The sequence below is a fragment of the Mercenaria mercenaria genome, chromosome 13 (assembly GCF_021730395.1).
Source record: "Mercenaria mercenaria strain notata chromosome 13, MADL_Memer_1, whole genome shotgun sequence".
Taxonomy (NCBI): Eukaryota; Metazoa; Mollusca; class Bivalvia; order Venerida; family Veneridae; genus Mercenaria; species Mercenaria mercenaria.
The window spans coordinates 65949109-66017308 of NC_069373.1; the positions used below are offsets into that span (position 1 = coordinate 65949109).

General features: G+C 34.7%; 2 protein-coding genes across 3 annotated transcripts; both read right to left on the reverse strand.

Annotated features, from left to right (window-relative positions):
• Nucleotides 1-16449: 16449 nt before the first annotated feature.
• On the reverse strand, nucleotides 16450-36460 carry LOC123530224 (uncharacterized). Of its 2 annotated transcripts, none has more exons than XM_045310977.2 (3): nucleotides 36301-36460; nucleotides 26442-26548; nucleotides 16450-20739 (listed from the first exon to the last, which is right to left on the reverse strand). In XM_045310977.2, the coding sequence occupies exons 1-3, from the start codon at nucleotides 36393-36395 to the stop codon at nucleotides 20228-20230; spliced, it is 714 nt and encodes a 237-aa protein (XP_045166912.1). In that variant the 5' UTR covers nucleotides 36396-36460; the 3' UTR covers nucleotides 16450-20227. The 2 variants fall into 2 exon arrangements, with proteins under 2 accessions (XP_045166912.1, XP_053378079.1); XM_053522104.1 differs by lacking the exon at nucleotides 36301-36460 and adding an exon at nucleotides 31372-33116.
• Nucleotides 36461-44327: 7867 nt separating this feature from the next.
• LOC123558482 (uncharacterized) lies at nucleotides 44328-47474 on the reverse strand. The gene is made up of 4 exons (XM_045350361.2): nucleotides 47033-47474; nucleotides 46242-46433; nucleotides 45803-45877; nucleotides 44328-45089 (listed from the first exon to the last, which is right to left on the reverse strand). The coding sequence occupies exons 1-4, from the start codon at nucleotides 47333-47335 to the stop codon at nucleotides 44343-44345; spliced, it is 1317 nt and encodes a 438-aa protein (XP_045206296.2). The 5' UTR covers nucleotides 47336-47474; the 3' UTR covers nucleotides 44328-44342.
• Between the last annotated feature and the right edge of the window lie 20726 nt (nucleotides 47475-68200).

Genomic DNA, 68200 nt, shown 5'->3' on the forward strand with positions numbered 1-68200 from the left:
TTGACTATGTTCACTGTGTTTTAGCAGAAATATATTGCGGGTCTATTTGCTTGTCAAAGAAATGTATAAAGATATAGTATAAAGAGCGATTAGCGGTTTTGCAAAATTGAAACTGGTTTCGCCTAGTTATCAAATCGGATCCAATTAACCAAGGAATCGTCCCATTCCTATATAAAACCGGGTGATGATTTCAAAAGTTTGCTCACCTACTTTTTTTCTTGTCCGTTTATGTGGAAAGTTACAGGAAACATAATGGTCAAAATACAATGGCAAATATTAAAGGAAGTGTCTATCTGTCCGGTAACTTGATGCCTAGCCAGGGGATTTTGTAGCCGTCCAGACTAATAAATTTTTAAGCCACGCCATGAGAAAACCAACATAGTTGGTTTGCAACTACCGCTTATCCAGACCAGCCTGCGAATATCTGCCCTGAGTCTGGTCAGGATTCCTGCTGGTCGGAAAGCCACTATGTTGGTTTTCTCATGACGCGGCTCTCTTAATGAATAAACTTACTGATACCTGTTATTTACTAAAGATATTGATATTTATGTGCAAACAAAATTTTGATTTGAAACAAGATTTTAGAAAAACATTGGTTCCTGAGTACATGTGTAAATTCCAGATTAAGCAAAAATATAAAAGAAACAATAAGCTTCTGAACAACAGAAATGAGTTGCCTGCAATGAGCTCGACAAACTGGACTTAGTCATCATTTTGGGGAGTAGGTGTTTGTGTGTGCATTTGTTCGTCTGTGCGTCCGTCCGAATAACTTTTACATGCATCTTGTTTATATTTAGCATGAATGTTTATCTAAGTTAGAAGATGTGACATGCATAAACGCCATGTTCCTATTTCAAAGGTCAAGGTCACAGTTGGGGGTCAAATTTCAAATTGAAGTTCTTCTTCATGCATGGTTGGATTTTGATGTAACTTGGCATGAATATTCACCTTTGAGTTTGCAGGTGGCACTGCAGTTAAGTGCTTTTGCTTTATGTTCCTGATTGTCAAAAACAGTGTCCAGTTTGTATGCTCTTACAACTCAGTTTTAGTAAATTTTACCAGTGTGACTGAAGTATTTCTAGTTTTACAAGAGAACTATAGGTTTAAAAAATGCTGCACAAACAGACCTATAAGTATTTATGAAACATTTTCATCCTATTTTAAAATAATTACATAGGTAATTTCTTAAACTTGCATTTGGTTGAAGAATTTAATTTTGGATTAATCTCATGATTTTCAATTTCTTGAAATAAAATAGATGGAGGAAAATACATGTAGGCATAACAATACATTTTCACTTTGTCATTCTATATGTATACAATTGTTTTGAATTCTTCTGATATTGTATTTCAAGTATTACAACATTTTGCTAAATCCTCTCTATATTTCAATGTAAGAATGCTTCTTACACCATGTAGGAAGAGGTCTAGGCATCAAGTCCCAGTGGAGAGTACTTTACTACTGGGTATAAAAAATGTAGACTGGATAAAAACATACCTGCTCTGCATAAAAAGTGACTAAAAAGGAAATGTAAAAAGTCAAAAGCTATACAATATACATAGCTTTAATATGTTTGTATTGTTATATTCAACTATAATATTTTTTACAGACATTGAATAAATATTGAATTGATTTCACAAAAAGTACGCTTAACTTAATATCACCTGTTGTGCAAGCTTTGAATTTTCAGTTCAGTTTTGTTAAAATCTACTTCTCGATTACCATTCAAGATACTGCTGTGATAGGTCATAGGATGGTGAAATATGATTACTGAATGCAAGCAGTCCGTTCCTACATCAAAAGTAAAGTTTACAAATATGGTTAAATGACAAACTTTGTGTACATTTTTACTTTACACTAGAAAAGGTTCCACTGATATTTACACATAATGTGTACAATCTGTGTTGTTCAGAGACAATCGATCCTCCAGTACTTTCAGTGCTTTGATTTAATCTGAAGCAGTAGACGCTTTTACCCAGCCTTGGAACAACTGCAACAACGGGCTTGTTCCGCCAATTAAGTTAGTTCCTAGAACATTGTCACATCTGCCTTTTTATAAAGCTACAAGCACACTAATTGTTCCAAAGTGGCTAAGTTCGGTTTTCTGGCTACTTCTGTCTCACAAAAACACTGTGAAAAAATGATTTCATTGATGATCTTTTTTGCTTTTATTTGTTAAGGTAAAAAGTCAAAATCAATTACTACTAGCCTTCTTTATATATACTATTATGATAGACTGTCTTGTTTAAGGCTTCTGTCTAAATATTGCGTACAAAAATAAAAATTTATGTTCTTTCCCTCAGTTTCACTTCAAAAACAGAACTACAGGACTTGGTGACAGGAGAAAACGGAAAGATGTTATTAATTACCTGAAAGAGAAAAAATATAATATTTATTTTCTCCAAGATACACATTTTACAGATAGAGAAATTAAGTTTATTCATGCACAATGGGGCTATGAATGTCATTTTAGCAACTTTAATAGTCAGTCTAGCGGGGTAGCAATATTTATAAATAACTTTAGCTATAAATTCTCTAGTATGGAAACTGACCAGAATGGCAACCTTCTTATTCTTCATGCTTGTATTGCAGATGTTAATCTTTCGATGTTTTGTATATATGGCCCAAATAAAGATGATCGTGATTTTTGATCAAGTATAGTATAAGCAAAAAATAATTCTGGTGTAATAAATGAGTAATTTGGTTACTGAATTGTATCATAAGGCTATATACTTCAGAATACAAATAAATCTTATAGCCCTAATTCCTAATACTTATTGTTTCAAGTAAAAAAAAGTAATTCGGGAGTAATTAATAAAAATCTAAAGACATTAATCTGTGAATATAATGGCGTTCAAAGGTTGACAGGTCGACAGGATGACAGGTTTGAAAGTCGACAGGTCGACAGACCAAACAACATTAATCTAAAAATAAACATTTTGATACTTTTATTTTTCAATATCTACAATTAAATTTCCATCATTCCTGATTGTGGGTGATAGATTCTACAAATTTGTAGTAATTCACCATTCATCCTGGTCATTTCTTTGACCAGTGCGCTGTACCCTTCTACATCTAGTCCAGCAATCTTTAGATATGACATGTGCGGACCAATTTCAGAGTCTATCAGGCAACCTGTCAACCTTTCGACCTGTCAACCTGTCTTATTTCTATGTTGATAATTATTATTTATTATTATAAATCAATGGGATGAGTAGACCTGTCAACCTGTCGACATGTCAACCTGTCAACCTGTCATTTCTATGTTGATAGTTATTATTTATTATTATAAATCAATGGGATGAGTAGACCTGTCGACATGTCAACCTGTCGACCTAAGAGAAACAGGCTGATACAGTAGAATTAGACCATATATTACAAAATGGTAGTATCCCAAAATTAAGTGAAAATGAGAAACAAGGTTTAGAAGGACATCTTACATACAGTGAGATGCTGAACAGTCTAAATAAATGTCAAATGACACAGCGCCCGGCAATAGTGGGTTTACCACTGCCTTTTTAAAAATTTTCTGGTCGGATATTGGCCATTTCTTAGTAAGATCAATTAACTATGCCTTTGATTCGGGGGATCTGTCGGTTTCCCTTAAACAAGGGGTTATAACCTGTATCCCAAAGGGAGATAAGGATAAACGTTACATTAAAAATTGGCGTCCCATTTCTCTTTTGAATGTTTCGTACAAAATCGCTTCTGCTAGCATTGCTCAAAGATTAAAAAATGTCTTACCAAATTTGATTAGTCCAGACCAAACTGGTTTTCTTCCTGGAAGATTTATTGCAGATAATATAAGACTAGTGTATGATGTAATGTTCCACACAGAAGAACAACAAATACCAGGAATGCTATTGTTAGTGGATTTTGCAATGGCTTTTGATTCCCTTTCATGGTCCTTTATGTACAAAGTGTTACAGTATTGTAATTTTGGTGAAAACTTTATCAACTGGGTTAAATTGCTTTATAATGATATACAATCTTGTGTTAATATAAATCACTGTCAGACTGGTTTAGGGTCCAACGAGGTTGCCGTCAGGGGGATCCCCTGTCCCCTTATATTTTCATTCTGTGTGCGGAAGAATTAGCGGCAATATTGAAACAAAACAAAAATATTAAAGGGATAAGAATAAATAATATAGAATTTCTCCTGTCACAGTATGCGGATGACGCAACTGTATTATTAGACGGAACTGAAAAGTCCTTAAAAAACACAATACAAACATTAGACTTCTTTGCAAGAATATCAGGACTACAAATAAACATAAATAAAACAAAAGCTGATTCTGATTGGATCTTTAAAAAATAGCAGGTTTTTACCTTGCCCAGAACTAGGACTTCAGTGGGAGTCCCATAGTTTTAAATTACTAGGAGTAACTTTCACAAATGACCTCAAAAATATGGTAAATACTAACTATTTACCAAAAATTGAAGAAATTAAAAGGCTCTTCGCTCACTGGAATAAAAGGGTTATCAGTCCAATAGGTAGAAATATAGTCATAAAAACACTAGCTTTACCAAAATTCAATCACCTTATTATGAGTTTGCCAAATCCAAATAATGATATCATAAAAACTTTGCAAAATTCTTTTTATACATTTTTAGCTCACCTGTCACATAGTGACAAGGTGAGCTTTTGTGATCACGCAGCGTCCGTCGTCCGTCGTGCGTGCGTGCGTGCGTAAACTTTTCCTTGTGACCACTCTAGAGGTCACATTTTTCATGGGATCTTTATGAAAGTTGGTCAGAATGTTTACCTTGATGATATCTAGGTCAAGTTCGAAACTGGGTTACATGCGGTGAAAAACTAGGTCAGTAGGTCTAAAAATAGAAAAACCTTGTGACCTCTCTAGAGGCCATATTTTTCAATGGATCTTCATGAAAATTGGTGAGAATGTTCACCATTATGATATCTAGGTCAAGTTTGAAACTGGGTCAATTGCAGTCAAAAACTAGGTCAGTAGGTCAAATAATAGAAAATCCTTTTGACCTCTTTAGAGGTCATACTTTTCATGGGATCTGCATGAAAATTGGTCAGAATGTTTATCTTGATGATGTCTAGGTCAAAATTGAAACTGAATTACGTCCGGTCTAAAACTAGGTCAGTAGGTCAAATAATAGAAAAACCTTGTGACCTCTGTAGAGACTGTATTTTTCATGGGATCTGCATGAAAATTAATCAGAATGTTCATCTTGATGATATCTAGGTCAAGTTCGAAACTGGGTCAACTGCGGTTAAAAACTAGGTCAGTAGCTCAAATAATAGAAAATCCTTGTGACCACTCTAGAGGCCATACTTTTCATGGGATCTGTATGAGAATTGGTCAGAACGTTCATCTTGATGATATCTAGATCAAGTTTGAAACTGGGTCACGTCCGGTTCAAAACTAGGTCAGTAGGTCAAATAATAGAAAAACCTTGTGATCTCTTTAGAGGTCATATTTTTCATGGGATCTGCTTGAAAATTGGTCAGAATGTTCATCTTGATAATATCTAGGTCAAGTTTGAAACGGGGTCACATGCGGTCAAAAACTAGGTCAGTAGGTCAAATAATAGGAAAACCTTGTGACCACTCTAGAGGCCATACTTTTCATGGGTTCTGTATGAAAATTGGTCTGATAATCATCTGACAGATTGTTCATCTTGATGATATCTAGATCAAGTTCTAAACTGGGTCACGTGCGGTCAAAAGCTAGGTCAGTAGGTCTAAAAATAGAAAAACCTTGTGACCTCTCTGGAGGCCATATTTTTCATGAGATCTTCATGAAAATTGGTGAGAATGTTCATCTTGATGATATCTAGGTCAAGTACAAAAGTGGGTCACATGCCTTTAAAAACTAGGTCATTATGTAAAATAATAGCAAAACCTTGTGACCTCTCTAGAGGCCATATTTTTCAATGGATCTTCATGAAAATTGGTCAGAATTTTTATCTTGATGATATCTAGATAAAGTTCAGAACTAGGTCACATGAGCTCAAAAACTAGGTCACTATGTCAAATAATAGAAAAAACGACGTCATACTTAGTTCATGTGGGGACAGGTGAGCGATTCAGGACCATCATGGTCCTCTTGTTATGGAATGGCCAGGATAAGGTAAAAAGAAGTACTATTATTCAGTCCTACGAAAATGGAGGTATAAAAATGATAGAGTTAGATACTTTCATTACCGCTTTAAAACTGACATGGCTTCGTAGATATATGAGATATAATACTACATATTTTGAACTTATTACAGATATCTACCCTTTTCTTCAAACCTATAGTAAATATGGAATGAATTTTATGAATAATAAACTGAACACTGTTAGAAATTACTTTTGGAATGATGTCTTTAAAGGAATCATACGACTAAATGATCAATACCCAAAAAGCTGGAGTGATTTTTGTGTACTGCCAGTATGGCACAGCAGTAATTTCAAAATTGGTGGTGTTAGTTTTCACTATCCCATGTTTATAAGGAAAGGAGTTTTATTAGTTAACGATTTTCTAGATAGAAATGGAAATTTTCTTTTGTATAATGATTTTATTGATAAATATGAAGTCAGAACAAATTTTTTACAATACAAAGTATTATCGCAGCAATAAGAGATTTCATTGACAAGGTTAGATTTCCACATTATGCAAGAAGGGAAACCTCACCTTTACAACCATCTGCAGTAAAAATAATTAATAGTCAAATAAAAGGATGTAGAAAAATCTATGCTTCCCTACTTGCCAGGCGAAAAATAATCCTCTCTTCAAGGAGAAAATGGACTGATAAATTAAATGTAAATGCGCTTTTTAACTGGAAATATATATATAAATTCCCTTTCATTGTAACTAAAGATACAAAGTTGCAATGGTTTCAAATCAGACTGAATCATAGAATCATTGCAACAAATTACTCTCTCCAGAAAATGGGTTTAAGAAATGATTCGTTGTGTTCTTTCTGTAATACAGAAACTGAAACTTTACAACATTTATTTTATGATTGCCGTTATAGTAACTTATACTGGACTGAGGTCAAAAGATGGATAAACGAAACTTGTCCGAATATTTCCACTGAATGGTCAAAGACAGATATTATTCTAGGTAACGAAAAATTTAGCATTGCATTAATGAACATATTACTAAATGCGAAATTTATTATATATCAATGTCGAACTAGAAACATATTTCCAAGCTTTCAGTTATTCAAAACACAAATGGAAATGCTATTGAAACTTGAACATTTTAACGCTAAGAAAGAAAACAAATTAAACAAATTCAATGTGAATGGAGTGATTGTTTATCTCTGCTTTCACTAGACAACTAATCTTTCTTTTGTACAGCTTGTTTCTGAATCTCCCCAGTGCTGCACCACCAACCCCTACTTTGTTTCTGTCCCTTCTCACACCCCCCCCCCCCACCTTTTTTTTTTCTCTCTTTTTTTCTCTCATCCTTTTTTGCAGTTCCTCTCATGCCGATCTGGTATCTTTAATTTTTGTTCTTTATTAAGGTTATAAGAAGTAGGTATTACAAACAAGAAAGATGAATAACTGTGTTTTGATTAGCTTATTATGCTTGTAGGAATTATTTCCCTTCATTTAGCTCAATAGTATTTATTATACTATGGTATTGCTTTGACCCTTGTTTTGGTTTCTGCCATTGAGACCAGTGTAGATCTTGATTAGCCTGCACAGTAGTGCAGTCTGATCAAGATCTGCGCTGTTTTTATGCCTATTGGTCAGTATTTTTTGGTAAACATCTTTTAATCTCTCCCTAGTACTGTTCGAATTGAAGGACAAACAATTTCTTTAAAGAAACCTAACATGGCAAGGGTCAGGGCTTTATACAAGTTTTAGATAATACAAACTTGTTCAAATAACTCAGTATGTAATCACCTACTTATAGAATATGTCAAAAAAAAAAAAAAAGATTTCATTGATGAAGTATTAGAGTTCTCAGACAGTAAGAGGACCTTTGTTAAGGGTAATGTCAAAACTAATATTTTTGACTCGCTCGATGAGGTTTAAAAGTAAATTTATGACAATAAGAATAGAACACAAATGAAAAGAAACATTATATACACGTATTTGTTTCCGATTAGTATCCATATATCATTACAATATAGAACTAATAGTTTATGATGTAAATGCTTAAGAAATTCAAAGAGAAAAATGTCTGTTTTACACAACGTTTTCTCCTCTGTGTAGTGTAGTAAGTGAGACCATTTAATAGGTAATGCATTTGCCTTTGGTTATCTTGTGGCATAGTCCGCCACTGTTGTATTTCCTTTACCTGAAACGGGAGTTATTCTCCGCGCCCACAGACGCGAAGTATTATCTAGTTACAAATTTGCAGTGACATATATAAGGCCAAGACGATGTGTTTAATATCTAAACATTTTATTGAAAGAATGAAGTAGTCTACAGTTTTTGGTGTATCAAATTGTGTTATTCCATACTTTGTTTCCGCATATTATTTAGATACTTATTTTTAAAACTATACTGTAAAAAGATTGACTGTATAAGCTTGCAGACGGAGTTGTGAAAATACATTAAAGACCCACCAAAACCTAGTGACCTACTTTTTTCTACCACAGGAACTTCGTGGAAATCATTCTGAAATTACAGCTTTACTACAAGATGGCAGGTGGACAATTTAGGCCATCCCTGAATTAATGTGTTTTGCATATTGATTCAGTTAATCTCTTTTCAGTATAGGTTTAAAAAACGTAGATAAATTACTATCATACACAGTAAAAATAAAGTGTGGTTTAAACTCAACTTAAAATATCAATTAATGTGCATACTGCTAAACTGATATAGTAAAATGTTTAGACATTAAACACATTGCCTTAGCCTTATGTCACTGTCAATTTGTAACTTTATACTTGTATTTCTCAGTTGGGTCTTTAATACCCAGCACAATGTAGTTACCTACTTTTTCCTCCCACCAGAAGCTATTTCACATGAGGCTATTTGATCTGCAAACTTATCTAGCAAGTCTCTTTTCAGTATAGTTAAAAAACAACAACAAAGATAGCTAACTATCTTTCCCTGTAGAAAAAAGTGTGGTTTAAAGACCCACCACGACCTACTGACTTACTTTTTCGCCAACAAAAACTTCATGAAAATCATTCTTAAAATACAGGTAATGTACCGCTATACTACAAGTTTTCAGGTGGACAATTTAGGCCCTTCCTGAATAAATGTGTTTTCTTTATCTGTAAACTTATTCAGCCAATCTCTTTTCAGCATAGTTATAAGAATATAGATGAATAGTTGTTTTATGCTGTAGAAACAAAATGTGACTGAAATTTAACTAAATACATTTACACTGATTTATGTACATATTACTTCATTAATTCAATAAAATGTTAAGACATTAAACACATTGTCTTGGCCTAATATACGTCACTGTCAATTCGAAATTAATTCTTGTATATCTCATATTTTGCATGCAAATGATGTATAATTCCCATCATAGAAATACAAAAGAATACAAATATTTTTGGGTGCCTCTTTAAAGACGCACCACAGGTTTTCTGTTAAAATCTTAGATGGTAGCGCTCGAGTTAAAAATTATTTCTAAGTTAAATAAACTACTGACAATGTTCCTCTCGGCTTCAAACAACTTTTATTTATGGGAAGCCTTAACAATAAATATTAATTAAAAACTGAATAAAATAATCAGTAATGAAAGATCTATTATCGGCAAAAAGTCTTGTAGCAGGCGGGCCGAGACGAAACTCTAAAATTACAGAGTTTTCTATGAGAAAAGCAACCAAATACTGCTAATAAATATAACAGTATAATTTAATGATAATAAGTACCGTGCAGTTTTAATAATTGAATAATTTGTATAGGTTTTAGAAGTGTAATAAAAAAAATGTCTAAGAACAAACTGACAGACAGCCTGACTATACGAGAGACGGAGGCAAAGTGATGATTCTTACGTTCTAAGAATTAATATTATGGTGTGCAAATAAGGATGAATACCAAATCTAAATATGGCCAAAGTCGGAAATACCCGGACAGATCCGTAACCGAGTTGAGGCTACGAACTTACTTCGGCCGACCATGACGTCATTCGGGCTACGAACATTTCCTTATATGTAAATAAGACGGAGCTTAACCTCTAAACAAGTGTAAACAGCCTAAGTCGGACAAAATGAAATAATAAAATAACACAGAACACTGCGAATCAACACCACATGACAAGTATTAAATATCAAATACTTGATAATAATAAGCTACTATTTCTGCAGAATATGAAGCGATTTCGGTCCGCCTAAACATAGATTTAGTTACCCGGTGCATAGGCCTACGTACAAACATCCAAGATAGTTGACAACTATCAAAATTTCAACTGACGTCAACTTTTATCAAGCTTTACAAAGTCAACAATGGACATTACATGAAAACATCGATTTAATTTAATACAGCAGATAATTTTTGATTGAACTGTTAAATAACTCAGGCTGATATTGCTTACTTTTATAAAGAATCCCTGCGAAAGCTACAATTACAGTTTCACTAACTGAAACAACCGCATGACATGAGTAGAGTTCTAATATTTTGAAATATAATTTAGTAAACAACAATTTAACAATGCGACTGGTTGGAAACGTTGCAGAACAATGAACGGTGATTTAAAAGTAGCTGACAGATAGCCTGTAAATTTTAACATCAAAAATAAAAAAACTACTGATAGGCTGTAAAAGCAATACAAAACTAGAGCTATCACTAAAGGTGATGAATGTATCCCCCGCATGCACTGACACAGTACATTGCAATTTGATGCACACAAGATTGCATAATTATGTGGACTGTATGTATATAGACTGTATGTGTACAGTATAGTAACAAAAAACAAAGTCCCATAACTATGCAGAATATTTATCTAAAAGAATGTAACATGCACCATGCACAACTAGGGTTGGTACTGATCACTTGTGTGAAGTTTCATTAAATTGTGTGTAAGGGTTTGGTAGATTAGGCACGCACAAGATTGCATATGCAGACTGTATGCACATAGTATGTTAACAAGAAACAAAGTCCCATAACTCTGCAATTTTTGTCGCTGAAAGAACCTAACATGCCCCATGCACAACTACTGTTGTTACTGATCACTTGTGTGAAGTTTCATTAAATTGTGTCAAGGGGATGAGGAGAGATGGTGCGCACAAGATTGTGTCTATGTATATAGTATAGTAACAAAAAAACAAAGTCCCATAACTCTGCAATTTTTTTTCTAAAAGAACCTAACATGCCCCATGCACAACTACTGTTGGTACTGATCACTTGTGTGAAGTTTTATTAAATTGTGTCAAGGGGATGAGGAGAGATGGTGCGCACAAGATTGTGTCTATGTATATAGTATAGTAACAAAAAAACAAAGTCCCATAACTCTGCAATTTTTTTTTCTAAAAGAACCTAACATGCCCCATGCACAACTACTGTTGGTACTGATCACTTGTGTGAAGTTTCATTAAATTCTGTCAAGGGGATAAGGAGAGATGGTGCGCACAAGATTGCGTCTACGGACAGACGGACAGACAGACAACCTGAAACTAGTATACCCACCCTTACAACTTTGTTGTCGGGGGTACAACAAGATCGTGAGGCATCATGCCTCATAGTATTCTATACGTTATAGGACAAATAGGTTATTTGGCCACTAGACGCGTTTGTTGGTATGTTCTAAATGTGAATGTACGGTACTTACGAGAACATATGTATTATGTATTGTGTATTGCATTGACTATGATTGACCACACATTGACTGTCTTTTAACCTTTGTTTTCAGAATGTGTTGCTGTAACACTAAACGGTTGTAATAAACTAGATACAGTTGAGTTCGACCTTAGTCATGTATCATTATAAACCAATTACACAAGTGGACTCATTGACCCTTACGGCCTCGGACTATTATTACTATAGCACCGATCCAACCCGTAACAGCTAGTGCCCAACATGGGCTGTAATGAAATGACAAGCATTGAATTATGAAATGTGATGTTTTAATAAAACTGTTTTCTATGAGATTTTAAATAAAAACCGTGTTATTTTTTATATCTAAATTCGAGGTCGCATTTCAAACAAGGAGAGTAGAGATTACAAGTAAAGCAAATAGAGAAGCATGTTTTGCATATAAATTTGACATGTTGGTAGAGTATTTCTCATACATGCTATGAGTTAGAAACTACAGTGTTGTAGTTATATACTTATAGACTTAGGTATGGACAGACCTGAGACTTATAAGACAAATGACGAGACGTCATTTATCAGGCCAGGGAAGTATGTAACACGGTCAGTTTTCTATTAAAATCTTAGATTTTATAAGGGAGGCAACTCCGTCAACCTTGCCCACCTTGCATCCAACCTGTCAAGAGTTACCTGTTTTACCGCGGTTTTGTGATTTTTCAATTGACCTGTGACCTCTTTGAAAAAACTGGTCAGTCAGCTATTTTACTCTTAGTTGTAGAGATGTGTTTTTACCTGTGGTCAGAAAATGTATTTCCAATTGTTTGTAATGTCCTGTTGTTGCTTATTGATTGATTTATAGTACAAGGTATTAAGTCTTTGTATTAGTAGTAACTTTAGAATTGTGAATCTCATGATTTATTTAAAAAGTGAGTTTTAGAATGAGACTATTTCTGCAACCACATTTCTCTCTTTTATTCACTGCTAACATTTAATGCAGTATCAAGTAACAGTCACTGGTGTGAATGAAATCTGTGTGAGATTTGTGAAGTTACAGATCATTCATCAGTTATTTTGTGGCGCGTCTTTAAAGTACTTCCGCAAATTGAAATTAGAAATTCAAGTGAAAAATCAGAATCCTCGAAACAGCTTTCGAAATTTAAGGACACAAAAAATATATGATAAAAGTTGAAAAGATATATCTGTAGGTAAACTTGCGAGCATGAAAGCTACGCTGAACCCTATCTCCACAGTGCTTTGGAAGAAAATGAGTGAACATTTTTGGTGTAAAATTTTGGTATCGTATGCAACCTAAATTGCTTAAAAATATTTATTTTCAAATCAAAGAAATGCCAAAATAGTGCACACGAGCGTTACTTTTTCAAGAAAATGTCGTTAAACATTCTAATGCGCAAAACACGTGCACAGTTTTTCTAAAATATTTCTTCGCCATGTTTATTTCAAGGAATTAAATATATGATTGTTCTTTTACCTCAGATTTCCTTACTGAAATATATATGCCTCCTTATTCATGGTTAGAGATATCCATTTAGTATAGTTTTGCACTGTCCGATCTCCTTAATCTGTTACCGATCCTTTATTTAAATAATAAACGCAATGTGTAATGATAGTTTTTCGCTTTACACACCTCTCTTGGACAAGAAAGCCGTTCCACTTAAAATTTGTAAGCATCTGCTGGCAAAATATTAATGAAAGATCGGAACTTTTTCTAAAATAAAGTTAATTTCAATCATTTTCGAAAACTGGAAATATTGCACATTGTGTTGAATTTATAAATAAAACAAAAGGAACCCAAAATTAACCATTTTAGAACTTTTCCGGGAACTATACGTTTCAGCCGAACAACGCATTTCAAGATGACACAAAACTGATTTCTCTTTGTAAACAATGTCAAAGTGCACCTGAGGGACACTGCTCAAAAAGTAAAAGTGCTTACTTGTTTCAGTTTTACGTCCTGTAGAAAACAAGCAACTTTCAACTTTAAATGCATATATGTTCTATAATTATTCCAATATCAAAAACCGTCCTATCTTTTCCTTGAGAAATTAAACGAAGCAAATTTAACTATTTGTTTACACTTCAACCATGTGGAATTAAAGGCATGTATTATCACGAGACTCCCGTGCATTTTGAACCTCGTAATAGACTGAAATTACTTTAAAGTATGGTGTCTCAGTTGAGCCAGTTATTTGTTAATTTCAGAGAACATACATTAAAGAAGTGTTTATGAGATTATGCATGTGTACGAATATTTACTAGTCTACTTTATATTAACGACGATAGAAAACAAGTGTGCACTCGGCAAATAGTAAGTCTATTATTTTCAGTTGTATATTGAACACTGATCCCAATGTTCGTAATTTTCAGATGAAGAACTCGTTATCCTTAGTTTCGTAGACAGTGTTAGTACTGGACCGCTGCATCCGCTGTCAACACCGCAGTAATGTAAGGTCAGTGTCCATTTCTATGCTTAACGAAGAACCAAGATACAGAAAAGTTACTTTTGAGATATTGCTGATTTTGATCATCAGGTTTTCGCGTGAAAAGTTCAACTGATTGCATTTTGTTTGTTTCGTAGTTATTTACAATTGTATACAGATTGTATTACCTCCTAACATATTTGGCTGTACATTTTTTCTGCGATTTATTCTCACTGTGTTTTTAATAACATGCTGCATAAATTCTCGTATTGTATAAAAAATCGATAGATCAAAATTGGTTAGTTTACGACGCATGAAACATCTAATAAGGAATCACTATACACATCGAACTTGTCCCGGACCAGTATGCGGAAATACAGTGGCCCAATGTTTCAAGATTGTCTAAAAATATTTGCATATATCGTGATAAAGCAAATATTTCGATTGTTTTTATACTTTATAAATATACAATTACGTGTGTGTGAGAAAGTTACGTTAAGTAAATTCGGTAGTTACCGCAGAAAGTGCCGAAAATTCCATTTCCACCAAATTTTCCGTATGATAAACAGCGCGTAAGTACAAAAATTCCACTATAATAAATTAAACCTTTCTTAAACTTGCACAATCCCTGAAACGAATTTTGGATCGTTGCCAAATCTTGTTCACATAAAGTCTGAGACTTGTCTTTAGGGGCCTCCGTGGCCGAGTGGTTAAGGTCGCTGACTTCAAATCACTTGCCCTCATCGATGTGGGTTCAAGCCTCACTCGGGGCGTTGCATTCTTCAAGTGAGGAAACCATCCAGCTTGCTTACGGAAGGTCGGTGGTTCTACCGAGGTGCCCGCTCGTGATAAAATAATGCACGGAGGGGCACCTGGGGTCTTCCTCCACCATCAAAGCTGGAAAGTCGCCATATGACCTATAATTGTGTCGGTGCGACGTTAAACCCAACCAAAAAAGAAAAAGAGACTTGTCTTACAATTTTAGTTTGGTACACCATACATAGAAAAATCATTGTCCGCACATTGCACTACTTTTATATATGCTGAAAATAGCAATATGTACAAATATATTTTCGTTGTAATACATGAAGTGGTCAGAATTGAAAACAGATTTTGTAATAAGTTTAGTTCTATTCAGTAAAATATGCACTAATTGAAACTTTGAACTAACTTTTGCCATTCATGAATTTTTAATAAAGTACTTTGAAAGGATTTATAAATATAACCATAAATTTGGAAAAACACAGGTAAAATATCTGCTTTGTTTATTTCCAAATTTTAGTATTACTTTTTATACAGCTACTTTTACTTCAGGTCTTACAAACTGAGCTGTTTTGTGCTATGGAACAGCTGCATTTGAAAGCTTTCGTTCACTATATTTTCACACCTCAAATGAAGGTCACTCTAAATTCAAGATGGCGGAAGTACCTTAACGGTAAGTTCATCAGGATGTCTAATCATTCAAACGATTTACTGGTACAATTGCACGAATAAACATGCAATGATATCAGTTGACATTTCTATCTAAGTAGACGTGGATCCTTTGGAAGCAAACTCGGTTTGAATGGCAGACTCGTTTTGAATATCAGACTCGGTTTGAGTAGCAGACTCGTTTGAATGGCAGAACCAGTTTGAATGAGTATGTGAATGCATGGACATGTTACACAAAAACACTTTGAAAGATGGTGAGAAAAATTCTTGCAGAACCTAGATACTGATAAGGATAAGTATTTAACCCATATCATGCTTGACATAACTGATCTTGCCTTTCTGACCAATGCAGTCTGATCAAGATCTGCACTGCTCGTCATTCAGTCTGTATCTTTTTGGCAAGCACCCATTTTAGCAGTTGATAGTACTGTCCGAATTGAAAGATCATTATAGAACTTTAACAGGGTAAGGGTTAATACATGTATAGTAACGTTAAACTGAATCCGCATTTTACAAGCTGACGAGATGTGGTGCGTATGCAATATTTTCACAGATCAAGCTACCGCAATATATAAAACAAGATCACTAAAAATGTATAGTGGGCCTCCATGGCCGAGTGGTTAAGGTCGCTGACTTGCAAGCACTTGCCCCTCATCGATGTGGGTTCAGGCCTCATCGATTTGGGTTCGAGGCTCACTATGGGCGGTTCTTCATGTGAGGAAGCCATCTAGCTGGCTTACGGAAGGTCAATGGTTCTACCCAGGTGCCCGTTCGTGATGAAATATTGCGCCTGGGGTCTTCTCTACCATGTAAGCTGGAAAGTTGCCATATGACTTTATAATTGTGTCAATGCGACGTTAAAACCCAAACAAAATAAATAAATAAATAAAAAATATATACATTTTTCAATATTTTATTTCAAGCAAAAGCCGATGATGACGATTTTATTGATGCAGTATCTTATCAGTACAGAAAATCACTTGGATAACCTTTAATTTTGCACACATGCTAAAAACATGCAATTTCAACATAATAATAGTTAACATAAAACATGTAAAATACAACTACAAATGCCTATAGACGTACATAATATTTTTTCTCCAATAAGGAATGCTTAAATAAACAACTGTAGTGGTACATGTAAAACGTGTCTACTTATCAGCATTTTTATATGCTGAAAATTTATCATTTCTCACTTTCCATGTTTTAATTTGCTTTCAAATTTGAACGACATTTTCTAAAACACTCAAGAAACAGCGTAAGTATATTCAATGAATACATACTTATCTAACTTGCCGATTTCTATTACAGGTGAACCTTAGTATCTCAAATTCCAAGGGATCGAATGCTTTACTTGGGGATAACCGAAAACCGTCTTAAAATGATATTAAACGTAAGTGTTTTAGGGATGGGATTTTAAAAATGTATTCGAGATAGCCGTAATTTTGAGATATGCGAGTTCGAAATATTGAGTTTCAACTGTATCTTCATATGAAAGCCATTGTCCAGTCGATCATAGCACTGAAAATTGGATCACTACTTTTTTTTGAAAAGATATGACGGTTGGAAATCTTTTCATAAGTTTAAGCAACAATAAGTAAAAATTTCCTTGGTTCCTGTTGGAAAAAATTAAACAAATGCTGGTAAAATAAAGACCAACTAGTAAATTCGCGTCTTTGTTTTAAGTTGCCATGTACACAAATAAGTTCCGGTTATATCAAATATTTGTACATACATGCATTTTTCTAATTTATGCGGATTTTGAGCACTCCTTTACTGCCTTAAAGTCCCATAAGGCTTTTGATTTCATGTTTGAAACATAATGAAGCAGCTATTCAGATTGATGTTATGCATAATATATGGTTAGAACGTTACTACTTTCAATATTATAATTAACTTGTACAGTTGAATCACAAAGGGAGGTAATCATAAATTATGGATTTAATAATATTTTCTATTAAGTTAATCAATATTCAGAACTTTGGTAAATATATCCGAAAAATAGGATTTGATAAGAAATAGAGATACTTTATATTCAGAACAAAAACATGTGTCAGCCACATTATAAAAAGGTATTGTGAGCTTTTAAGTGATTTAAGAAGGTCTAGCCGACAGAATAAACATTAGAATAACGTTGCCTTCCCCTTCAACTAACAAAAGCTACTGCACTAAAACAAGAGTATGGCTTCTGCATAGTAGTAAAGCATTATGTAAATATTTACAGAACAAATTCAAATTCAGACGTAAACACACATTCAGATATAATCAATACATAGATATGTACGTTTTTCTTTAAGCAAAAATAATATGTACAGCGAGATCTGGAATTTTATAGATCACACACGGCGCTTGCCCGTCTCGCGCCAAATGCAGTATCCCAGATCAAACCCCTTTTATGATATACCTTCACCTTTTTGTTTGTTGGTTTTGTTACATCAAATATTAATGCCTGGTAAGCTCATATCATTTTGGTATCATTTGAATGTGTATTTTCTACTAAAAAAGAAAATAATAAATTAGGTGACAAATTAAGTTATTACAGTGTTAGATTTATCATTTCGCAGTCAAAACATGACTGTAGTGATTCGTGCATATTGTTTCATCTTGTTTACTAATTCTTGTTCAGCAACACAACTATTTCATATGATACCAAAAAACATGGGGTCACCAGGCATCGAAATTTTACCTATTTGTGGATCGGATACTTTAATTGCACTGGGACATGTTAGCATCCAGATCTAGTGAACGAGTGGGAGGGGAGGGGAGGGGGGTGGAATTATCTTAACCAGCACAGGAAACATATTGCAAGACTGATGCACCAAAGTTGTTGTTAAGAATTGTCTAATGTCGGCAAAGACTTTGGTGAACAATATATTCAATTTGTTTAATTTGTTTTAGTATTTTACACCATTTGTGATAGAATAGCGTTAACGCGTGTTCATTTCATGTCATGTTACAACATCTGTAGAATACCTCGGAAGACACTGGTAACCTCACCTTACTGTGCTCTGGCACCAACCATTTTCTCGGGATTCTGCAGATGTACAACACAAAAAAACAACAACAGTTATACACACAAAACTATGTGAAGCAACACGGACAATATTATTAAACCTTGTTAAAACCTAATTCACTCACTTTATGTTAAATACATTCTCGCATACCATAATGTCTACCGTGGTTCAGGGATTCGTCTCGGTATTTTGACGAACCTATGATGGATGAGAATGGCTATATGTACATTTCAGCCGTGCCATGAGAAAACCAACATAGTGGGTTTGCGACCAGCATGGATCCAGACTGCGCATGCGCTGGTCTGAATCCATGCTGGTCGCAAAGCCACTATGTTGGTTCACCCATGGCACGGCTCATTTCATGATTTGTTAGAACACTATATTTAAATATAAACTGTAAGAACGATACGGAATTTCAGTTAAGATACATGACGATTTTAATAAGGAAATGTACGAGTATTGCTGTTGCGGACATTGCGTTTGCTTAGTAATATGTACAGTCATACTTTCTCTTCCGAAATACTAACAAAATCATATGACACATGCCTTTTAAGATTTATGGTCGAAGTTATGAAGATATTAAACAAATTTACAGTCGAATCGTTCGTTTGAACTCGATGGTACAAGCAAAATTTGTTGGAGCAATAGATAGGTCCAGCCATCGAAAATGTACATTTTATAGGAATGTTGCTAGGACAGCCGATGAGTTCCAGTTATATATGAAATTGCTTATAATATTATACTAGTAAGCAAATTAATACAGTAAAATATGCTGATTAGTATAATATTATTATGTATGATTGTGTTCGGAAAGCCGATGAGTTCGAGCTACGAGTATATATGAAGTTATATATAATGTAATAAGAAAATGAATACAGTAACGTATGTGGATTAGTATAATATTATTATGCATGTGTTAGCAGCGATTTATACGAATTTCGATCATTTAGACCCGCGATAACTTGAACGAAGCATGAAGCAGTAAATTTTATTGCAAATAAATCGAAAACTTGAAGTTTTAAGCGAAACTTGTCGCGCAAATTTCAACTTCTCGAACTAAAACTTAGCATGAAAAGTAGAAATTATCACAGCTTATTTCAGCCTCAAGCGCTAAGATATTTTCTCAAACAGTTGCAAAGCTGAAGTTTATGATGCGACCAAAATAAAGAAAACGTCAACATGTCGACTAAATTTTTATGGCGAAAAGTAGAAAAATCTGAATCTTAAATTTTCTGTTTGTGACAGATCTTGTTCGCGAAACAAAGCTAAACTAGAAGTCTTAACGTCAACTTATCATGGTAGGATAAAAGTACCACCAGCCGAAGTTTGTATCTAATCTGATTCCCTGCTCTATAGCGGTTTCCCTTCAAAGTTTTCAAAGTTCGCAAGGGACCAGTCTGTGTATTTGTCCTACCGCTTTATAGTAGCACAACGCTCATCACGTGGTTTTCAATACATGTATGATAACTTTTTTCTTCGAAAAACATGGTTGTGAAGACCTTAACTTGTTCTTGGCGAGCGAAACTAAAATTCTTAACAAATCCTAAACTTATCACATGACTATTCCACCGGATATAGTTTTTTTCTTTGTTTTAAATCTGTAAATCTGAATACTTTTATAAAACTGTCAAGTCATGAAATTGATATAATTTACTCATTCATTATCCTTGGAGGCGAGTTTTGACAAAAATTGCCATGAAATCGGCTCTACCGAACAGCCTACGGTCCCAGACAGTCACGGAGTTTATCTTAGAATACAAAAATTGTGGATAAACCGGATGACGATTCCATTCGCATCCTCCCTTATCATTCGTATCCAGTACGACAATATGTCCTGCAACATTGGTACATTTACCGTAATTACGGTTTATGAAAAAACGTCTTTCATCGTTCAGTGTTCGACGTCCAGCTATTGAGAAATAATCATATCTGCTATTGCGTGTCAGGTCGGAGTAGGTGGAAGCCAGGACCCGTTTAGGGTGAAACCATTCATTCGCATTAGCTTTTCTTCCATCGAAGATTACGCGAGCCAATTCGCTGTATCGGTCATAAAAGGCAAATTTGACTAACAGATTATTATCTCTTGTCCAGGCCGAGACAAATGTGTCGTCACGGTAGTGCGGACCATGAGTGCGATGCAGGTAGGCCGGTTTGTCCTTGGTTGTACCATTACCTGTTTTAATAAAACAGAATTTAATGAGATGATCTGGCAAAGAACACTCATTAACATGATCATCTATCTACAATGGTACCATTATTGAATCGCCTTATCGTACGTGCAAAACTCAAGATACGTACTTAGTCAAGTATATGCTGTTTATTCAAGTGGCTACATCGAACACAGTTGCTTGAATGCTTTAAACATAAGCTAGTGTAGGTACGGTAAGGGGAGGGGACGGGGGTAATGCAGATGGGGATTATGGGATTCTAAGAGACAATATTAAGAAACTAAAGTAATAAAATGAAAGTGGGAGGGATGATGTGGGAACTGGGTGGGACAGTAATATAGGCAACGGTGCGAGGGGAAGCAGATGGATACTAAACAAAGTGGGAAAAAACTTCTTTTTTGAAGGTAGTGGTTGGGGTAGTGTGGCGGTTTGATGTGAGGGGATGGATCGGGCGGTGAGTGTGTGTAACGTACGCGATTGGATAAGGGATACTGAGAGACCATATCAGGAAACACAAGAAATTAAAAGAAAAAAATATTTATTTGCCTTTGGGCTAGGGTGTGATTGGGCTGGGGCATAAAATCCTCCTTCGTCTGCGGGGATAAAAAGTATATTATGCAAACTGATTTATATTAAAACATGTCTAAGTATACAAAAGTGTGACGATTTTATCAAAATAACGTCAAAAGTTGTGAAACTTAAATCACATTATTGGAAATAAGATAGCAAAGACAAATGTAAAGTATCTTTGACTTATGGTGTGAAGGTACTGACAAACAAACTTGCTGACGTTTGCTAACAGACTTTTGTTGAAAAAAATGTCTTGGTACAAAATGGGACATAGTTTCATCAAATTGGGAGCAAGGCTTGTTGAACGTATTTGATTCATTTGGTATTATTATGGCGAAGGGAGGTGTGCAGTCACATTCATTTCTGATTTCCCATTGACAGTAGCGGAAAAATGGCAAAGTAAAAAAAGGGCCTCAAAAGGACAGCAAACGTTATGGAACGAATGATATTACCACGGCAAAGCAGTGTGTGAAGATTCGTTCTGTTGTGATATGTAGTTACTGAGACATCATGTACATAATTTTGTTGAAAAAAAAAAAATGGCTATGCACGGAAATGGGGTAAATTTTATCCAAAGAAACTAAAGTTATGTAACTAAGGTCATTTCGATGATATCGTCTGTTGACCGTCAGATGGTGCTATCAACCTTTTTTTTATCATAATTATGCTGATATACGATGTTGTCATAGGGATGGCATGTGCGGAGTTTCATTTACTTGTAATGAATAAGTAAGCTCTATGTGCGTGAAATTAGCCAGAGCAGCCAGAGCAGCCACGGTTCAGCCAGAGTTTAGCCAGAGTTCAGCCAGAGTTTAGCCAGAGTAGCCAGAGAAGTCAGAACTCTGGTTACTCTGGCTAGCCAGAGTTCAGCCAGAGAAGGCATAACTCTGGTTACTCTGACCGGCCAGAGTAACCAGAGTTCAGCGAGAGTTCAGCCAGAGAAGTCATAACTCTGGTTACTCTGGCAGGCCAGAGTAGCCCGAGTTCAGCCAGAGAAGACACATAGCTCTCGTTACTCTGGCTGGCCAGAGTAGCCAGAGTTCAGCAAGAGTAGTCAGAACTCTGGTTAGTTACTCTGGCTGGCCAGAGTAGTCAGTTACACTGGCTGGTCAGAGTTTAGCAAGAGCAGCCAGAGCTCATCCAGTATCTAGAACTCTGGTTACCCTGGCTGACCAGAGTAGCCAGAATTTAACCAGGGTAGGCAGAGTTCTAGATTTTAAACATGTTCTGGCTACTATGGTCAGCCAAAGTAGCCACAGTAGTCCGAGTCACCAAGATATCACTTGCTGTGGTTACTCTGGCTGTTTCTAACAGAGTAGCCAGAGTCCAGCCAGAGTAGCTAGAGTTTCTAGGATTTTAACATGGCCTGGCTACTCCGGTCAGCCAGAGTAGCCAGAGTAACCAGGTACCATGTTCGCAAAATATTTTCAGTCTTAGCTAAGTTTAATAATGAAACTTAATATGTCATTTCTATCTTTATAGCATATTTATTTGCATGTACATGTGTATTTTACTTTCAATTTGGTGCCATTTTTTAACAGAAGGAATATGAGACAATACACTGGGGATAAAATATGCCATGAATAAGATCCAGAATGGGCCAGTGCAAAACAAAAGACCATGACAGCCATGTCGCACTGCACTAAATCACAGTACAGTGTGGTATGGCATACAGCCGTATAAGTACTGAAGATCCAGGATGGATCGGTGTCGCTTCGTCGTATCTACCCTTCGTGGGAGGCAGGCTACTTTGTAAAATTACAACTTATATATACGATGTCTGACTTTCTACGGATTTAACCTATAAAAATAAAACATACCTTAGCATTATTTACAATGTATATAAAAAAACAGCCTTTGCATAGACCCGTTTATTTTATTTTATTTTATATATGACCAGAGTAGCTAGAACATATTAAAATCCTAGAACGTCTGACTACTCTGGCTGCTGTCTTTTGAAAAATAAGACAATTTTTTGAAGTCCGTTTTATGAATCACTTGATACATATAAAATACAAAAAAATCAAACCTGAGATAACCAAAAGGGTCATTTTGCAATAGGTATTACAGTATTTATTTTCTCTGGCTATTAGGGTTAGCCTGGGTAGCTAGCAGACCTGGGGTAATTAAAAATGTAATTGTAATTAATTGCAATTAAATTACATTTCCAAGGTAATTGAATGTAATTTGTAATTGGGTCATTTATCAATTACATGTAATTGTAATTTAATTAATTACATAGCAGTTTTGGGGTGTAATTGACAATTACATTTCAATTACTTTCCAATTACAATGCACATGCTAATCCAGTTTGTTGAACAATTAGTATATATTATGTTTATTACCAGTGACACTTCACTTTAACATGATAATTTGCATTCCATAGCTGTGAAAAATAACAACAGAATATTATGGTAGGTGTTAATCCCTTGGAAATAGCTCCTTTGTTCTGATATAATTGTCATATTAGAACCAACTGGTAATCTTTGAAGATGTTTGTCATTTTGTTTTTGGAGAAAATGATCAAATTATGATTTGAAATTGTTAATTGCATCATTATTATTTAGATTTTTATCGGAGCAAAAATTGAAATGGTTAGCATTTAGTTTAATCATTTTTTATCTGTGATAAAATTCGTTGTATTAAATGATACAAACAACATAGCATTTGACACCACTGTTCTAACAAGATAAAAAAAATAAAATCATTATTGTAGACATTATGAGTATTCTACAGTTTTAGTGACATAGTTATTCTAGGATGGCTCATGAATGTTTTACAACTTATTTTCAATGTGGTCCTTTAGATAACATGTAGTGTCAAGGATAAAAACTTTAAATATATGTTTAAAATGTAAATGATTAAATACTGAGCTATAGTAGTTAAATTTGAGACATTGCAGAACCATGATCCTATAAACTTCAGAGAAATTCAGACCTCAGAGAAATGCCTGACTTTACATGCATCTTCTCTAACCGAATTCTGCTTGACAATGTATTTACTATTAATTAGGGCTGACTTTTAGCTCCTTTTGCAATAATATTAAAGACTGTGTGACGTTCTCCTGAAAACACAGATTTTACTTTGAGCTTAAATTCAATTTTGAAATAACTGAAATCAGTTTACAGGTGAATTATCATGTATATGTAGTACAAAGTAAAGAATTTTGCAACAGTGTTCATGTAAGAAGCACCACATTTGGGACTGTAATTGAATGTAATTAATTACAATTTGCAATGTAATTGTAATTTAATTAATTACATTGCTAAATTTAATGTAATGGTAATTGTAATTTAATTGGACAGTTCTCAGTGTAATTGTAATTTAATTAATTACATTTTAAAGTAATTGACCCCAGGTCTGGTAGCTAGAACCAAAGGACATCTCGGAAATTCTGGCTGTTCTGACTAGCCAAGGTAGCCAGAGCAACTGACATCCTGGTTACTCGGCTACTCTGGCCAGCTAGAGTAACCAGGTTTCTGGCTACTCTGGCTGAACTCTGGCTACTCTGGCTAAACTCTGGCTGAACTCTGGCCAGCCATAGTGACCAGAGTTCTGGCTACTCTGGCTACTCTAAATAGCCGCTTGAAAATAGTTATTAACTTGAAATTCATTTTTAAACATGCTATTTAGACAGAAATGACATTTGAGTCAGGCCAAGAGAAAACCAACATAGTGGGTTTGAGACCAGAATGGATCCAGACCAGCCTGCGCGTCAGAATCCATGCTGTTCGCTAACAGATTCTCCAAGTCTAATACGCCTTTAAAGCGAACAACATAGATCCTGACCAGACTGCGCGGATGCGCAGCCTGTTCTGGACCCATGCTGGTCGCAAAGCCACTATGTTTGTTTTCTCATGGCACGGCTCAATTATTAAATTTCATAATCAAATTCAGCTAAGACTGAAAATTTTTTGTGAACATGGGACCTGGTTACTCTGGCTACTCTGGCTGACCAGAGTTGCAAAAACATGTTCAAATCCTACAAACTCAGGCTACTCTGGCCAGCCAAAGTAACCAGAGCAAATAAAATCCTGGTGACTCGGGTCGCTCCGGATACTCTGGCTGACCAGAGTAGTCAGAACATGTTAAAATCCTAGAAACTCTTACTACAATGGCTGAACTTTGGCTGAAATCTGGCTGCTCTGGTTGAACTGTGGCTACTCTGGCCAGCCAGCCAGAGTAACAAGAGTCCTGGCTAATCTGGCTACTCTAAATAGCCACTTGAAAATATTAATTAATTTGAAATTCAGTTTAAGCATGCTATTGAGATAGAAATAACATATTAAGTTTCATAATCAAATTCAACTAAGACGGAAAATGTTTGTGAACTAGGTTACTCTGGCTATTTTTAAAATCCTAGAAACTCTGGCTACTCTGGCCAGCCAGACTAACCAAAGCAAATAAAATCCAGGAGACTCGGGCTATTCTGGATTCTATGGCTGACCAGAGTAGCCAGAACATTTTAACATCCTAGAAACTCTGGCTTTTCTTGCTGAACTCTGCCAGCCAGAGTAACCAGAGTTATGACTTCTCTTGCTGAACTCTGGCTGAACTCTGGCTACTCTGGCCAGCCAGAGTAACCAGAGTTATGATTTCTCTGGCTGAACTCTGGCTACTCTGGCTACTCTGGATGAACTCTGGCTGAACTCTGGCTACTCTGGCTACTCTGACTAATTTCACGCACATGTAAGCTCTGGGCTTGCTGAGAATCGTTAAAAATCTGTATACACACGACGCCGACGACGGGGGTGTACTATCTATAAGCATCTTAACCATTTTAATATGTACTTTATTATCTTTTTGTGTGAATGTGATTGTCAGTAGGTATAAATAAAACAAAATCAATCGCTCAGGAACTGCATGTTTGTATTAAAGTGCAATTAACTTAAGTCAGAAAGGTCGGTTATTGTATTCAGAATAAATAACTGTCTTTATCAATTCAAACTTGCATGCATTTTTACAGAAATGTATCGCAAAGGAATTAGTATGTTGAAATACCGGTAGATAAAAGATAAGTAGCAAATAAAGTGAGTAAAACAACAATGTCCATTTTTTCCAGAAAAGCAGAAACTATATTTCACAACAAAATATACTGTAACCAAATATAATTGTAAATATACATGTATGTAAATACCTTTAACCCAAGCGTCATACACATTTCGATTGTTGCAAGAATTAGCTAGGAAAACTAGACGCCATCCTTTCTGTTCTAGATCCTTCGTTGTTAGGACACTTTGAGCGCTAAAAGCACAAAAGAAAGTTCATATTAAAGGTATATCAAACCCAAATTCCATATTCAAATAAACATGAACATTGCTTCATATAGTTTATGTAAATATAAAATCATCACATTGCATTAGGTTCTGTATACCTTTGTGCTTGATATTAGAAAAAAGGGAGGTATTTACAAAATGCGAAAGAATTACCAAGCTATTTTAAAATGAACATATGAACCGCACCACGAGAAAGCCAACATAGTGCATTGGCGACCAGCATGGATCCAAACTGTTCGCTTAGGCTTTCTCTTATTGCAACAGGATTTGAAAGCGAACATTATGGATCCTGACCAGACTGTGGTGTTTTACTTATATTCAAGGGCAGTAATCTAAGAGAAATGCATGGTTATGTGTGTAAAGAAAATTGAAATTTGAATCACTATTCCATCGCCTCTATGTGGTTGAAACCGTTCAGTGACGCATAATTCTTTATTTTGAGGTAGCAACCCAGCTGGCCCACCAAAGATTATTATTCTACTATCAAGCCTGTAGTAATGCCTACAGGGACACCTGAGGCCTTTTCTACAATTCAAAGCTTTAAAATAGCCGTAATACAAAATTGAACCTGTGTGTCATAAAACCAAACAAAACAGAACAACATGGCCTTTAAAGACAAACCTATATTTTACATGTATGTTTAAAGTTTTACGTCAAACTAACATATTTTGGGACATATGACAACTTAAAAGCTTTAATTGTGGAGGAGAAAGACCCCAGGTGCCTTTTCTTGGCATAATCTAATGATCTGGCGACTATCTGATAGAACCATTGACCTTCTGCAAGCCAGCCGGACAGCTCGCATGATGACCTTTGCAGAGCTCAAAACTACACGGTCAAGTGCTTTGATGCCAAGAACTATAACCAGTTGTCCGCGGGGGTACCTTATTAAGTGTTCTAGATGACCCGGCCCCGTGTTCACAAAACATTTTCAGTCTCAACTGTAGTTTGATAATGAAACTTTATTGTTCATTTATATCTAAATAGCATATTTAAAACTAAATTTGAAGTTAATAACTATTTTCAAGTGACTATTTACTACTGATGGCCAGTCTCATTTGGAATTTAACCATGTAGATTTAGTAAAACTGATATTAAAATTTCAAACTCAATCTCAGCTGAGACCGAAAAATGTTTTGTGAACACGGGGCCAGTTATGTTGTCAAAAATATTATTTTTTTTAAAAACTGAATTGAACTTTAACGATTCTGATCTATGTAATGTAATATTCAATAGGTTTATTATTAGAATAGTGTTATATCAGTGTAAAAATGTCAAGATAATTGCTGAAAGTATTGGGATAGCTATCTTGCTAATAAATGGCAGCTGTGGGCACTTATGCAAAACAATATCAAGATACTAATGTAAATTGTCGCAATAAAATTTCCAGGAAACTTTCGACTATTGAGAAAGTATTTTCAGAAAACTTTACTTATCAAGATAACGTTTATAAGAATCGCGATTGCTACCCAGCTATCACGAGGCAGAAATATGCCTCCATGGAGAACAAAAATGCTAGTCATTTAAGGTCTCGAGCAAGAAAAGGGATGCACTAAACACAGCAATCTTAACAAGATTATCGAGCTGCAATTTAATCTATCAATCTTTATCCGGGTCTGAATACCGTAATGCAAACCGAATTTACGCAGTTTGAATTAATGTTTAGTTTCGTGTTCGCAAGGTCATGCATTAAACATTAAATATTACGATGGTTTCAAAAACGATTGTAACACCACCACTGGTTGCATAGACTGAGAAAGTCAGCAGTTTTTTTTCACACTCGGTTTTATTTACAAGGTTATACAGACGTCAACTATACTAACAGTCAATTCAGGTATAAATACATCAGCTTTTTAAATAGTATTTTCCCGCGTCAAACTTTTAATTAATTTTTATTCTTAAGTCCAAAAGTTCTATAACATAATAGTCAGTTCTAAAACTTCCACAGTTATTTTTAACCCGCTCTTAAACCCGAGCCCAAAAATCGAACTTAACCGAGCTGATCTGAACCGATCCGAACTGCTATTATCCGATCCCATTTTTGTAAAACATTTCTAACGTCCTGATTCTTAACTCAGTCCTCCCTTCTCTTGACTCAGTCCTCCTCTCCCCATTCTTCTCTCTTCTCTTAATATTCTGAGTATTTATACCTTTTTCACGAATTACAACGCAATAACATGTTTACAAGTATTTCAAAATATTCAAAGCAATTTCAAAAACATGTCAATCAAAACGTCCATTAAGTACCCATATAATAGTAAACAACAGATGTAGAATCAATCACCATTGTGTATTTCCGTAAATAAATGACTGTTACCGAAACAAACAAAATAATTAGGGTCAAATCTAATAGATAAAACATTCAACGGTGATTCATTTTGTATAAATTGTAAACAACAACAATATGCTGAACAGGTAAACAAAGTAATTAACATTTCTGGCCAATTAATGAAAATTCCATCGAAAACAAAAATAAAGTAATGAAGGCTGACCAAATCAATTTCTTTTGAGAATTTCGCAATATCTGATCGGTAATAATAGTAAACAAAGTCATTTAGGCCAAAACGTAATGGATAAAACACTCCGATGTTACGAAATTTTGCTTGAGTAGTAAATACCAACAATGACCTACGCATGTAAACAGAATGCGTATCATTTGTAAGAATTATCAGGATTATCTACCAAAATCAATAACAGATAAATAAACACAATGATTAATTAACTGAAAACTGACCTGCGAGCTATCATTGTGTTACATCACTATCCTAATCAATCGAGAATATTCATAGTAATGAAGATTCTCAGATGTTATCCAACGTTTGCATTCACCTATTATAGATAATTTTGATAAATATATTATGGAGCATCAGAAGTTAACTATCAAGCTGTTATCTCAGACATTGTTTTCAGTTGTATATAACGCCCACTATTTTTATGAAAACTTTACTTATGCACCTATATTCAAAGATACTGCCTTTTCAACATTTTTGATAACCAAGCGAAACATATAACCTGTTACTTGTTTACCTCACTCTACATATTTGCAAAACAAACGTTATGTAGTATTTTTTTTCTTATACATTTCTTCAAAAACATTTAAAATGACAAAATATTATTCACGGCATCATTTGTTTTTGTCCAGTTCCATTTTTTCATCCGGCTTCATTTTACAAGTCTCCGTTGCTATCGTTTCATGTCACTGTTGCTATTGACGTTTTCATTTTTCTAAAGCTATAACAATCAAATTCAAACACACAAAATTGAGTATTCACATCTGTAAAAGGGAACATGTCTATTAGATAAAAATACACGTCTATTAAAAGGTAGCACGTCAATAAGAATAAAAACACACGTCTATAAGGGAACACTTCTATAAGATAAAAAAACACATCTACAAAAAGAAACACGTCTCTAGAATATTCCTTTCAAGATATGAACACAATCCAGCATATTTTTCCCAAGAATTAATCATAGAATATTTCATATTAGTTTCGGATGACGTTTGTACTTCCTGTGATGATTTGCTATTATTGTTTACGCTGGTACAATGTTATCTATCCGTGTTGTATTCATATAAGCTTTCATATGATTTTCTTCAACTTTTTTTTTTTTTTTTTTTTTTTTTTTTTGACGGCTTTAAACATGTTTTACCATACATCATCTGCTGCTAAAAGTTGCATCGCCTTTTATTTGTTAGGACTGTTCAGAATCTCTGCAAACCACTGGTAACTGTTCGGAATATTATCGTTAACTAATTCAAATTTCTTATATGCCCTGCCTTGAAAAATTTAGCTCAAGAAATCATCTTCAGAATCTATACATAGTTACTCATCTTTTTATTTCTCCCTAAAAAAATAAGGTTTTGTGAACTTAAAACCGTCCCGTTTTAAAATTGCCTCATATCCTAAATGTACATCATATTTATTATTCTTGTACACCCATCCCTAATAATTCAGGCAAAGTAGCAACTAAATCCCTCTGACTCAAAGAACAAAATCCTCTATATTCATTTTTTACAACAATCGCATTACTGGCGACTAATTTCCTACATTTGAGCATTACACTTGCTCCGGAGACGTTACACACGTCATATTCACTTCACTATAATTTCTATACTGCCCGTTATCCACGCTTTAAGACTTCTTACATCTTAAATAAAATATATATGCGTTACTCACGCTCTAAGACATTATTTCCGTCTCATATATATCTACAGTATATTAATGCCCTATGTCATGTATGATCCACGTTTTAAGACTTACCCACATCTTAACTATGAATTATACAACATTCTTTGAGCTCAGAGTATACATCCACATTCCTGCCTGAATTAAAAGATAGGCTGCACAATGATAATTTCATCAATCAACATTTCTTTATTTAATCGGTTATTCGAATTTATATAAAAAGGATGAGCTGATTTTCAATTTCTAGTATTTCCGAAATTAAAAAAAAATATCAAACAAACTTTGTGATCTGTTTCCATGTATATAAGAGTTTATCGCCAATAATCTCTGCTTCTATAACTTTTAAAAACAAAACGAAATCTTTAACATTCCGAGCCATCCTATTTGATTCAACTTGCATATGTCAAAAATACTAGATATATTTTATTAATTATACTTTCGTGTCTTAACTTTATTTTGAAGAGAAAATTATTTCTACCTTATTTCACAAGAAAAGAATCTTAATTACTTTTACCGAAACTTAACTTAAAACAATTACGAGAATTTCTGCGATTCCGAACAGCTACCGTTATGGTTAAGAGGATAAATTGGAACAGTCACTAACCTCATTTTATTTCTGGAGTTCTGCAACTTCTTTCCTTCCTTAGATATTACTTTACATGAATTCCTGGAATCTATATATCTCCCGTCCTCCTTAGAAACATTTACTCGAGTTCCTGCAGTCGCTATTTTCTGTAGCACGGCCCTGTTGCACGTCTTTAAAACGACTTGTTTTCTCTGCGCGATTCGGTGTTCAGCTCCGACAGTAGTACCGTATTTGTCATAATAGTCTTTTTCCATTTTTCTTATCAGTTTTCTTTTTTATTATTAGCATTCTGCGCTTCCGAACTTTAAATGCATTGCTGATGCTACAATATTTCGCCATGAAATGAATACCAGATTCGTTTTTGCTCAGGTCTTTCGTTGTTTTATCCGTCACTGATGTACTAATAATTTTCCAAGTAAATCAGTTAAATTTTTATTCTATATTTTTTGTATGAATTTCTGTTCTGTAGTTGATGCTTCAATACTTCCAAATGTAGTTTTCAAGCTGTATTCTTTTAAGTACTTCCGTTGTGATATCCGCGACAAATTTTTTGTTCGTTCAAAATGTTCTGTTGAAATCCTGGTCACATGTGCACCAGAAACGATCCATGTAACACCACCACTGGTTGCATAGACTGAGAAAGTCAGCAGTTTTTTTTCACACTCGGTTTTATTTACAAGGTTATACAGACGTCAACTATACTAACAGTCAATTCAGGTATAAATACATCAGCTTTTTAAATAGTATTTTCCCGCGTCAAACTTTTAATTAATTTTTATTCTTAAGTCCAAAAGTTCTATAACATAATAGTCAGTTCTAAAACTTCCACAGTTATTTTTAACCCGCTCTTAAACCCGAGCCCAAAAATCGAACTTAACCGAGCTGATCTGAACCGATCCGAACTGCTATTATCCGATCCCATTTTTGTAAAACATTTCTAACGTCCTGATTCTTAACTCAGTCCTCCCTTCTCTTGACTCAGTCCTCCTCTCCCCATTCTTCTCTCTTCCTATTATCCGACCCTATTTTTGTAAAACATTTCTAACGTCCTGATTCTTAACTCAGTCCTCCCTTCTCTTTACTCAGTCCTCCTCTCCCCATTCTTCTCTCTTCTCTTAATATTCTGAGTATTTATACCTTTTTCACGAATTACAACGCAATAACATGTTTACAAGTATTTCAAAATATTCAAAGCCATTTCAAAAACATGTCAATCAAAACGTCCATTAAGTACCCATATAATAGTAAACAACAGATGTAGAATCAATCACCATTGTGTATTTCCGTAAATAAATGACTGTTACCGAAACAAACAAAATAATTAGGGTCAAATCTAATAGATAAAACATTCAACGGTGATTCATTTTGTATAAATTGTAAACAACAACAATATGCTGAACAGGTAAACAAAGTAATTAACATTTCTGGCCAATTAATGAAAATTCCATCGAAAACAAAAATAAAGTAATTAAGGCTGACCAAATCAATTTCTTTTGAGAATTTCGCAATATCTGATCGGTAATAATAGTAAACAAAGTCATTTAGGCCAAAACGTAATGGATAAAACACTCCGATGTTACGAAATTTTGCTTGAGTAGTAAATACCAACAATGACCTACGCATGTAAACAGAATGCGTATCATTTGTAAGAATTATCAGGATTATCTACCAAAATCAATAACAGATAAAATAAACACAATGATTAATTAACTGAAAACTGACCTGCGAGCTATCATTGTGTTACACGATAACAACTACAGCTATTATACCCTTATTGTGCGGATATGCGCTCCATTCATTGCCTATATATATACGTGCGTAGTAGCTTTGCACACGGCTCGAATACGCGAAATGTTCACACCTGTAGCAGTTGGGTTTAGGTTGATAGGTTACTTTGTCGATACACAATATTCATGCGCGGATGTTGCCCAATAAAATACATCTTTGGTATCGGTGTTTATTGTGACTCAGTGTTTCAATGGGGCAAATATATTAAAACATAATAATGTGTCTTCTGTTACTGTTGATTTAAACTTGTGTCTAATGCACGGACAGCTGGAATGTGTTCTTGAATTAAGATTGAGTATCTCTAGCAATTCCTTCAACGATCTAAGTATCTAAAACTTCAAGCTGCATAATTCATTTTGTTATAAATCTTTGTACTGAAATAATTTGATGAAAAAAATACTGAGAACTGAAAATTAAGCTTTTTAAGATCTTAGTTAAAAACATTAATGAATACCGGAATTGTATCGTGCCAGAGCGATCGAGCTGTTATTTAAATTCGCAAATTCTTTTGAAACTTATGATGTTCATTTCGTATGAACAGCAAAAGGCAATGCGCGAAAGTTACGTCAACGCTTCTAGTGATAACGGGCCGCTGTTTGATGAACTATAATTGTTAAATTATTATATTCATAAAATGTAGTATAAATGTGAAAAAAATATATTAACGCTGAAATATACCAGGAGAACGCATTCCTTGCCGACTAATTTTAAACATTTTCAAGGGACGGCCCCACAATCCCAACACGCCGGGATATGGAAACCCTCTCCCTCACATACCACACACTTGCAGCATCGCTGCTTTGTTCATAGCTATGCTGCTCATATCTTGCGCACAGTCAAAATTATCACAGTACACCCCTGGACACTGTCCTATTTTATTTTTATCAGAATTTTTGCTATAGTTTTTCGACAAACTGTTCTTTTACTTGTAAGGAGTTTTCTACTTTTAAAGTGCTGATGTTTAAATGAAAAGGAAATCTAAGAAAATATCTTGATTTTCATATAGGTATCTTATTGCAGCAGGGACTTTTGCTACAATCGTCCCTCATAATTTTTAATGCACCATCTTTTAATAATGGATACTATGTTTAAGTTGAATGTTTTAAACTTGTATTTGAATGAATATACTACTTCTTCTAAAAATGACCGTGATTTTCCATTAAATAATTGGATGTATTAGGAAAGAATATTTTCTACCTTAAGTTGCGTTTGAAAACCAAGTTTTTTGTGTTAGATAAACAGTACCTAACTTAGACTTCATATAAACATTATAAATACATGTACAAGCTTGTACCATTTAGAGAGTTCAATTTGTGCATATTTGTCAGAAAAACTTGGTTATTCGAAATCTTAATTGACTATATAACAGTATACTTATTCAAATATGGCAGCCTTTTTGAAATACGAGGTGACCACCACATTGAAAGCCGAAAAAACTGTTACAAGTGGAATTCGTAATACGTGGAACACATAAGCTATCATAAAAACATAACTTTTTAAAATATAGGAAATATATTCACAGGATTACAATTCGCCATAGACTAAATTGGATCATTAGGTCTTTAAAATGAGTTTTGGTTCGCTTCACTCGCGTATAAGCACTAAAATTATCAGAGTGGGGAGTGGGATGATGGAGCCGTCAGTGTAATGTTGCTGTAATTGAGAAAATTAAGGGGTAAACTGATGCACTTTTTTTACAATTTTCCGGCAAGAACATCCATACCTGTCTACCGCGCTAGTGTCAGGGGTTAGGACGGGTGGCGGGGTGCAGTTTCGTATTTTGACCAAAGGTCGATTTTCTGAATAAAATGAGTAGATTGATTTTATTGAATTTATAGACATTTATATTCAACTGGTTGTTAATGCTAATTATATTCATAAAATTCCCGCGAATGAGAATTTTTGTGTAAAATAGATGAATGCATAATTCATGTTTTACGGTTTCCATCGGCCGGGGCTGAAATATTTGCCTAAGGCCCAAAAAGCGGTCTAAACTGGAACGGTCATCAATTCAGGTAGATTCAGTTCATAGTTGCGAGAAAAGTAAACGGTTATAAGACACTTTTCCAATTTTAACATTTACTTGCAATTCTTACGTTTTGTCTCTTACTACAAAAAAAAATATTTGCAGGTAAACTGGGACAGAATTTAGCAGCTCGGTAATTTGAACCATTTTAGTATCTTAATTTAATGTCCTTAAACCAACATGAACGACGTAATGAGCAGATTGAAAACGACATGAGATAAAGTTCTAGATATATGAAAGAGGTTATCTCTGCTTTTGCCTGATTAATTTAAATCTGCTTTTCCCCCAATAAATATCAAAATTATTTTTATGATTTTTTTTCGCACTGGTATCAATAAGTTTTCTTTTATTATTTTTTCTGTCCCTTGCATTCATGATCTCTGGATATGGGTTCTGTACCTAATGGACGGACCCAAGCACGTACAGCAACATCACCTCTCGTGGCACTCAAATAAACAATATAAAGATAAATATTTATATTCACAATGTATTTTGTATATAGAGATATTTGTGCCAACCTTTCAAATTCCTTAGCATTCGAATATGGTTTAGTAACATAAGAAGTATTTTCCAATAAGTATACTCAAGGATTGAATATTATTGCTTGTACGTTTATTCAGGTACCAATGTTGCATCAGTGTTGCTTAAACAAAATTCTAAAACGACCTGATTTGTATTTCTATCAAACAAAGAAGACTGAAAATCTGTGTTATTATGCATCACACATTCGGTGTGTGTACGTCACAGTTATTTCGTTGGCATGTTCTGTTTCTTAAATGGAAGATATTACATGAGTCTTTTTCTTCATATTGAATTTATTAAACGAGTTGAATAAAATTATAAAATTTGAGGCTCTGCTAACGAAAATGTAATACGCTTTTTATCACAGTAAATGTTTTGACAGAAAATGTATGAGTGTTTTAAATTTTTCTTCTTTTTGTTTTGAAAAAAAAAAGAATAAAATGGTTAGAATTTTGAAAGAATTAAAGCTCCTTCTTGTTTATATTCGTTGTACAATTCGATTTGTTGAATAAACCTCCGACAGAACGTATGAACACTACAAATGTGAAAATACTGAAATACCATTAACTAACTTTAACGACTTGCAAATATAATGAGAAAATAGTTCTTACCCGTTCGAATACTGAACAATCGCACAAAACAAAATGAAACAAAACAGGTTTGCGTATTCCCGTGCCATCCTTACAATGAAGTATGGAATGCACATTGATCAACGGCAATGAAGAGTTTCCTTTTATACATCATAGGCTGTTCCCACGCATTCATGCAACAAGAAACCTATGCTAAAATTAGATAAATTTTCAAAATGCATTCATTAAATCAGCTAGAATACAGTAAATTAAAAAAATGAATAGTTGAGTGTTAATTTTGTTACAGTAAAACCTCAATGATACACGGTATGATAAGGATAACTTATATGGCCGTCTTTCTTAAAGTTTCATTGAGTTTGGTTCATGAAGACAAGATTTATGGCCCTTTGCAATTATACATATAGTACACATCGAGGGCTCAACGCGAAACTAGTCTAAGTGTATATAGAAATAGAAGCAGATAGACTAGTTTTCCGTTGAGCCCTCGACATATAGCACTTTTATTCGATTATTGTCCGTCCGGAATCGTTTGTAGAATTTCAATAAAGCATGATAGTAATGTTAAATTATATACAGAAATTCGGCCCTGCAAATTTTAGTTTGATTGCTTTAGGAAGACAAGATTTATGGCCCTTTGTCCTAATACATAATAACATTATCTGTTTTCTGTCCGGACACTTGAGTTCTTGCCCTAAGTACTTATAGCAAAGCGATTCTACTGATTGTGACGAAAATCGGGATCGATCCCTCTACGGTAACATGCGATATGTAGACACCGAATGAGATATACTATCGGATTTTAAAAAGTGGTCTTTCGACACGTGCACAGAGCGTCTGACTTCGGATATTTTGGAACAATACTCTTTTAACTTGTGCGTAATAAGCGTTCACATAACTTGTCCGAACCGCAACGTCTTGCATTTCAGTACAAATATGTGAAGTAATGTAGGGATAACGCATGTTTTTTCGTGTTATAACATCTGCAGAATCCCGAGGGATTGGTTGGTGCCCGAGTCCGTTAGGGCGAGGGTACCCATGAGGAAGAATTGACCTCATGACCGATATTGCAGAAAATCGATATCAGGGGAGACAACAGCTATATGGTATTGGTAACAGGTGACCGGTATTGCGATGTCGATATCTATTGCCTCAGGGTATTGTCACCTGGATGTTTATTTCAATATCAAGTGTAATAAAAGAGAAGGTTTTTCATAAGATAATTAAACAAGCTTAATTGAAATGTCACTGGAGTTACAAACTATGGAAAAGGGATTTTTCATTAGAAATAAAACAAGTCATTTTTTATCAAAAGAATGTTTAATATGTAATTTTCTGAACCATAGCATTTTTAACATGTTATTTTATAATAATCAAATTAATTTTTATATCAATATAACATATCTATCAGCAATAAAAACCATATTTTCATATAAAAATCATATTTTCATACATATTCTTATATAAGAAGAATGTATATTTTAACATGTTTTCGAAAAACAATGTAACAAATCAGGTGAACATTGCTATCTGTAAACCATTTAGATTCGAGTTCAGGGGCGTAGTTGGCATTTTATAAATTGCAGGCCCGATGCGCCGAAGAAGCGACTTTGGTAGTGGGGTATTGGGGTATCCTCCCCACGAAAATTTGGAAAAACTAAGAGTGTCTATATATATATATGGTGCATTCTGAGCCATTCTGGCGGAATAATACCAATGCTAAGCGGGGGAGTTTAATTCAATAAAAACACACAAAAAAAACGATCAAAGTTCAGTTTATGACTAAGTTATCATAACTAAGTATAACTGACCCAACATCAGTATTATCAGTTCCATATCAGTAACACTGTGAGTGATATAGGTTTTTTATTTCTTTTATTAGCATTCAGCAAAACAAAATAAACAGAATTTGATTGTTTTGACTGGATATGGAATATATCACATTGACAGTTGATGCAATTAAATATTTTCATGAGCAGGTAGCGCGAGTTATTGTATCAGTTCTCGATGTGATATTCCATATCCATTCACAACAAACAAATTCTGTTTATTTTTTGCTGAATGCTAATAAAAGAAATAGCAAACCTATATCACTCACAGTGTGACTGATAAAAAATATGTTCCTGTATTTTGTTGATGGATAAAATGATGCGAATGAAATTGTGTATCGCTCTAGCACGGCTGAGACTTAGAACGTTGAAGAATCAGAGTTCTGTGAATTGCTCTACACAATATACTCCCTGTTTTCGTACATTAGACATCAAAAGTAACAGTAGATATATGGTTATGTTTCAAAATATTTGTGTCACTGAAACACTGTGTCATTCTATGATATATTTTATTGTACAAATGCCAAGACCCGCTCACGCCAAAGGGGCCTAACACTATGGCAGTTTGGGTAACTGCATCTAACTGCTACACACGTGAAAACATCGAATATCCGAACCGTGTGCAAAGCTGTCACTATGATTATTTATTTATTTATTTATTATTCATTTAATATCCTCCACAACGTCAAGATTACATAGGCAATGAATGGAACGTTACCTAGCACGTTAAAAGTATACTAGGTTTTTTTTGGTTTTATCATAATTGAAATCTTCGTCATTAATTAATGCATTGCGTCTGCATCCGCATTTTGGTAAGTTTTTGATACCTCGCACTTTAAAGGCATACTAGGTTTTTTTTTACTTTTGTTGTAATCGTATTTGAAATCTTCGTCAGTGTTTAATTTAATGCATTGCGTCTGCATCAACATTTTGGCAAGTTTTTGATTAATGTATCTATGCACACATTGCAAACGTTTAAAGTTTTCTCACGGGAAAGTTAACATTTTTTAGTCATTAAACATCTAATTTTGGCAAAATGCAAATTTAAACTGCGCAAATTGCTAAAAGTACGATTGATAGATGTTATTGCAACCATTAATAAAGCCTTCGATATCACGTAAGCAGTCACGTTTTTCTTACGCGAGATAACGGAAGACTATCAGTTCTATTCTCCCACTGCTCTGTTTTATTGCATCTTATTGATACTTGAATAGCAGTCAGGCGGGTGATCCTTTGTGCAAACAGATTCCGACATGCCCAAATTGAGTATACCGAGGTTCAATGGGCAAAGTGATATGTATGTATGTTTGTAGAAACGAGCGCTCGGTAGTTGCCGTAGAAACTTGCATGCACAACAGAATCTCGCTTTTGACTGAGTATCGCAACTAGGGGTTTGTGGCAAAATGTTTCGCCTGAAGTGGTGGTCTAAATCTAAAACATTCAAACATCCAGTTAATATACATGTACCGGTATGCTGAAATTTAGTGTCAATTAAATATAAATCATTGGCTAAACTTTTTGTAATAGCAGCAAATATTTATACTGTGTTTAGCTATACATGCATTACGTCTTATTTTAAACCTAGGGCATATAGTACTGTTAATACAGATAAACCTGTTACTTTATGTTTACCTCAACTATATGTAGTAACTGTTCATATTTTCAAATATGAAAGTCTTTAGCTTGTATCCGCTTGTATCTTTGTATGTTCGAAACCTCGCACGAGGTGTCTATTTTTTCATTTTTCATTGTGAGGAAACCATCAGGTTGGCTTTCTGAACAATTTATGGCTTTATCCAGGTATCAGTTCATGGCGTAAAGTTATGTCCGAAGGAGACATCCGGGGTCTGCCTCCCAACATTAAACACTGTTAAAAGCTGGACAGTTCTTTTGAGACATAAACACGTACTTGTAAAAATTACAGTTGATGATTTTATACTAAACCTCTGAAACTGTTTAGGGTTTACCTACATAATTGTTTTCCATGGCATTAAAACACTTGCTTTACTTTCATTTTTTGCTTGTTTCTACTTAAGTTTGTCACTTAAGCAGACAGAATTTTTAGTTCTTGTGAGACATATCTATGCGATTCACAATATATGTTCGATATCAAATGATATGTCCGTACTCCCTATATAAGGTTTGTTCACTTTTACGCTATAGATCACAATAATCCAGATGCCACTGATCATATGAACTGCAAACTGCAAAGAAGATAAGTATGATATATGAAGCAGTATCAGTATGCCCAGCTTTGTAAGCAATGTGTAATTTAGAAAGAAGAAAAATACACATTTATCGTTCGAAGGTGTTGCCACCGGCCGTTCCTGTGCGGTTCCCACTGTGTTCCTTTATTTGTTCGTTATGTTCTCGCTGACAGTTTGTGTCGAATTTGAATTGTACGCACAGGCGTATAGGCATACGCGCAGATACGCGCCTGATAGTGACTGATTCATTACCTCCTACAGCCTAACCCCGCTGACCCTTCGATTTTTATTGCATATTTGGCATTTTTATCTTTCCACTTTCTCGGATAATCTGCAGGCCCGGGCCTGCAGTGCCTTATAGAAGCTACGCCACTGGAGTTAAAGGCAAATATCGATGAAGTCTTTTTTTTTTCATTTTCAACCAAATCTGAAATGTAAATGACCCTTAATCTCTAGGAAAAAGGAGGTTCGTACCCCTAGACACTTCCTTTTATATTTATATAGCACTAGCATTGATATTTTTACGGCGTCTCCCATTTATAAAATACGCTGTCGTTGAAAAATAAAATCTGACATATATATTTAAGAAATATGATCTGATTTTACATTTGTTTTAAATAACGCTGTCTTTAAGTATAATATGTGTAAAAGACCTAAGTACCACCCCCCCCCCCCCCCCCCCCCCCCCCCCCCCCCCCCCCCCCCCCACAAAAAAAATCGAACTATGTTTTATATGGTTTTATAACTTTTACGGCCATAACACATTCTTGTCAAGTCACAAAATACAAATAAACTTGACGAATATTATTTTAGAATTGACATTTTAAAATTGTCTGATTGACATGTATTATACCTGCTGCCACTACCACATCCATTCTTATGTCACAAAAATACATACGTAAGTTTTTTTTTTTTTTTTTGTTTTTTTTTAACAGCTGTTTACAATTTATAATTACACAGGTGTAGGTTTTGAATTTTTTATTCTGAAATGGTTGAACATCATACGTATATCAATTCAGTAATCCTTAACATATTGGCAAAATAGGAAGTTTAATGAATTGAATGGTATGTTTGTAAAATTAAAAAAAAAAAGATAGTGGCAATTAGGGTGGTACAGGTATTTTGCCGTATTCAAGCAGACATTACTCATTTTAATATAACTACACATATTCCACCAATATAATTATGAAAACTGTTTGCAAAATAAAAAATATGCGAAAGATTAAAATCGCATGATAATTATACCTTGTACACGCCATGTACCCGGATAATCCTAACTCTGTTCAGCGACCCTAACTCAGTGCCAACATGGCTGACAGAAAGACGATGTATGTAGTTAATTTCCTCGTCTTTTTTCATGTTTTTATGTGAGTATGCAATATTAGCGTACAACTTTTGATAGTCATAATAGCCTGTATTGATAACATGTTTGTGTACTAAATATTTCAATCGAAATTTCACATTATGTGGCTAGAATTCATTAAAATGTACTCAAAAATGTCTTCAAAATGAACATGTTTTATGTTTCTAACTGTTTTAAAGTATCAGAAATTGCAGTAAGTCTTTACTTATTAAATGTATTAGTTCCATAAATATCTCTTTGACAATGTTTAACAGTATCAAAGTTTGAAATTGATTTTTATAGCTTAAAAATTGTATTGATTATGAGGTAGGTTTAAATTTGGGGATAATTCCTAACTGGTATAGGAAACAGTGCTGGATAAATACAAACTTAGAATGGATAAACACCTAACCAAACGAAAACGGCTGTTCGTCTGTGCTTTTTTATGGACTATTGATGCTCGAAGTTCTTTGATCTACCCACCCCTGCAGGGATATGGGATTCCTTTGTCCAACTTATCCGACCCGTGATTTTTTGCCGGCGGACAAGTGCATTTTTCATTCTGTGTGTCCGCGGACAAGCATACTTTTTCAGGTATAAAATGAGAAAACATAAAATATCATTTAGATTGTGTGTTGCTTCAAGTGTATGGAGGTGATAAAGATAATGGGTTCTTTGACTAGGTCTCGCGCACACTGTAACTCGGTGACTATGATAAAATATCAGAGAAGATTTAGATACAAGAAGATTTATTTAACGTCGGATAAGTATAAACATATAACACTAGCTTAAAGCTATTTTCCGACAAACACATGTAAATAAGCTCAACATAAGTAAAACAGCTGTAATAAAATGCAAATATGTTAAAGCAAATAAAGCATCTGGCTCAAAGTAGATAAGAAACAAATCACAAATTATCACATACATGTTACAGCGCATTAAAACAAAATAGCACATAGTTACTTGCAAATAAAAGGAAAAAAGTAATTTACCACATACAGATTTAGCACATTTAAAGCCGCATAAAAAGGATTAGCTGACACTACACAAAAATAAGAAGAGTCACATTTTACAACATGCATTTAAAAAAAAAAAAACATAAAAGAAGAAATCATATACATGCTAAAGGGAACATAAGAACTATTTAAAGTAGCTGAAGAAAAATACTTGCATCATCAGCATATAGCATTCTGTACCTAAAACTAAAAAAGGAAAACAAGGGTTACACACAGAGAACTAAAAGGACATTTTAAAGACATCAGAAACGTAAACAACTTAAAAAAGTATTATGACAAGTTTGTAAGTAGAATTCCAACTGCTGAGACAATAAGTCACTGTCAAAGAAAATATATTTGAGCAAGTAGTCAGCCAAATTAAAATCAAAAGCACACAGAGATCGCAAGTATGACTAAAATAAGTCGGAACGTTTTAAGAGTCTTTCTCTGAATTCATCTGGCTTTGCACCATTGCGTGGGCAGTGTTTCGGGCATGACCCCAAAAGATCCCGAACACTGCTTACGCGATTTCAGACTTATAAACGTTAAAAGGCAAATATTTCAACAGCTTATTTTTTTTTACCACAGTTATGTGATATGCTTTTCTATTTTGTTGTCCTAAATAAAGAACTCGATCTCTAGTCTATTTGCGCTTTCATGAAGGTTTAATATTACAAATCAGAGCAAGTGAAATTTGACTATGGACAAGTGCATTTTTAAGTGTCCGTGGACAAGTGAAAAATGTAAGGATACCCACACCCCTGTCCCGTCAGTCCATGCATCACTCCCCCCACCACACCACACACACACCTTTCTTCCCTATTTACCGCCTGAAAAATATCATATTTAATAATTAATCATAAATCTAATCCAATTTAAACAATATCAAAAATATTTCATTAGCACCTCTATAAAAATCTCTTACACTATACGATATACAAGATTTAAAACAAACAACATTCTTCTGAAACAGTGTGCGTGTGTGTGTGTGTGTGTGTGTGATGGAGGGAGAGAGGGTTGGGGACTACAGAACTTCGAACATCGGTGTTATTAAATAATTTCTTATATAAATATAATAATTTTGACTTTTATACTGAGTTATTTTTTTAGGGTTTATCCAGATTATTCCAAACATTGCTATTTGCATAATATTAAAATTATGAAAAAAATATTTGGCTGTAGTGGGCATACATATAACATCTTGTAAAATTAATGACAAAGTTTGAAGACAATACCGCTTATAAAGTAATGTTTACAATAATCAGACCATGTACATGTCAACTCATTCATTTCTATAGAATACTAGTCAGTTAGGTGTTTATCCGTCACGCAATTTCGTGTAAGTTAGGTTTTTATCCATTCCTTATGTAAACTGAGTTCGGTTTTTATCAAATCAAAGTTAGGTTTTTATCCCTTTTCTCGCAGTCCGTACATTTGAACATGTATTGTGTCAACATGTAGTGGGTTAACAACATAGGGTAAACGGGCCTATAAAGCAGTATATCTTTGCTTTCAAACAACAAAATAGTCGAGGCATCAAAAGCATAGAAGTATTTTTAAAGATTTTTTGTAAAAATTTTCATTGAAAAAGTTGCATTGTTCGTCGTTTTTCCACCTGAAACCACAAGGATTGATATATTTAACATGATACATTTTGAAATAAATATATACTTGATCGATGGAGGTAGATATATCAACAGAAAATTCCTTTATACATTATAGAACCATTAGGCGCAATGGCAACGAGTACTTTGTACGTTGTATGAGATTTGTAAGATGAGAAAAGATTCCCTTGTCGTTGGAAATTTCTTGGTCTCTGGGAAAAAAATTCTGTGCAGTCGATTATGCATCTTAGATTTTTGTACTTTTTAAAACAAGCTGGCATTAATTCCCTGATTCTTCCACGATCCGCAAACATGAACTTTTTTAACGGTAACATCTGCTTGTATAAAAACTGAATCCAAGTCAGAATTATCTGAGAAACGTTTGCAGCACTTGTTCCAAATCTGTAAGCTAAATCCTGATTTGTATATCCATTATGCAAACGCATTAATGTCATTAAAAAAGCATTTTTTGGGGAGATGAGAAGCGACTCTTTATTCACTGACTTGCGATTCCAATATTTTAAGTGTGGCAGAGCTGGTGCCAGAAATTTCCACAACTGAAGTAGTTGTAAATATGTTAATCCTGTGAAAAACCTGCTTTTTTTGTCATCATTTTCTAGTTCCGAAAAATCGAAGTCGCAACGCACTTGTACTGTTCGCTTTACATTTGTGTCTTTTGTTAATGTTTGTGAAATTTCAAGTTTGGACTTTAAGTTTTCATTTTCATTCTCTAAAATTTTGTTCTTTATTCGAAGTGCTATCTCTTGGGAACTTCCTGCTTCCGTCTGGGAACTTTTTGTACACAGTTTTCTTGCGGTAAAGATTTCACTGGAAACCTGAAAATAAAAAGTGAAACTTTGTAAAAATAATATAAAAACAAAATCCTTCAAGGGGTTCAAGAGTTACAAAGCGGACACGAAACAAACTGATATGACCTTTGACTCCTAAGTGTGACCTTGACCTTGAAGTGAGACATCCTAAACACGTGCTCTGCACGTCGTCCCAGTGTGGTGAACATTTGTGTCAAGTTTCCTTGAAATCCTTCAAGGGTTTGAGAGTTACAGAGCGGACACGAAATTGCTAATGGGCAGACGGACGGACGGACACCAGCGTCATAACATAATATGTCCCTTCGGGCATATCATGATCAAGTTACATTTCAAGCGAACATATTAAAGCAGCACCTCTCTAGGTGAACATCAAATTATTCTAAATTTAGAAAACGTTTTCACTGGTTTAAAGTATTATTTGGAATACCAATGTAAACAAACTTCTGAAAGATAAATAGAGAATAATTTTATGTTTCAGTGTAAGATCTAACTATTGGTCACAAGTGAGCATCAGTCTGTCAGAATCCGTGCTGTTTGCTAACGGTTTCTCTAACTGCAATAGGTTTTCAAAGCAAACAGTACAGATCCTGACCAGACTGCGCAGATGCGCAGGCCGGTCTGGATCCATGCTGGTCGCAAAGCACTATGTTGGTTTTCTCATGACGTGGCTCATATTTAAATAAACTACTGAAAAAAAATATAATACTTCTTCTACATACCCGCGCGTCAGTCATGTATGGATTATTGTATGGCTGCTCATTTTCCTCGTCTGGGATGTTCTCTTTGTTATCAACCTAAAAATACATGTGATGGATAAATAAAATAAACAAAGCTGGTAAAGGCGGTATAGTCTACAGATCAGGAATGTCATTCTTTCCAAATGTCTTCATGTTAAATATCATATCTGACATTGTAAACCGACATCATACAGAAGTGTCCATATCAATCTGTAATTCATTATAAATGTGTCACTGTCACTGTTATTTAAATTGACATGAAAACATGTCTTTTTATCTAAATTGGTGCCAGGGAACGGAAACCGGTAGATAAATAAATAATAGTCTTAACAAGTTAACATTACCCGGTGTTGGACATGTTATTCCTCTATTTAACCTTTAATTTCTATTGTACCTAAATAGATAACTTAAATACATGTACCTTTTCACTCAATGACAGCAGAATTGTCGCAATATCATGATCATCTGTCTCTTGGCCATCCGGTGTGTTGAAAGGTTGTTGTGATGCTTGATTATTATCTGACCTAGTCTGTTTAAGGACAGTGTTTGGTGATTCTTTCAATACCAGACGCCTTTGTATCCGTCTTCGTGGTGTCTTCTTAATCCGTTGTACCTATAAAAAAAAATATATTTTTAATAGCCATAATCATTCCAAACTGAATGTAAAGTGATCTAATCAGTACTCCCGATCAATCCGAAGTTGAAAAATCAATTAAGATTATGACTGGCAGATTATTTCTTTTTCTTGCCAGTCTTACCTTCAGAGCTGAAAATATGAGCCGTGCCATGAGAAAACCAACATAGTGGGTTTGCGACCAGTCTGGTCAGGATCCATGCTGTTCGCTAACAGTTTCTCTAATTCAAATAGGCTTTGAAAGCAAACAGCATGGATCCTGACCAGACTGCGCGGATGCTGGTCGCAAACCCACTATGTTGGTTTTAATAATGAGACCTCAGTTAGACCGACTTTACATTCCGATATTTTACTTTGTCTACCAAGAGTATCAACCAGTCAAAAAAATATCGTATAAATGATGTTAAATTATTGAGTACAATCATTTGGACCATGATCCTGTCAGCTAGTCAGTGGAACATTAAAACAGTTATTCCCTGGTCCTAGTCGAACTAATCCGACGTATACAGTTTGTTTTATATTGTGACGGTCAAACACCCCCTTTTTCATAAAAATGTTCTTTGAAACTTTAAACTTACATCATATTTTGTGGCGTTAGCCGGGATCGGATCCGGGTGTAAATCTGTTGGCCCATTTCCACCTACAAAATGTAGACTGCAGATATAAGTGTCTTTCTTCACCCAGGTCTCATCAAATCCTACCCTGCAACAAGCCTTCACCCATCGCTGACATTTTTCGAAGTCTTTTCCTGGCTTAGGAAATCTGATGAAAAACACATCACGCATTTCAGCTCGGTCCGGATATCTAGAGTCACTATTACACGTTCCATATGCGCAATGTTTTGTTGCACCTATTTTCCTCTTCCTCTCACTACTATCCATTGTCACAAACTTTGAAATTTAGTTAGAAATTGCAATACTGTCAGTTTTCACACACCGTTCTATTTATTTACACTGTAACCTTTGTCCGCAATCGGTGTTACACGCGCGGTGCATTGTGGGATATCGATCAATAAAGTTCTATTTTTAGAACGCAAACAAGTGCTATTACACAGAAAACAAAGTTGTATCGGCTTTACATCCGCCATGTTGACACTGAGTTAGGGTCGCTGAACAGAGTTAAGATTATCCGGGTACATGGCGTGTTGTAATTACAAAAAGAAAATGCCCGTAATTCAAAACGCAACTATAGCCTTATCAGTGTAATAAACGTCTGTGTTGTTTTAACGTTTCTTATTTAGAGGTAATTGGCAAGTTTTATTACAGGTCCAATAAAAAGGATTTATGCGTGATGCATACAACATTTTATTACTTCTATAAACTATCATTCAGTAGGATTACAGTATAGAAATTGCTTTCATGTAAAATTATCTTGAATTGAACATGTACAATAAATTATGAAAGTAAGTTAATCACGACGACATTTATGATAACTGAAAAGATCATGAAACCAGGTAAAATTTTCACGAAAACAAAAATATATCATTAAGTTACTGAAGTAAAATTCAATTCTGCTTTAAATGCAGATATTATTTACATTGCAAAAACATTCTTGTACACAAAAATACTCCGGACATATTTTCCACCTTTGATTTGATCAAGGCGGACCTTGAATTTATTTACTAAAATCTATTAAGTAAAATATATACAAAAAATTCTATATTTTACCTTTTTGTACTGTAACTGAGTAGAAAAATAGCGACAGTTTGCATTTGTGATCCAATGGCCGATAGAAAAGCTATCTCTTTTAATGTTTAATTGACATAATTGGCATAATTGACACTGATATTTAAATGTATATGAAATAAGGTGAGAACAACAACATAGGAAGAAATGCGCATCTCTTTCTTTTTAGAACCGAAATATTAATTGCAATATTTAATTGCATTTCTTATATTGTTAATTTGTGATATTAACACAAAATGAATTACTCGCGAAGTAAATTACATTAAATGATTAAATCATTACTTTAACCTTTTGATCACAATACCGCATGTTCACGCGGCATAATAATATCGTCTGCTTATGACGCTACAACAACAACTTCGCGCTGAAGTTAATTTTTCTTCCAAATAAACCGTCTGAGAACGAATCAAATTTTTATTTCACAAAAATGAAATAAATGTCATTCAAAAGATAAATTCAATGAGAGTAGGAAATTTTTTGCACCTAAGCTTTCATATCAATGGTTTTATACCAAAAAATGCTTTGAAGAAACGCATGTATGAGATTTTTGCACATTTTATATGGAAAAAAGAAGGGAAAAAATGACGAAATGATGGCATTAAACTTCATGTGAAGAACGAATCAAAAATTAAGATTAAATTTAATTAAAAAAAACCTTGTGATGAATCAAATGTTGAACTTTGGTAATATTTTTGCATCTAAGGTTTCTTATTTTTAGTAATTTTGTTATTAAGTAAAATGTGTACATGCCCTTCTTATTTCTATATAGAAAATCTGACCGCTATCGATTAGTGGCCGGAGGAATATTCTTCGGTATGCAACGTATCCCAAAGGATTATGTGGATGTTATAACACGAAATGAACATGCGCTAACGCTATTCTAGCATAAAACGCGTAAAAACTGATAAATGAATACAATGTCACTCAACGTCATTAAGTTTCCACGAAATGCGCGGGAATGTCCGAGTTGTTTTTTACGTTGACGTCATTTCGTTTTGAATTACCCGTTTTGAGGCCGAATGACGTTTACGCTTTGCCACAGAACGCGCATAGATAAAAAGGTGTTATAACAGCACGCGAGCGCGAGAATCTCTCTGTTAACACACGTTTTCCCTCCTGTTAAAACACATCCGAAAAGTGGCAAGAACATCAGTTTTATGCTAGAATGTTTTGTTTTATTCCAAAATGTACCTTTGAATGATACAACCGAATATTTCTGAGCAATCTGGTGGACTGTAAGGATTCCCGACTGAGGCATTGCCTTATTTCATGTTATAATGTTTACCATGTAGGGTATATCTGTAACCTAATGGCATTTTAGGGCCCATTTTTATGTGAGATATTGTGACTAAGCTTAGTACATACATAGCTTTCTTGGATAATGATGTAAGGCATGCGTTCTATATTTTTTGTTGTTTGGATCAAGGCGAGGATTATTTTTCATTAAAAATAGAAAAATGGTTTTCTCCTTATAACTTCAATTTGGAATGAGTACAGCAGATCAAACCTAGTAAATACATGTAGGCAACTTTCATAGAGACCAATGTTTTTGTTTCATTTTGGACAGTTAAGGTCAAGGTCATTATTACTAAATATAGGAAAGTGGTTAACGTACTGCAGTTTAGTAGGGAATTGGTAGCTTTCAAAGAGACTGAAATTCGTCTACGTTTAAGTGTTTTTTGTAGGCAGATAATGCTTCTTAGAGGGTGAAAATCTTTAACCCGTTCGGCGGAGTATACCGATTCACTGAATTTGCTTGTGATTTTGCATATTGCAAAACACATTTAGATGTATATGTTATTTATATAGAATGAACTCCTAGTTCTAACGTTACGTTTATGCAGTCTCAGTTTATTCAAAGTTCTGATTATAGGAACTAACATGCCTGCCTGTGTAAGACGGGCTTTTTCCTACCACAGAGGGACAGTGTGGAATGAAAAACCGAGCGTTATCGAGGATTTTTATCCAAGAAGTCCCCAGGGTTGGGAAAACAGCTGTCTTACACAGGCAGACATGTTAGCCTATTACGTTCAAAATAAATCGTGGTGACAAATAGATTTGGGTATTTCTTGGCATTGTTTATATAACTTATCACGTCATAATAGTGCCAGTACAATGTGACGTCACCTAGGTGCACGCCATTTTAGAAGGGAAAGACAGGAATATCTATCCCAGGCGCGTGCTCGCACAAATGTATACATACTTCCCCGCTGGGTAGACAAGAAATTACATTAATGCAACCTGTTACTTCCAAGTTCTGACGTTACGTTAATGCAACCTCAGTGTCTTCCAAAATCTGACGATACGATTATGCAACCTTATCGATTTAAGTGCTTTGATGTAACATTTTTTTGTAAAAGATGTTGTTGTGTTTTGCAGATATTTATTAATGGGTTTTATGTTGCCCTTTGTGCATAATAAACCTGTTTATTTTTCATGGATCCCTGTTGGAGTAAGGAGGTCGCGACGAGAACAGTATTTTAGTATTTAGTCGTGCGCTAGTTGTTTCCTTTGTATTTTGAACGCAATTTGTAATGAAAAAAGCGTGAACTTCGTTTTTGGATTTGCCACGTTTGCTAGACTCTTCCACGCGTTAAGTACTACATATTAACGACTGTTATGACGCGCCAGGTATAAAATTAGTGAAAAATAGCAAACGCTGATTGGCTGAGTGTATATGTTGAGCGCAAATAACCAATCTGCGCTATTTACCAAACGCGCAGCGCATATAACAAATTTTTGTACGTTGGTTATATGCGCAACGATTTACCAATCGTTGCGCAGGATAAATTTAACCTGCCCGATTTACCAAATGCGCAGCGCAAATAACAAATGTAACTTTATATATCAGAAATTTGCATTTCGTGTTTGATAAATCATGCAGTTGGTCAATTTATTAATAAATATAGATGTCAAATGCTGAATATCTCGGTACTTAAATTAGGTGTCATAAATTTGTTTCTACATCAGTAAATTCACGGCAGTCGGTCACCAGGTTTCAATACCTCCAATCTTATACAAGATGCAATAAAACCCAAACATGCGTGAAGGTGTGATTTCCTCCAGCTTGCATACGTCGTCCCCTGGTATGTTTTAGGCTATTTTCATAATTATCTACTTCACCCGAGCACACACTTAGCAAAATATCGTTTTTATTATATTGAAATATCTTGAAATTTCCCAATAATATTCTTTCTACCAACGGGAGCATATCTCTCAACATGTCTAAGATAAAAGATGAAATAAAAAAGTCACAGAATTAAAAGAAAATTCTTACAGATCTTATCTATATTATTATTATTATTATTATTATTATTATTATTATTTTATAGTACAAAATCGATTGAATAAAAAGTAGGCCTTTGATTACAGACTAAAACTGTAGAGTTTTTTTACAAATCTAAATGGATCTATAATGTTACACCTGTAACTTGCTTGGCAGGTCGGTCCTGCGCTAATAGCAAAGTTTGAAATTACACTGTATTTCAAACATATTCCATTCATAAAACATACTATTTATGTAACTTTCAAATGAATACTGTAGAAAAATGAATAGAAAAAGAGTGATTTCTGTCATAACGAGAACGAAATATTACATTTTTTATCCGCGCAAGATGTGTGTCTGCGCTAATAATAAATCTGGAAATTATTCTGATAACTTGAATATCTTTTATAAATCATATTAACTTTTACTTTGATTTACGATTACAGACTAAAACTATAAGGTTTTTTTACAAATCAAAATGGATCTATAATGTTACACCTGTAACTTGCGTGGCAGGTCGGTCCTGCGCTAATAGCAAAGTTTGAAATTACACTGTATTTCAGATATATTTCATTCATAAAACATACTATTTATGTAACTTTCAAATGAATACTGTAGAAAAATGAATAGAAAAAGAGTGATTTCTGTCATAACGAGAACGAAATATTACATTTTTTATCTGCGCAAGATGTGTGTCTGCGCTAATAATAAATCTGGAAATTACTCTGATAACTTGAATATCTTTTATAAATCATATTAACTTTTACTTTGATTTACGATTACAGACTAAAACTATAGGGTTTTTCTCGTTGTGACGGAAATCACGCTTCTTTCTATTTTTTTCTACTCCGAAAACATTTTTATGAAGTTACATAAATAGTATCTTTTAGAATTGAAATATGTTTGAAAGATCAACGTCAGTTCAGAAATTGCTACTAGCACAGGAACAACATCCAGCGCAGGCTACGGATGAAACATTATATTCAGATTTTCAAAAGCTACATTTTTAGATTGTAATCGAAAAACGAAGTAAAAGTTAAAATGGTTTATAAAAGATATTCAAGTTATTGGAGTAATTTTCAGACTTCTATTAGCGCAGGACACACATCTTGCACACCTACAAAATGTAAAATTTCGTTCACATTTTGAGGAATTTTATTAGTTATTCATTCTATTTATCTCACTATAAAACATTAAACAATTATATAAGTATAAAAGATCCGTAAGTTCGTCTTTTAATTCTGCTTATTTTTGTTTTATTTTTAATCTTGGCCATGTGAAGAGATATGCTCACGTCGGTAAAAAGAATTGCGCTTTTTCAATATGATGAAAAGAAAAGCGATATGGTGAAATGTGGTAAGTGTGTGGCAATTCAGTCTGTTATGTAAGTCTCCTTTATGTTCTATATTCGGTATAAAATGACTGCGTGTGATCGAATGAAGTAAAATACTTTAGTTATAAAAAGAATAGAGAGGACGATGTGGCTATCCGAAGGAAATCACACCTTCACGCATGTTTGAGTTTTATTGCATATTGTATCATATTGCGGGTATTGAAACCAGGTGACCGACTCCCATGAATTTAATGATGTTGAAATAAATTTATGACACATTTTTAAAACCAGGATTTGCAATATCAGTCTGTAATTGTTAAACAATGTAAAAGTTAGCATGGTTTATGGCAGATATGCATATTATCAGAGTAATTTCCAGATTTTCTATTAGCGCAGGATCGACATCCCGCACAGGCTACGGCGTTTAAAAGTTAAAAAAAGTATAAAAATAAATAAAAAAATACTTGTGTTATTAAATATACTTGGGATATTTTGTATCATTTTAATGTTTTTAACACCTATGACAAATGACTCTTAATACCGTCGTCAACAGAAATTTATAGGCCATAAACTACCAGGGACGTGAGAATCTCATTGAAATTACCGTATAAATACGCACATTTACTTTAAAAAATGTTTTTCTGTTTCTTTACAAATTCACACCTTTACGCGTGCCTGATCACCGTCAGTTTTACAATTTTATGTAGGCCTACAAGTCTGACACTCTAATGATATTCAATTTTATCGGGAGATATCATCCATATGTTAAAAGCGCAGACTCATTTACCAAACGCGCAGGACAGTTGCCCTGCGCATATAAGAAATATATAAGGTTGCCCGATTTACAAATCGTTGCGCAGATAACAAATTGGTTATTTGCGCTGCGCGATTTACCAAATGCGCAGATTGGCTATATGCGCGTAACATATATATCGATTTAAACGTCACGCAGAGCTCCCTTTTATTTTAGATCTTTTTTTGTCGGCTGCTAGATGGAATTTACAAAAAAAAAAACATTAGATATTTCTGTAAAAAAATAAAGAAAGAAAGAAAAATAAAAATAAAGAATGTAACACACCATTCAGTATCCTTAAACCCAAAAAGTTGAATGTGTTAGAAAAAAAAATGATTGAGATACATTAGTAATTTGACCCACTGGATACAGTGGATATGGAAAGTCATTAATTTATGAAGTTTTGCAGAAGATTTCAATTAGTTATACCTAATTACAATTCTCTCATCAATACTAGATACCTGCGAAGAAAGAGAAAGATTTATGGTAAGTTACCAGTAGATCTAGATTTCTATACCTATTCTAACTATGGGATGCGAACTGGTCCAAAACTCTCAGAAACCGCATCTTGCGGTTTAAAAGCGCATCTTGCGGTTTATAAACCGCAATATGCGGTGCCTAAAACGCAAGATGCGCTGGAACAGTTTTGAACCGTTTGTGCGTGAAATACTAAACCGCATCATGCGGTTTACCCGCCTTTAACCGGATGCAGTATAGTACGATAGAGTATTGTTTTTCTATCGACCAATGAGAAAGCTCGTTATTCATTTGAGCGCGATTTGCTAAAAACTGAAAAAAAAAACAACAGCCAGCTAATATCAAATAATGTCAAATTAAAGTAATGGACATCGGAAACTTTCTGAGTTCGAGTTGTAATGGGATCGATCAATATGTCACTAGAAGTGTCACAGTCTCAAGATGCTTTAGATAGCGCCATTGTCCGGTTGGACGCGTTGATTAGAAATGTCAACAGAATGACTGTAGCCTATCCCGGATTAGTCCAAATAATTGTACTCGAGAGTTGAATATCGTCATACTTTTTTGACTGGTCGATACCCCCCTCCTCTAGGTAGACAACGTGAAATATTAGAATGTAAAATCGGTCTACCCGAGGTCTCATTATTTAGACTAATCCCGGATGTGCAAATATTTTGACCGACTTGTCAGAAGCCATGGAAGTAGTACAAGAGTTAAAAAGGTTTATAGATTATAATTGGGTTTTTTTTTCTGTCAAACTGAATACATGGTGAGCGGGTAAGAAACCCCCTCAAAAATGCCCTCCAGACCCGGAGTCTAGAGGTCCGGTTACCGGACCTCTAAACAACCCGTACTGGGCAGGCTAGAGGTCCGGTAATCAATATACGTATGTACTATTATAAACTGTAATACAGTACCAGCGTAAAAGGTAATTGCTGGTAAGGTAATTGCTGGTAAAAGATATGATTAGTTGTCATAAAGTTGCCTTTATTACGTTTATTTTTGTAAATATTTTATGTATAATTAGCTCTCACTCGAGTTCGGTACATATTGAATATGAAATTTTAACAGCGATTTCCGGTAGTCACCGTTATTTATTTCCTCTCACTGTTACGCGTTTTGAAAAAGTAGCTAAAAATCCTATATGACAATGGGAAAATCGGAGTCTATTATGACAAAGAGTTATCACTTGCAAAGGCCGTGCAGTCTGTAGTTCAAAGCTCAAATTATGATGTCAAAGAAGTAATCTTGAAACGTTATGAGCGTGTTCCTGAGGCAAATAGTACCAAATGACCCATGCTGAATTTGCCCGAGTTAAACAGCACTTATTTGATAGTTTGAGTACCTTAAAGAAGATTGTTTAATTTATTATATGCTGAGACAGCTAATGTTAACTTAAGAATTTAAAAGGTGTATTGGCACCGAGGCTTCATCCTTTTAACAGGAGGTGCAAAATTGTTCCACAATTTCTTGCACTTAAAGGTCCACGCATACAAATATACATGCACGTACGCACGCACGCACACGCAAAGCAAAGCAAGACGGTGCCCAACTAGTTTGTTCTTTGTGCCCACTTGTTTTATTTTTTGTTTACCGCTTTGTTTATGTGTTTCTTGATTATTAGATCCTAAAGTGTGAGGTTGTTCACTGTTCAAGGTTTCTGACCATTTCTAAACGATGTTCCCATTTTCAGCGTGCCTTTTGTCTGTAGAGGTTTATATGTTATATATATATATATAACACAAATAAAAAAGAACCCGGAACGGGAACAAAATATCGTAAAATTATAAAATGACTTCACACGCTCGCTTAGTTTTTCTTAAATTTTAATATAAAAGTCACAAACTAGTTTCGCCGTGAATGGCTCATATATGGTCAGAAACCTTGAACAGTATACATATAGAAAGTCGCATATTTGGCATTAGAAGTAAGCACACATTTAAAATTGGAAAAAGTCCCATTTTTTAAGCTGGACATTTTTCCAATTTTTAAAAACTTATATTCGTGTAGTACACTTTAAGTCTTACAGCTTTAAATATATCCATAGTGCCTGTCTAAAACAAATTATTTCTTGCATACCAGACGGGGATTTCCGGTATTTTTACCGGTGCTGGAAAAATCCGTCTTACACCCCGGGGTGTAAGATGACTCTCGTGCTTTAAATGACGTATTACGAACTACATCTACGTAGAAGATTTATGTAGTTATTTATATTTTATTTCGAAAAACGGAATAAAAATTCAATACCTTGACAGTTCCTCTTTGTTCCTGATAGTATATTTCCCGACTCAAAACACGTTATTTTACTAAAAATTCGTAACGTTACGCTGCAACTGATAAAACAAAACCGGAACTAAATATTGTTATTTCTTGCCTACCTAGCGGGGAAAGTATACATTTGTCCGAGCACGCGCCAGGGATAGTTATTCCTGTCCTTCCCTAGGGAAAAACCTTGTCTAAAATAGCGTGTAAAAAGGTGACGTCACATAGTACTGGCACTATTGTGACGACACAAACTATATAAATAATTTCAGGAAATACTAAAATCTATTTGTCTCCGCGATCTATTTTGAACGTGATAGGCATGAAAAATTATCTAACACGTCTGCCTGTGTAAGACAGCTGTTTTCCCTACCCTCGGGACAGCATGGATAAAAAACCTCGCTAACGCTCGGTTTTCCATTCCACACTGTCCCTCGGGTAGGAAAAACCCCGTCTTGCACAGGCAGGCATGTAAGATCCTTATATTCTTGCCTACCTAGCAGGGAAAGTATACATTTATCCGAGCACGCGCCGGGGATAGATATTCCTGTCTTTCCCTAGGGAAAAACCTTGTCTAAAATAGCATGCACTAAGGTGACGTCACGTAGTACTGATACGATTGTGACGTCATAAACTTTATAAATAATGTCAAGAAATACCCAAACCTATTTGTCTCCACGAGCTATTTTGAACATGATAGGCAAGAAAAATGATCTAACATGTCTGCCTGTGTAAGACAGCTGTTTTCCCTACCCTCGGGACAGCATGGATAAAAAACCTCGCTAACGCCTATCGGTTTTCCATTCCACACTGTCCCTCGGGTAGGGAAAACCCCGTCTTACACAGGCAGGCATGTAAGATCTTTATAATTTTTACACCCCAGGGTGTAAGATTACTCTCGTGCTTTAAATGACGTATTACGAACTACATATATGTGGAAGATGTATGTAGTTTTTTATATTTTATTTCGAAAAACGGAATAAAAATCCAATATCTTGACAGTTCCTCTTTGTTCTTGATAGCATATTTCTCGATTCAAAACACGTTATTTTATCAAAAATTCATAACGTTACGCTGGAACTGATAAAACAAAACCGGAACTAAACAGTGTTATTTGTCTTTGAAACGTCATGACGTCTTTCCTGTTTACAGACGTTGATTTCCCGCGCTTTGTTTAAATACGCTGCTATAAGAAATAGTTCTAAAAAGAAAGCCGTTCAACTGTTTTTATTTTCATTATTATATCTTGATATCGGTATGCAAGAAAAAGATTCTGTCACTGGTTATAGGTGCAGACTGGAATATCCGGCCCTCGGCTAACTGTTTAGGCGGTAACTCGGTAGGAACCTCGTCATCGCCTAAACAGTTACCCTCGAGGCCGGAAATTCCCATCTGCACCTATAACCAGTGAAAGAATCTTATAGTCTTATCCTTTATGTTTTGGTTTACCAAATATTGTTCGAGCTCAAAAACTTGACGTCATGTCAATACAACCTCGGTTTCGCAACAACAATTTGTAGACTGTAGTGATGTATAACTCTGGTTGTGTTTCCTGTGCTTTGTTCTTCTGGGAAATCTACCCTTGCCTTTAGATATTTTGTAGTAAAGAGGTTATGTTCAGAATCAGGTCAATTGAAATGAAAATATCTGCATCTGTAGAAATGAAACTGCCCTTTATCGGTCTGCTTAACACAGGTTACACTGTACTTTATTTGAATCCGAATACCCAGTTTGTATTTATATTTTTAAAGTTTGTGCAGAACGAAATTAGATACTGTTATAATATTAAAGTTGCGTTTTGGTGCAGCTATTGTGCGATAGATTACAAGATTTGATTTGAAATGTGACTGATCCCGGATGCAGCGGTAAGTCTAACAAAAGAAAATTAATGCTACGTTTGCAATTAACTTTAAATGGAGACACTGAAGCATTTGACCTAATTTGTTGCTATACAAATATGCTAAAAAAAGAAGAACTGGTTTTACTCCCGGACGTAGCGATGATGCATAAGAAAAGAAAATTTATGACATAATATCATTGGAAGCTATATAACCTAACGAAAAGAAAGAAATGTTAGTGCTCCCGGATGCGTCTAGGATTTCTTAAGTACGATAGTTAAAGATATGATCTAAATCTTTACAACATTCTTCTTTTTTACGTTTTATTCATATTCAGTAGTTTATTATATTACCTGCCTACGCTAAATTATTTTCACAGTTCCACACGTCAGTTAAAAACTCTTTTTGAAGATTTTCAGTCTGATTTCAAAACTATCCGTACTTTTTCCGATTTTCCTCTGTTTATGATTTTTCAAATGTGTTGGAATTTTAAGCTGATACATCGTTTTAGATCATGCACACCACAATTTAAAAACTGTCTTAATAATTAACCATGAGGAAGAATTGACCTCATGACCGATATGGCAGAAAATCGACATCAGGGGAAACAACCGCTATATGGTATTGGTAACGGGTGACCGGCATTGATGTCGATATCTATTGCCCCCGGGTATTATCACCTGGGTGTTTCTTTCAGTTTTAAAAGGTTTTCCATAAGAAATTAAACAAGCATCGATTTATAAGTAATAGTTATTGTTCGAGGAATAGGTCTGCATTGTGTTTATAGACCTGTGAGGAATTTGTGAACCGAGCGAGCGTAGCGAGCGAGGTTTTCAAATCTCCTCACAGGTCTATAAACACAATGCAGACCTATTCCGAGAATGATAACTGACTTACCTACATGCTTCTTTGTTTTACATAGTCCAGATTGGTTTCGGATTTGAAGAACGTGTATGTATGATAAAAAACAAATAAAAGGAACAAGACAATATGTGATACAATTTATCGGATACTATTAATATAACAAAATGCCCAACTTGCTACGAACCTGTAAATATATTTGTCAGCAGTTAAGACATGACATTTTGTATTGCATGAAAATCCGTGCACATTTGGGAAATATTGGGAAGATAATAGTCTCTCTCTGAGATCATCAATGTGTGTCTACTCACAGACAGTTGGGGTTCGGACCCCCACCCACCCCATTCTCCTGCGTCCCTGGTTAAGTTTTGCCAATATTTTCTAGCATTTTACCATGTATTGAGCATAGGTGACGATCATAAAATGCATTTTGTAATATTTCAGCGCGTTTTAAAAAAATGTATTTTTTACCATCAATGCTCTCAAGAAGACACAACGAAATGTGCTAAAAACTGCGCGCACACCATCGAGAAGATATTAAAACCTTCAGTCTTCTTGGTTTAAACATATTTTATTCCCAAAAATATACAAAATTATATTGAAATACAAACATTACATGTACAGTAGATGAAAAGGATTAGAACGAAAGACAAGTCTTATAGAGTTCTTCTCCTAAAATGGACAGATAAATTACTGTTTCGCAAAAGTACAGTGAAGCTTTAAATATAATATCTATGGGAATGTAGTCTAGCATATCAAAAAATCATGTTTCTGGAACAACAATATGAGCGCTAATGAGAGTAGAGAAGTTAGAAGTATTTCATTAAATTTTCTAGAAATATAACAAGGTAAAATAGTGTCTCGTTGAGGTTCAGAAATATTTACAGGAATCTCTTACTTTCAGCTATGTAACAGTGTACATTTGTGAAAATATTGACATTATCCTCGTCCGGTAAAGAAGTGTTTCCATAAAGAAGAAGGTTTTCGTCGATATCGTAGTTCTGAAGGTTATTGAAAAGTTTTTGGCGACAGTCTGTATATAAGGTACATTCTAATAGATAATGGGCATTCGTCTCCATCTGGCCGCATTGACAAAGAGGCGTGGGTGATATATTTCTAAGAAATAGATGTTGATTGAGTGCACTGCATTAAGTCCGTAATCTTGTGTGAAGAACTTGGAGCTTCCTTATTCCGACATAATAGTATTTGGGTATGCAGCGAATATCTTTATTCAAGTAATCTTTGAAAGAAGATAATGTTGTTAAATTACGAACACTATCTGGTAAGAGGTTCCAGTCACGTATCACTGAAGGCAGAAAAGAATTAAAGTATAAAGTGGTCCTGGACGGTATACCACGTACATTGTTCGGATTTCTTAAATCATAGCGATGTTCAGCTGGATGAGGTATTAGAGTTGAGAGATATTCAGGTGTCTTATTTGTGTACATTTTAAAGAAAAGAATGAGTCTATGCTTGTATCTGCGCTCTGACAGACTTTCCCATGGAGATTCTTCATGGAGTTTTTCAAGGGAAACTAGTTTTGTTGCACCAGTAGCTATACGAGCACATTCGTGTTGGATTTTGTCAAGTTGATCTACTTCATAATTTGTACAATTACTCCAAACAACATCGGCGTATTCGAGAATAGGCCGGACGAAGGAAGTGTAGATAGTTTCCAGAGATTTCCGATCGATGGAAAACTTGATTTTACGCATGACGTTGACACTTTTCCATGCTTTGTCTAAAATATAGTCAATATGTGAGTGCCAGCTACAATCGCTGGAAAGAAAGACACCAAGATGTTTGTGTTCAGTTACTTCAGGTATTAGCTGCCCAAACATAGAGAGTACAGGATGGGGAAATGTATTTCGTTTTCTGGAGACAAGGAGTGATTCCGATTTGGAAGGATTAAATATAACAAGCCATCTGTCGGCCCAGGCAGAAATTTTAAGAATATCACTCTGAAGGAGTTCAAATGCCTCACGGGGCTGTTCAACAATAACGTAAAGACTAGTGTCATCGGCAAATAAGTTGATGGAAGACTGAATGTCCATGACTATGTCATTTATAAACACAAGAAAGAGCAGAGGTCCGAGAATCGAGCCCTGAGGGACTCCTGCTTTTATTGTAGTCCATGATGACTTAGTGCCAGGAAGAACAACACGTTGACGTCGGTCACAAAGGTAGTCAGAGATCCAAGCTAGATGGGAACCTGATATGCCCGCAAACTTGAGTTTTGCTAATAGGCCTTTATGCCAGACTTTGTCAAAGGCCTTACTGATGTCAAAAAAGACTGCTCGAACTTCCAGGCCCTCGTCCAGTGATTTGCACAAGATATCATATATGTATGTAAATTGATTCACTGTTGAATCTCCTGGAATAAAGCCAGATTGGACTGGGGTCAAAAAGTCAATGTCTTTCAGGTGGTTGAAGATGTATTTAAAGATCAGTCGTTCAAAAACCTTTTCAAGTGTATTTAGAAGAGAGATAGGACGATAGTTGTTTGGAAGTGAAGAATCACCCTTTTTAAATATCGCACAAACATTAGCTTCTTTCCAAACACGTGGTACTTTACAACGTTGTAGGGATTCGTTAAAAAGATCACAGAGAGGTACTGATAGTTCACGAGAAGTTTCTAAAAGGATTCTATTACTTATACCGTCCGGGCCAGTGGCCTTATCAACATCTAGAGATTTGAGGATATTTTCCACTTCACTTGGGGTCAGAATGATTTCGCTAAGAAATGGTGTAGAAGACGGTAAGCCAAGGTCAGGTGCTTGTCTATTGTCGTCATCGATAAGAGTTTGTTTCTGGAAATAGTCGTTGAGTATATTTGCTTTTTCAAAGTCAAAGGATGAGATTTGATGGGTAATGGGGTGTTTTAATGGCGGGATAGAGTTATTTTCAGGTTTAGAAATAAAAGACTTGAGAGTTTTCCACCAGTCTTTGGATGACAGAGAACCATTTTTAAGACTATCTGACAATTTTGAAAAATGTTGAGATTTTGCCTCACGAATTAATAGAACGGTATTATTTCTAAGTTTTCTAAACTTCTGCCAGAGATAAATAGACTGAGATGATTTCGCTTTTCGGTATGCCCTTTTACGTTTACGGATAAATTTTCTAATATCGCTGGTCATCCATGGAACATCAAGAGGGCGAACTTTAACAATGTTGGTTGGGACGTTATCTTTTGCAAAAGATACGATAGTAGAAGTTACATTCTCTGCATATATGTTAATATCGTTATCTTTGCAATGATTCCAGTCATGATTGCTCAAATCGTCACGCAATTTGTCGTAGTTCCCACAGTCATAGTTCCAGATAAGCCTGGTAAAACATTTCATCTTAGGTTTTCTGAATTTCAGAATACCATAGACAGGACAGTGATATCGTTGATCTTGTTGAAGGAAGTGTTCTCCTACTCCTGACTGGATAACATTATCTTTGGTGGATACAAAAATGAGATCAATAAGGGATTCAGAGTGTTCAGTGAAATGAGTTGGTTCATTGATTATTTGCTGAAGATTGTATTGTTGAGTTATAGTAAGAATTTTACGAGAGCTATTTGCATTGAAGGCATTATAGTTAAAGTCGCCTGTGATGAAAATATCAGATATGTTGGACTCTACTGCTAGACCAATAGAATCTTCGATAAGGTTGTTTGTAATACTATCTGCATTTGGAGGGCGATAGAAAAGACCAAAAAGAATATGTCTGTTGTTACAGAGTACTAACTCCAGCCATATACTTTCCACACGATTCAGTTCAAGATCAGGTCTGCGCTTATAGCGTAAGTTGTCCTTTACATAAACTAACACGCCACCATAGGTATCACCAGTGCGATCCTTTCGTTCAGGGTTGTGAAAAGTAGGAAGCAAGATATCATCAATTGTATTTGCATTACTCAACCACGTTTCTGAGAAGGCTAGGATATCAAAACTGCTGAGTTCCGTATAAAGATCATCAAGTTTGTGTTGTATACTTTGAACATTTAGATGCACAAAAGAAAGATGGTTAGAAAAGTAATTCAAAACTGGTAATGCACTAGAAGCAGAAGACGATACTGATGAGTGAGCTGAATGCGGTCCTGGATTTTGGTGAACGTCACCGGCAACGATTAATAGAATATACAGCCATGCAGAAAAATTAGCAGTTACTAACATTAGGACTAAGCGATATGTGAAAAGCAAGTTGGAACTAAACCGTTTTGCGGATACTGACACTTTTCTCCTTGGATGTCTGATTAAATATTTAGTATTGGCGAATGATATTACAGAGGAATACAAAGACCAAGCAGCTACTGAATACCAGTGGATGTATAAAAGAAGAAATATGTGTATCGACAAAGGAAACCGTACTTTCACTTGATATACCGGCATGACGGCCATGTGTCTGTGTTTTATATTTTTATGTAATAGAAGACATACGGATCAGATACAAACACATCGCCGTCAAAAATGAGGATTCATAACACAGAATGGTTTTGGTGGGCTGTGTAAAGTAAGAGAATTCTGGTACCAAGTCTGTTCCTGAGACACATAGAAGTAGAAATAGAATATGGAAAAAGTTCATGATGCTAATGAAATAAAAAATGAAAGTGTGTAACTGTAACAAATAAAAAAAAGAGGAATGAATATATGTGGACCTGCCGGGAGTGATATGAAAGAGTATTTCTTGTATAAGATTAACATAATCTTTCTGAAGACTCAACGTGCAACTATGATTGAAATAATGATGTAACGATACTTATACTATACAATTAATGAAACGTTTTATTTGCTACTGGTAACTATGTCATTCTGAGAAGACACTTGCAGACTTGTGTTTTGTAACAAATAAATGATAAAGTGATGAGGTACAAGTTGACAAAATTTCTCTAAATCTGTATAGTACAAGCAAAACGTTAGTTGGCATCTGTGACAAACAAGCTGTAATGATTTTACATATATATGAAATATAGTATATTATCAATGAATACTTGAGTTTACATATATGTTTTTGTATATTATCAATATATACTTAAAATCTGGTATTTGTGTATAATAGTTGATAAGTTAAGCTAGCAAAATTTGTAAAGTACTATCAACAAATTAGTTTACGCAGTGACAATTTCGCTTTAAAAGGATTTTTTTGTCAAATCTGTATCAGCAAGAAAAACATATTAGTTGGTTGACATTTGTATATTATGGTATATCAATGAATACTAAAAATCTTTTATTCATGTATAAAGGCTAATGCCACTAAGAAGGAAAAGAAGAGTCCTTGTCAAGATTTTTATAGTACTGTTAAACAAGTTAATTGACATCTGTGACAAGCTCGCTTTAATGAATTTACATATATATGTTAAAGTATGTCATCAATGAATACTGAAAATCTTATATTATGTGTAACAGCTATCAACAAGTGAATTGACAGCTGTGACAAGCTCACCTTAAAAGAGTCTTTTCGTCAAAAAATGTTTGATACGTAGATTGAATTGACACCTGTGACAAACCCGCTTTAATGAAAAATTTACATTTGTATAATGTAGTTTATTAACAATGTATTCATATATATAACAAATGACAAGCTAAGCCAATACGACTTAAAAAGAAAAGAAGATCAAATTCTTTATGGTACTAGCTACAAGCCAATTGACAGCCTTGACAAAATCGTTTTAATGAATTATTTACATTTATATATTGTGATATATCAATGAATACTAAAATTCTTGTATTCTCGTAGTAAAGCTATTACTACTAAATAGGAAAAGAAGATTCCTTGTCAAAATTTGTATAGTACAAGTTAGTTGACATTTGTGACAAACTCGCTTTAATGAATTTAAACATAAATGTTAAAGATTGTCATCAATGAATACTGTAAATATTGTATTTATGTGTAACAATTGATTAGCTTAACTAGCAAAATCTGTATAGCACTATCAACAAGTGCATTGACAACTGTGACAAACTCACTTTATAAGAGGCTTTTTTTTTGTCAAAATCTGTTGGTATTGCCAACAAGGTAAAAAATACATAAGTTGATTAACACCGTAACAAACCCGCTTTGGTTAATCATTTACATTTATATATTGTACTATATCATCAACGAATACTAAAAAGCTTGTATTCATGTATATGACAATCAATAAAACTAGATAGGAAAAGGGATTTTTCATCTCAAAATCTGTATAGTACTATCAAGTTAATTGACAGCTGTGACAAACTCGCTTTAATGAATTATGTAATCAAAAACAACATAATCAATGAAAACTTAAAATGTTGTATTTATGTATAATACTGGCAACATCTGTAAAGTACTATCAAAAGGTTATCTGACAAGTGTCACAAAATCGCCGTAACAACTTTACATACATACAATTATATTGTAGTACATCATCCATGAATACTTAAACACTTGTATGTATGTATAACAATTGACTAAGCCAGTACAACACGATAGGTATAGATGAAATGTAATGTACTCTAAATTCACGAGATTGTTCTACATTTGACTATATACTGCAGGACAAAAGATAGTCGACAAAAGTTAGTCTGCCACGAAGTATGACAAGAAAGGTGTCAGGTCACGTTTTGAGTGGATCCTACGTACAGAGATTTTTTTATCTTTGACAACCTTTGCCAGAATTGTTCCTTCGGAGGCCCATGCACCAAGAATGTTTTTGCGTTTTACAAGTTGTCGTGCTTCAAACAAGAGCTCAGATCTAAATCTGGTGAGGTCTGCGTTGACAAAAATGCCATCATAACCTTTTGATTTAAGGAGCATACGGTTTTTTAGGATTTCATCACGTGAACGCCTAGACGTAAATTTAACTAAAATGTCGCGAGGTTTGCCTGTTCCCCTAGGTTTGCCCACTCGATGTGATACAGATATCTCGGGTAGACCTAAGTCGGAGCCTATGGCCTGTGCCATGTCCAAGATGTATTGGTCTGTGTTTTCGCCGTTATTTTCCATTACTCCAGAAATACGCAGATTGTCGCGGCGACTGTATTGCTCTGCGCCATCAGCTTTGTCTTCAAGAACTTGCAGCCGATTAACTAAATCTAAATTTTCAGCTTTAAGAGCTTGATTTTCAGTTTGAAGTAAGTTAATTTGTGTTTGGAGACCATCTACCACACCTTTAACTATTGATTCTATCGTTGAATTTAACATTGTACAGATTTCCGCTTGAACGGATTCCTTGAGTGCAGCAGCAATAGAATGGATGGCCCCTTCATCAAGACAGAGAGATGCTGGATTTTCTGAAGAATGCATTTCAACGTCACTTGTAATATCAGAAGCACCAGGAGATGTAATTTTCGCTTTATTTTTCTTTGGTGCAAGATCTTCGCCCGGTGATGATAAATCTCTCTTGTTTCTACCAGTTACATGTGTACCTATATTAGTGTTCATAATATAGCGGTGTAACTTTTGTTGAGAAGTATACTTTGAAAATATTTATGCGTGCAGGTGTGTTGAACGTTTTTCACGAGGATTTGAACATAGTCAATATAAAGTCACCCACTAAATGTCAATACCAATAGCGAATCACACAGAAATAAAGTTCAATAAATTTCAGAAAGTGTCCTCCTTACATATCAGCAATGAAAGCTTGGCTATTTATCTTCTCTTATCTCTCACTTCAGCTCCCAAAGATCCACGGAAGACTATAAATTCATATCATTTCCCTGCGCGAAACAAAAGCGTTCAAGCCGCCATTTTAACGGAAGTCCAGTCTTCTTGACAATGAAAGTAATGAGTACAATTAATTAAGAGGTTTGTAGTTTTGATTGACATGGCAACGACATTATATAGTTTAATGTCGTTTGGCATCTGATTCACGTGAAGAAGTTGTCATACACTCATGAGTCAATCACGCTTTCACCTTAAATGTCATGCACGGACTTCTCATGATTCTACTGCATTGTTTCGGTCGCTTAAGCATAACTGTAAATTTAATCTCTGACAAGTGCGTGTGTCGATAATTTGGCTCAGTGGTTAGGGCATCGGACTAGCATCGGAGCGACTCGGGTTCGATTCCCGCTACAGGCAAATGAGATTTTTGTATAGACAAAAGATGTAGGACAAGTCTGGAAATTGTTATAGGCCTCTTAAGTGGTCTATAAGGTGTTTATAGACCTCATCGGAACAAAGCAGCCGATAGGTAATAGTTAATACTGCGCTTTCTTTTCTGTGTGACATGTAGTATATGTTACCAAATGTTTCAGACCCCAGGTTAAAATCCTGATAATGACCTTGTTAGATTTTTACAATCACATCCATATTTTTAAGTCACAAAAATACATAAATAAGTTGTGTTTTTGAAAACGGTTGATTACAATTTATACTATTACATGTGAAGATTTTATTTATTTTTTTTACTCTAAAATGGTTAAATATCATACGTATATCAATTAAGTAATTCTGTATATATCGGGAAAGTAAGAAATTAAATGAATAAAAAAATATAGTATGTTTGTAGAATAAGTATAAGGATGACTTGTGTCACCCTTGGTCAAACTGATCTTTTTTTTTCTTTGAAAAATATTGGCAATCAGTGTGGTATAGGTATTTTGCCATATTCAATATGAATATAATTACACAAATTTTACCAAACTGTTGCAAAATAGTAATTTAAAAAAAAATGATGCGAAAAAGTAAAATGGCATTATAATTATATTCAAAACGCATTTATAGCCTTATCAGTGTTGTATATGTCTGTGTTGTTTTAACACTTCTTAGTGGTAATTGAGGTGGGGGGGGGGGGGGCAATAAAACGGATATATACGCGTGATATAGAGCGATAATCACTAAGTTTAGAATTTCCGCGCACTGTTTGAGAATTGAGACAGGTCGTTATGGCCAGAATAGAATAGACAGGAGAGAAAGAACTTGTGAAGTGTGTCAATCAAGAGACATTGAAGATGAATTTCATATGATCTGTTTATGCCCAGGCTACCGAATAATAAGGAAACGATATATCGATAAATACTTTTACGAAAGACCAAATATGTTTAAACTAACTCAGTTGCTGTCAAGTTCAAATGAAAAAACTCTAAATAAACTAGCATGTTTCATAAACTGTGCATTGAAAATAAGACGTAATGTATTGGGATAATGCTGACTATTATATACACATGTTTATAAATGTATATGTCAAAAGTTAATATCTAGCTAGAAATCCAACTGTGTACATTTTACCGTAGCCCGCACTTTTTCTTACGAATTTTTACTTCGTAATGCAATTTAT

Bases quoted from the DNA above. Each gene is read 5' to 3' on its own strand.
- LOC123530224 (XM_053522104.1), bottom strand. From the start codon at position 31,607: ATGGAAAAAGACTATTATGACAAATACGGTACTACTGTCGGAGCTGAA. The intron at 26,549-31,371 runs GTTAGTGACTGT...TTGTGCTTTTAG, and splicing joins AACTCCAGAAATAAAATGAG to CGCTCAAAGTGTCCTAACAA. The intron at 20,740-26,441 runs GTATTTACATAC...TTATTAAAACAG, and splicing joins GTATGACGCTTGGGTTAAAG to GTAATGGTACAACCAAGGAC.
- LOC123558482 (XM_045350361.2), bottom strand. From the start codon at position 47,335: ATGGATAGTAGTGAGAGGAAGAGGAAAATAGGTGCAACAAAACATTGC. The intron at 46,434-47,032 runs GTAAGTTTAAAG...TTTTTTTTATAG, and splicing joins CTAACGCCACAAAATATGAT to GTACAACGGATTAAGAAGAC. The intron at 45,090-45,802 runs GTATGTAGAAGA...TTTTATTTTCAG, and splicing joins CATACATGACTGACGCGCGG to GTTTCCAGTGAAATCTTTAC.